Source organism: Papaver somniferum, chromosome 7 (genome assembly GCF_003573695.1).
Source record: "Papaver somniferum cultivar HN1 chromosome 7, ASM357369v1, whole genome shotgun sequence".
NCBI lineage: Eukaryota > Viridiplantae > Streptophyta > Magnoliopsida > Ranunculales > Papaveraceae > Papaver > Papaver somniferum.
This window is the reverse complement of record NC_039364.1, coordinates 165,621,344-165,693,432: the sequence shown is the minus strand read 5'-3', so window position 1 is coordinate 165,693,432 and position 72,089 is coordinate 165,621,344. Positions and strand designations below refer to the sequence as shown.

Sequence of the window (72,089 nt, the reverse complement as noted above, 5' to 3'; positions counted from 1 at the left end):
AGATTAGAACTCCGTTATTCAAGGCAAGAATCCAACATATGTCAGCCGAGATCATATTGGATTAGCAAAATATATACAAAAGGAACAAAAGGGTTTTTTTTTTTTTTAAATTTATCTACTGGATTATGTACAAAAAATTCACCATACACCAATAATCTAAAGAGTTGAGGATCAACCCAAAAGACGAAGTGTAGAGGTTTCAACAGCTTCACACAAATATAACAGGAAAGAAACGCAAGTGAAACTGTGAAACAAAATGAGCTACCCCCAAACCTAGATTTTTCAACGGACAAAATTTTGGAAACAAAATCTCGCAGTTTTGGGGGTTCATCATGCACAAGGTCTAGCTCGAAATGAACTGTGCTAGGGACGGGCAAACATGCTAATTCCAACTGTGGCTCCTCAAAGATATTATACTTAGATGCAAAATAGTCCAAAAGGACTTGGGAAGCACACAGTTCCAAACCTAGATTAGGGACTCTCAGAAAAGTCGGTTTGACAATATGGGTACAAACCAAATCTAGGTTGGGTGAAAGGCCATCAGATTGTGACTTATGTAGGACGATAGGCACATCATTACTAATCACATCAACATCTCCTAAGTCTTCTACACGTGTCACAACATGCTCACAATCATCAAACAAATTGGCAAGATCACAATCAAAGTCATCAACATCATCAACAGATTTATTCTCATGCATCGGCAAATCAGGAGAAATGTCACAATATGACCTAGGTAGAGAATCAGACACATCAAATATATTTCCATGCATATTAACATTAGTGTCTACAGAAGATTCAACTATTCCTATGTCATGCTCATCTTCACAGAATAATTGTACGAATCCCATGTCAATATCAAAATCATATGAATTACAATGAGTATTAGAAAGAACAACATTCATGAAGGTCGAGGGCGAGAAGCCATATGTTTTTGAACCAACAGGTTCCACAATATTTTCATGTTCTTCTAACATATCATCATAATCATCATAATCATCATCATGGTAGCATGCATATTGGTCCTCATTAACAGTGGTGGTGTCATTAGTCGATTCATGTTCCTCTAAATCAGGTTCATATTCAACATCATTTACAAGAATGGGATTCATTAGGGACAACATACATTTCCTCATGAATTTCCTCCTTTTGTAGGTGAAGCAAAATCTGATCTAAACATGCCTGAATTCGTGATGTAGATCTATCAAAGTTTTGATCACTGAGTCTGAAAGCTTCTGTGGTGGAGTCTAAATTCATGGGAGTACAAAATTCTTCATGTTCAAATTGTGGTGAATGGTACATGTGTGCATGGTCATTAGGGTTTACAAAATATTGATCGCAACCCTCAAAGGATTGATTATGGTCCCAATGACTACCATTCTCACAATTTATGGGCATTTCATACCTTGGATTTTCTCTAGATTGCCTAAAATTATGCAAAATATGACAATTCTCAACAGGGTGGTCTAAACTACCACATGCGGGACATGCATAGATTTCAGGTTGCCTAAGAAAATTAGATGTGACAGATTCCTCATGTGATTGCATTTCTAAAGCTGCGATTCGAGCTTCTAATTGATCGATCAGTGATGATTGTGTGAGTGAGGCACTAGCAAAATGTTCATTTTCAAGTTGTGATGAATGATGCATGTGTGAATAGTTATTAGGGTTCATGGATTGAGGCTCGGGACTTTAAAAATGTCCATAATAATTCCTATAACTATTGACATCATGGTCTATGGGAGGTTCATAACGTGGAGTATGTCCATACGCAAGTTCTCTAAGGGATTTGTTGTATTCCCCAACTGTAGACCAAGATCTAGACATGATTTGGCTCAAAAGCTAAGTAACTATGTTACAAAGCCCAAAATTTGGTTTTTAATGGGTTTGGATTTTTGGGAAAAATTTGGTTTTTTTAATTGGGAGCAAAAATTTTGGTTTTAGTATTGGGAGCAAGCCCACATTGGTGGGAGAAATTGCTTTTCCAAGGGAAGGTGAACAAGCCCACAATGTGTATGCAAACTGAAGCCCAATGTAGCTTTTGAGATAGCCCAATTGTTGCTTGTTTGGTCTGCGGCCCAGTTGGGCTTTTAAAAGTTCAGTTTTTCTAATTTAAAACTACAGGCCCAAATCAATCTAACACCACAAGCCCACAAGTAATTAAACAAACAAGCCCACAAGAAATTAATTACAAACCCAACAGAAAAATGGAAAAAATTATTACAAGCCCACAAATTAAAAATGGAAGCCCACAGGTTGGGTTCTCTTAATGGGTTTAGGCTTACTTCCTTAAGCACAACCCAGCTGCTCAGTTTGGTTGCAAAAGCCCAGTTGGGCTTTGGATCATCCTAAGCTTTTGTCTTTGTTGAGGCCCAGTTGGGCTTGGCTCAACTTGTTAAGCTTGGCAGCAACTTCAGCAGGCCCAATTGGGCTTGTGATTTTCTCCTCAGCAGCACAGTCCTGTTGGGCTTGGTCTTCAGCAGGCTCACCAGCTCAGGGCTTTGCAGCAGGAGCAGATCAACATCAACAGGTGCAGAAGGCAGCAACAGGCAGCAACAGGGAGAGTAACAGCCTCAGTTCCACCAGTTCACCAGCAACATCAGAGGCAGTGAAAATGGGCTAAGCAGTTCACAGCAGTGCACTAATGCAACAGGCAAGAAGATGCTCTGATGTTGTGCAAGAACAGCAAGCCAACAACTAGATGAAGATGTAAACAGCAAGAATGCCCTGTAAACAGCAAATGATGCAAGTGCAGCTGCAAGTTAAGAGCAGCAGCAAGCAAATGAGCAAGGAAAGAAAAACAACATATGCGCCGCAACCGAGTCCCCGGCAGCGGCGCCAAAAACTTGATGGGTTTTATAAACAACCTACAAATTGACCTGCAAGTATACAGGGTCAATTGTAGCTAGAATGGGAAGAAAGGGAAAGTCCACAGGGACAAGGGGGAGCAAATGTTGTTTTCTAGCTTCTCTAGCTGCTTCCTAAGCTAACATGGAGCTGAATGGACTGATGTATGAGAGCTGAATGGGGGCAGTAAACAGTGAGTGAAACAAGTAAAGATTGTGGTGCTAAGACACCACCGTGAGCATGAGGGGAAAACAAACAGTGAGCAATGAAGGTAAAAAAAATGAAAGAAAACAGAAAACAAGCAAAACAGTTGAAGATGGAAGTGTATGAAGATGGATGAGAATTCTCCTTCACCTGGCTAGTTCACCTTGGTTACATCCCTGTCATGTGGATAGTTAACTACCTAAAGTCCTTGGATAACCCCTAGCATTGCCTATCTGATTAAAGCATAGGCAATCACAGGTCATTTAGGGTCTAGGTCTCTAACTAATATGGCTTTGTGAATCCCTTAGATTATCACTAACTCCTAGCATTAATGGTCTGTTTAAAGCACCACTAACCACAAGCCAGTGAACCTTTGGAATGTTACTAACCTAAATGTTTTGAGCTCAACAGGGTCTAACCCAAATGGCTAACCAACAAAGTTCAGTTGTCTTCTCACCCTAGTGGTGAATTAGAACATAACAAACATGGTGATGTACATGAACATTAACATACACAAGAACATGAACATAACATCAGAACAGAGTTTAACAGTGAAGAACAAGTACTGACAGTATAATTGAAATTGAAATTAAACATGAAATTGAAATTGAAATTAAACATGAAATTGAAATTAAAATTAACCCAATTAGGGGGTATCTCGGCTAACCCAAGAACACCTATTACAACACCCCAAAGAATCTATTTATAGTTTATACACACTCTCTCCAAAATCCCCAAAAAACAGAAAAATTAGGGTTTGGTAAAAATTGAAATTAATGCATACCTAATATCTGAAAACACTTGAGAGCTTCGACCCATGCTTCTATTTCCTCTATTGCGTCTCCTGCTACTCTCAATTGCTTCTCTAACCTAACTTATTTCATCATCCCTTAATCCTAGGGTTTCATAGAAAAAGGGTTGAGAAATGATGAAATAAGTTGATAGAGGGGTAGGGTAGTGATGGGTTTACGTATGGAAGAGATTTGAGGGCTCGTGTGGAGTTGGTGGTGGTGGCAGCGAGTTGGTGGAGCAGGTGGAAGGGGAAGGCTCTGCTGTGGAGAAGAAGAAAGGGGGAGAAGAAGGAGAACCCGATGGAAATTTGTTAGGGTCTTGTTTGGGTGTGGGTATTAGGTATTTGGGTATTAAGGTGTGAGGCAGGGATAAAGATTTTAATGTTTCGCGAAGCTGGGCCGTGGGATGATAACTTCTGAAACGAATCTAACGGCGAGATGGAGACAGATTATGAGCGACCGTTGGATGCTGGAATGGATCCAATCTTACGGTTAAGAAGGAAAACGGGTTTGGGTATTGAATTTTGGGTTTAGGATATGGGTTTTGGTTTAGGAATTGGATTTGGGCTTAGGTAATCTTGAGCCCACTTCTTCTTTAAGAACAATTTCTTCCTTTTTAAGCCCATTTTCATCCTTGAGTCTTCCATACCGCGTTCTGCACTTCTTTTCCGCTAGAGTTTCCTCCGGCTTTTTTTCGTGTCTTTGCTCTTTTCGCTCCGCAACTCATCTAGTCTTTATTTATTACCTAAAAATGCAAAATTAATTAATAAAAATATTTATTCTTGAAAACAATGAAAATACAGAATATGGGATAAAATGTAGAATTAATGCACAAAGGATGAGTTAAATGCCAAGAAAAATATATAGAAATATGCACTTTTTAGCACTCATCATTTATCAACTGATTGAACTATGCACAACCTGTGATATTTCAATTATATAAACGAATATAATGCGGAAAATAAATAACACAGACACCAGAAATTTTGTTAACGAGGTAGCCGAAAATGCAGAGAAACTCTGGGGCCTAGTCCAGATTTGAACACCACGTTGTATTAAGCCGCTACAGACTCTAGCCTACTGCAAGTTAACTTCGGACTGGAATATCGTTGAGACCTAACCAAGTCTCACACCGATTAAGGTACAGTCGTGTTCCTTACGCCTCTAGAACCACGCCGGATTCGGCACGCTTGATTCCCTTAGTTGATCTTACCCACAAATAAGAGTTCCTACGACCCAAAGTCGAAGACTTATAAACAAATCTGTCTCCCACATATATGTTTATCCTTTATTCTTTTTGTTCCGTCTTTTGATACAAAGATCAAGGTGAACCGGAACCAACTAATAATCCGGTCTTATACTCCCGAAGAGCATCCTTGAAATATTAGTCACCTCACAATAACCTAACTGATTAACAGAAGAAGTTATTGCGGAATCACAAGAGTCTGAGACGAAGAACTGTTGTGATTACTTTTTATATCTTACCTATCGGATATCTCGAGTAAATCTTAGAGAAGATAAAACTCAATACGATAGAACAAGGAAGATCAGAATATGCAACTACAGAGAAAATAGTTGGATCTGGCTTCACGAATCCCAAATGAAATCTTCAAGTCGTTAACCTAATAATGGTTTTGGAAAACCTAAGTTAAAGGATAATTGACTCTAGTTTGCAACTAGGACACACGGAAGTGTCGGGATTAGGTTTTCCAGTTGCTAGAGTTCTCCCTTATATATCCTTTCAAATCAGGGTTGCTTACAATCAAAGCTAATATAGCTTAGTAACAAACCATTCAATATTCACCTTTAGATGAACTCCTGATTTAAGATTCAAGCTAAGTCTGCTTAGAAGTTAATCAATTAATCTCCACCGTTAGATGGTCTTACCTTGTAACACACAAATGAAATATAATTATATTTAGATATGGGTAACCGTACCTAAACGTGTATATTGGGTTGGCTCAATAACAGTTAACTGAAGTTAGCCATATGAACACTTTTGACTTAGCCATTTTCATCTAACACTTCAAGATCAAATATGATGATCAATCAATCATGATATATAATCAAATAAATCTAATTGTGATTCAATAGAGTTGTTCAATTGTTCACTATCTCATAGAAATATTCATAAACAATTTGAAACGTAATCGGTTTGATTCGTGGTCATACATAGTACTTATACAAGAATCAATTCATGAACATTAAGCCATGGTTTGCAAAGTTAATTTGCATTCCTTAAATCATAAATGTTTTAGTTCATGAGTATGAGAATCATACATTACTAATTTTTAGAATTTAACCACTATGTTCGCAAACTAGGTACGCGAACAGCATCTCCGTACCTTGGCCTAGTCAAGCAGTTCCCGAAAAACCGTTTTGTAACCAACTCAGGTATACCCATTCGCATACTAGGTACACAAACAAGAGTTCCGGACCTTCTCAGGTAAATCATTTCGCATACTAGGTACGCTAACAAGAGTTCCGGACCTGAATCATCACAATACAGTTCGCATAGTGAGTATGCATACCGTGTTGTATCCAGACATGGGTAATCGTTCTAAACTCTTATTTCAATCATTAAAACATGCTTAGAAGATGACAATGGTAATATCACACATACCATTAGCTTCAAGTAATTTTCAATACGAAGGTTCCCGAGCTAACATCAAATGAACGTCTCACACAAATCATATAAGATGTTCAAGGTAATTTTCACATGATCATATTTTGACTTAATATTTAGATTCTTACAAATAAATTGTCAACTAAACGCAGTGAATTTTTCTTTTCCTCAATTTCTCACTGTTTTTTTTATTTCTGATACTTCTAATATATGATTTCTCTTTATCTTCTTTTTTCTAGTCATTCTTAGTTGTCTCTCTATCTAAATCTGTACTTCAAAAATCTTTGTTTTTTTATTCTTTGTATTTTTTGTTCTCATCTGTTAATCTTTTATCTTTCATATGTCTTCTCAAGCAGCAGGGTTGGTACTTATGTTCTGCTAATCTTCTACAGGGCCTCATCAGTTCATCAAATCATGGGTTGAATTCAGTTTTGGACTCTTGCTTTCTGGTTTCTCCTTCAAGCAACAATATGGATTCAACCGGTTCAAACAATCGCATCAAAGTATTTAGCAGTTTTGCAACCTATCAACAACAATAGGGATTTCAACAGTATGTTCTAGTATTGGTTTCTTTATCATCTATATGGTTTCAATGGCATTGTCAAGTCTCCAGAATATCATTCCTTCTCGCCGATCCAAATAGTTATTGGAGGAATTTTAAATTCAAACTTTTCAAACTTTCCCAAAAAATCTTTCAGTAAATTTAGCTCTACAACTTTTAAGCCGAAATTCTCTATTCTAATGGAATTCGCATTGAATGCAAAGATTATTTCCCATGAAGACTGGAATATTTTCAATCCCTTATCTAAGGAAATATATTATCCTCATGCAACTAATTTGAGTTATTCTAGCTGTCGGTGCTATATATATTCTTATCATATTGTTCCAAAGCATAATATCCAATATTAATTCATTTCCTGGAGAACATCAATTATCTTTATCGCTGAAATGGCCTCTACTTCAAACTCTCAAGTTTCATCCATCACAAACAAGATGCACAATGCTAATATTAGGGATATCTGTTCCAGAAAAATGCGCAGAGTTGTAGGTTCCAAGACTGCTATCGTGAAAGCTGCTGATGAATGGAGAACTACCTTAATAGGGAAACTTCACTGCAAAGACCCGATTGAAACTGATGTCGTAAGGAAAGAAACAAAACTCCTTTGGTCGATTCACAGAACTAAAGAACTAAGAGGTCTGGATAAGAACATTTATCTTTTCAAATTTCATTCTGTGGATTCCATGAATGCAGTCAAATCTAGAGGTCCTTGGAATGTCAAAAAATGTCATTTGAACCTTCAGAAGTATGATCCAGCTGTATCTTTGAAGGATTATGATTTCTCACATCAAGACTGGACTGTTCAATTCAAGAATATATTACTAGAGCATCATTCTCAGGACAAAGTTAATGAAGCCATAACAGAACTGGGTACCAAAGTTTTGGTCGATCCAGAAGACTGCAAAGCAACTTATGGAGGCACCATCACAACAAGAATCAACATAGATCTGAGGAAACCACTTCACATAGGGGGATGGTGGAACACAACAGCGGGTGGTTCAACATGGATTCGTTTTCACTGGGAAAGACAACCCCATAGTCTTTTCCCTAAATGTCATGTCATTGAGCACAATGAAGAAGAATGTTTGAATATCGCTGATAATCTTATGATCAGAAGATTCACTCAAGAGCAATACATCTCCTATTTACATGAACTGGCAACAGCTTATGGAGTGGAAATTATAGAAAACTTGGACCTGTTGATACAAAACATCTGTGAAGCTAGCAGAAATCAAAGTAATGAACTGATAGAGGAAGAGCCAGCTGGAGATGCTAGAAACAATAAAAGAACCAGAACTGAAGTGGAAAATTCTGATATTCCTGACTTACATGACATGGAAACCAATACTGAGACATCAACACTTAATATCAATAATGATGCAATGGAACACGATTTGGTTGAAGAAGGAGAACCAGAGGCGAGGGAGTCTTCTCATGAGATGAATGAGGCCTCAGTCAGTCTGATAAAAACCTTTAAACCTTTCTCTTCGAATTTTTTTATTTTCCCAAAATCTCTTTCTTTTAATTTTAGTTGTATTAGTAATTCTCCGGCTAAGCATTTAGTACATTTACTCCTTTTCGTTTTTTGTTACGTACAAATCCCTAATAGTAACTTGAGTATCAAGTTATTTTCAAACCCAACTATGAAAATCCTAAGTTGGAACTTCCAAGGTTTTTTTACGTAAGGATACAAGAGATCACCTTTGGCATCTTAACGCCATGCATGCTCCTGACATAATATGTCTTTGTGAAACAAAAATAAAGGATGATAGAATTGTTAGTCTAATGAATTTCCTTTGTTTCCCTAATAAGAGATATGTCCCTTCTGTTGGTCAAGCTGGAGGTATAATTTTACTTCAGAAAGATGGTTTTGAGGTGGATATAGTGAATACTTCCACTAATATGATCCATGCAATTGTGAACAATGATCCTTCTAAGGGAGAGTGGTTTCTATCATGCATCTATGGCACTCCTTATAGAGAAGAACAATCTAATTTCTGGCAGTATATCAATAATCTCAGTACCTATGTATCCATTCCTTGGGTACTTATTGGTTATCTGAATATCACCATGGATATCTCTGAAACAAACACATGTAGTAATCCTACTTCTTCTGAGGTTCTAGACCTTATTAAAAAATCTGATCTTCAAGATTTGGGTTTTAGAGGTAACCCCTTTACTTGGTCTAGTAATAACCATGGTACTGGTAAGGTTAAATCTAGCCTAGATAGAGCCTTAACTAATAGTGAATGGACTCTAAGTTACCCAGATTCTAGTTTAACTCACCTTTGTCAACTGGGTTCTGATCATTCTCCCATTTTGTTATCTCTCTATAATAATTTCATTGTTACAGGGAGAAAATGGAAATTTTTTGAGCATTGGCTCCAGAATGAAACTTGTATAAGTGAAATAGAAAATGCTTGGAAATCTAATAATGCAGGGTTTGCAGCTTATATTCTAAATGATAAACAGTCTAACACTAGACATGTCTTATCTATCTGGAGCAAAAATACTTTTGGGCATATTAAGGAAATAGTCAAAGAACTGCAAGAACAAATGACACAACTTCAAGCTACTAATATTTCTGGCAACAATACTTCAGAAGTCCTCAAAATTGAAAAAGAAATTGAGCCCTGAATGATATTCAAGCAAGCAACAACAAGCAAAAATCCAGAGATCATTTCTACAATGATATGGATAGAAATTCTAAGTATTTCCACATAAGACAAACCAAAGGAGAATTAGAAATAGAATTTATTCTCTATAATCTCAAGATGGTACATGGTGTTAAGACAAAGATTCTATGGAATACCTTCTTGTCTCTCACTTCAAGAAAATCAGCTCCACTTCAAATCCAACTGATAGTCAAAATTTTCTTCAACACATTCCTGCCTGCATCTCAGATCAAGACAATGAATTGTTAATTTCTATTCCTTCTGAAGAATAAATTCACAGTGCATTGATGAGTATGGATCCATGGACAGCTCCAGGCCCTGATGAATTTCCACCAGGTTTTTACCAAACACAGTGGAAGATAGTAAAAGAAGATATATGCAAGGTTGTAAGATCCTTCTTTTCATCTGGTTTTCTTCTCAAGAAACTCAACAATACAAGGATTACTTTGATTCCTAAAATCTTTAATTGCTCATAAACCTGAAGATTACAGGCCTATTGATCTTTGCAACACAGTCTACAAGCTGATATCTAAGATCATTGCTCTAAGATTCAAGACGCACTTGGTGAATATCATCTCCCCAATGCAATCTGCCTATGTACCAGGTAGACTGATTTCTGAGAACATCTGCTTAGTTCAAGAATTAGTAAAAGCTATGAAGAAAAAGAAAGGAATATATGGTCATCTAGCCTTAAAAATGGATATGTCTAAAGCTTTTGATAGACTAGAGTGGGATTTTCTCATTGAAGTCTTAAGGAAATTTGGTTTTTGTGAAAAGCTTTTTCAATTGATACACCAATGCATAAGTACAACACAAGTGGAGATTATGATAAATGGCTCACCTACAAAATCTTTTAAACCAACAAGGGGAATTAGGCAAGGAGATCCCTTATCTCCTTACCTTTTCATCTTAGCCATGGAAGCATTCTCAAGGTACATGAATCAGTGTGAGCTTACAAATCAGTTAACAGGCATGAAGATTTTAAGGTCTGCACCAAAAATAAACCATATGTTATTTGCAGATGACTGCCTCCTTTTCTGCAAAGCTAATTTGGTCCAAGTCAACAATTTGCTTCAAGTTATTGAACACTTCAGTGCTTTCTCAGGGCAACTTATCAATTTCCACAAGTCTGCAGTGTATTTCTCTAAGAACACAATTCCTTCAGTTTCTCAAACTATCAGTGGTACTCTCCAGGTAAGACAACTTGATATTAAAGAAGAAAAATACTTAGGTCTCCCCTTCTTTGTTGGCAGACACGGGAGAGTTCTTTTTTCAGTGCTCAAAGACAAAATGGAATCAAGACTGACAAGATGGAGATGTATAAATATGTCAGAGGCAGCCAGATCTGTCATGATTAGAAATGTGACAAATGCAATTCTTGTGCATCATATGTGCATCTTCAAGTTACCAGATGCTACTATCAATGAGATGAACTCAATTAATCAAAAATTCTGGAGAAACAAGAAGACAAATAAAGGTAAACACTTTATCAGGTGGAAAGAAGTAAACAAACCAAAAGAGGAGGGAGGCCTTGGATTTAGAGATTTGGAAATTTTTAACAGAGCTTTACTTGCTAAGTCTGATGTTGTTTTTCCATAACAAAATTAACACCCAAATGAAATAGAGAAGAAATCTGATTCAAGATAACCAGCCTTAGAGAGAACAATAAGAGAATTAAGCTAAACTAATAATATTCATTCAATTTGTTGAGCAGCCGCAAGCACTGTTCTTACACATTTAAACCCTCATTTACTCAAGAAAGGATAACGAGGACAAACGGATTAGAGACACCTGTTGTAATCCTATCAGCTAAAACTGACCACTAACACACAAGGTTAGATACACCCAGTTTATGGATTAACACCCCTCAGATTAATACACCCATGAATGTACACACCCCATATTTTAACCTAACAAGGCTAGACATATGACAATACCCTCCCCATAAAACAATCCTTGTCCTCAAGGATTAAAAGCTGGAAAATGAGCTGCAATATTGGCTGAGTCCTCCCATGTGGCTTCTTCTGCTGTGGAATTGGACCAATGTATGGGGAGTTGGGGTACATAATGGTTACCTATGAGTATTGTCCTGGAATCCAGAACTGCAACTGGAGTAATAATAACCTAGCCTCCATGGTCCACCACTGGAAGTGTAGGTGAAGGAATGTGAGCAGCACCAATTTTCTTCTTAAGTTGGGATACATGAAACACTGGGTGAATTCTGGCTTATGGAGGTAATTGGAGCTTGTAAGCTAGAGTACCAACTCTCTGAATGACAGTGAAAGGGCCATAGTATTTGGCTGAGAGTTTGAAGTTTTTTCTGAGAGAGACTGAAACCTGTCTATATGACTGCAATTTGAGGTAAACTAGATCTCCCACTACAAAAACTCTGGCAGTCCTCTTGGCATCAGCAAAATGTTTCATTCTCTCTTGAGCTTTGGTGAGTGTGTCTTTAAGAAGTATTAGCATGTAAGCTCTTTGTTTAAGGTAGCTCTCCACTGAATCTACTGCAGTAGTGACAGAAATTGGGAATGCTAAATGAGGAGCTTCATAGCCATAAAGAGCCTTAAAAGGAGACATCTTGAGACTGGTATGGAAACTGGTGTTATACCACCATTCTGCTAAATCCAACCATTGCATCCAATTCTTAGGTTTTTGACTGGTCATGCATCTGAGATATTTCTCAAGACAGGCATTGACTCTTTCAGTCTGCCCATCTATCTGAGGGTGATAAGCAGTGCTCAGTTTCAGAGCAGTACCCAAATGTTTGAACAAATCTTGCCAGAAATTGCTGGTGAAGACCCTGTCTCTATCTGAGACAATAGAAGCAGGTAAGCCATGTAATCTCACAATATGATTCATAAAAGCTTTGGCCACTGAAGAAGTTGTATATGGATGCTGGAGAGGAATAAAATGGTTGTATTTTGTTAATCTGTCTACAACTACCACAATCACTTCTTTTTTGTCACTCTTGGGAAAGCCTTCAATGAAGTCCATGCCGATATCTTTCCAAGCATGGTCATGGATTGGTAATGGCTGAAGCAAACCAGCTGGCAATGTGTGTTCTCCCTTGTGTCTCTGACAAACATCACAAGAAGATACTAAAGAAAAAAATTCAGTTTTCATATCAGGCCAGAAGAAGTGTGTTTTAGTCCTCATATAGGTAGTTTGAATACCAGAATGACCTCCCACTGCAGATGCATGTGTTGCCAAGAGAATTGAATTTTTTATGTTGTTGTTAGAGCCCACATAAAGCATGTTCTTGTATCTCAGAACTTCATTCTGATAAGTGTAATTTGGCCTAGAATTTGGAGCTAGAAGTAGCTGAGAAATTAGTTGTTGTGTCACTTGGTCTTGAGCATAGCTGGAGAGAATTTCTTGTTTTCATAGTGGATGAGAAATGGTGATGCTGGAACAAGTGGTGTCACTGTGAAGTCTTCTAGAGAGAGCATCAACCACCTTGTTTTCTTTACCTTTCTTATATTGGATATCATAGGTATAACCCAGTAATTTCATCATCCATTTCTGTTGTATGCCTGTAGTGATTTTCTGTTCTAAGAAATATTTAATACTTTCTTGATCAGTCTTGATAGTGAAATGATGACCCAACAGATAGTGCTTCCATTTGGTAACTGCAGATCCCACAGTTATGAGTTCCTTTTCATAAGCAGAGAGGCCAAGTGATTTAGGACCAAAAGGTTTACTGAAAAAAGAAATTGGTCTGCCCTCCTGCATTAAAACTGCTCCCATGTCAGTAGCACAAGCATCAGTTTCCAATATAAATGGTTTTGAAAAATCTGGTAAAGCCAAAACTGGGGTAGTAGTCATTGCAAGTTTGAGAGAATTGAAAGCTTGAGTAGCAGCTGGAGTCCAAGTGAAAGCATTCTTCTTAAGCAAGTCAGTAAGAGGCTTACTAAGAATCCCATAGTGTTTGACAAACTTTCTATAGTATCCAGTGAGGCCTAAAAACCCTCTGAGCTCCTTGATGTTGGAAGGTGTTGGCCAACTAGTCATAGCAGCTATCTTATTAGGATCAGCCATAACACCTTGAGCATAAATTAGATGACCCAAATACTCCAATGTAGGTTGTGCAAAACAACATTTAGAGAGTTTGGCATAAAGCTGGTGTTTTCTCAACAAGGATAATGTGAGTTTTAAATGCTGTGCATGGGACTCCATATCAGGACTGTAAACTAGAATGTCATCAAAGAATACAAGGATGAATTTCCTCAGATAAGGTTGGAATATGTCATTCATCAAATCTTGGAAAGTTGCAGGAGCATTAGTGAGACCAAAAAGCATGACAGTGAACTCATAGTGGCCATGATGGGTCCTAAATGTTGTTTTGGAAATGTTATCTAAAGTGACTCTAATTTGGTGATACCCTAACCTCAAGTCAATCCTAGTGAAGACACAAAACCCAAATAACTCATCCAAAAGCTCATCAATAATAGGGATGGGAAACTTATCTTTGATAGTGATGATGTTGAGTTATCTGTAATCCACACAGAATCTCCAGCTATTTTCTTTTTTCTTCACCAGAAGTATGGGGGAAGCAAAAGGACTATGACTTGGTTGTATAACTCCACTTTGTAACATTTCTTGTACCATTTTCTCAACTACTTCTTTTTGTACATAAGGGCATTTATAAGGTCTTTGTTTAAAAGTAGTTGAATTTGGAATGAGGGGAATGGAATGATCCAAAGACCTTGGGGGGGGGGGGGGGGGGGGGGTAGTGAAGTAGGCTCAGAGAAAACATCTTGAAACTGTTGTAAAATGTAAGATATGATTGGGGGTGGAGGGTCTTGTGGAGGGTTAGTGGTGACAGAATATAGTTGACCCATAATGCCATGAGAATGAGTCTTGAGGAGTTTTTGTAACTCATGGGAATCAATTAGGTAGAGGGTAGGAGCAGAATGAGTACCCACCAAAATGATCTTGTGCCCCTGATGAATAAAAGAGATACTCAAAGTGGAGAAATTAAAGATAATATCACCTAGTTGCTTGAGCCAATCAGCTCCCAAAACAACATCACACCCTCCTAATGGCAGTAGTCTTAAGTCACCAGAGAATTTATGAGTCTGCATTTGCCAATTTAAGTTACCACAAATGCCTGAGCTGACTGTCTTGTCTCCATTAGCTACAGTAACTAACAGATTGGCAGTAGGTTGAATAACACACCCCAAAGATTTGGCCAAATCACAATCAATGTAACTATGGGTACTACCTGTATCAATTAGGATGGAGATTGCTTGATTGTTGATAACACCAGGAATTATGATTGTTTCTCCAGTAGAATGACCAGTGAGGCTTTAATAGATATTTCCATGTCACTTTCTACAGCCGGAGTATCCTCAGGATGAGCTATTTCCTCTTCATGCGTACTGCACTCAGCCTCAGAATCTTCAGCAACCATTAAAAATAGTTGTTGTTTTTTGTAGAAATGCCCTGGTGTATATACCTCATCACAGTTGAAGCACAAGCCATCTCTCTTCCTCTTATGCATCTATTCAGGTGTTAATCTCCTAATGGGAATTTGGGATGGTATTGTTTTTAAGGGTGCAGAAGGTGGTAAGGGAAGTAAGGGTGGGAGGGACACAGGCTTGGGTGGGAAATTTTGTGAAATGGGTTGTTTGGATCTAGTGAAAGAATTTGAAAAAAAATTGTTGGTAGGCTTGCTATATTTTTGTTAATTGGCAAGAGTGTGCTCTTGCATTCTAGCCAGAGAGAATGCCTGCATTAAGGTGAAAGGGTTGAACATACTCACTGAGTGTTTGATATCATCCTTCAACCCTCCAATGAAGCTCATAACAAAGTATTGCTCATTCAACATAGGGTAGTGTCTATACAGTAAACCCTTAAGGTTCTCAAATTGTTCAAAATAATCTTCTACCGTGGTAGTTTGTGATAACTTATTGAATATTCCCAAGATATTTTCATTAGCAGGATTTTAAAATCTAAAAGAAGCAAGTTCAGCTAGTTCATACCAAGAAGTGATGGATTTACTGGACTGCAAGTTTGTCATCCACTTATTAGCTTTTCCTTTCAGGTGCATAGCCGCCATGATGACCTTCTAGCCTTCATCTTTAATGTTTTTGAGAAGAAAATATCGATCGCATTTATGTATCCATCCTTTTGGAGTTTCTCCATCTAATCTAAGAAAGTCAATCTTAGGAACTCGAGGGTTGTAGCTCAAATCACGATTCCCATGTGGTATATTGAACATCATCCCCCCTTGATTCATATTATGAGAGTGAGACCCTTCTCCAGCTGAATCTCGATAATCTTCAGTTCTTTTGTTTGGATTTGCTTCCATGAATTTTTAGAAGTCTTCCTTAGTCAGTACTGATGATTTGAGCTCTAAGTTTGCTGTCGTAAGTTCTTCTATTCTGCTATTGATTTTTGCCATTTGCTCAGTGAACGAATTCTCCACTCGATGTAATTCCTCATTCACTTCTTTGATTATAGGATTCTTATCCCCACCCATGATAGGAAAATATGGCTCCTGATACCAATTGTTGTGTTTCCACAACAAAATTAACACCCAAATGAAATAGAGAATAAATATGATTCAAGAGAACCAGCCTTAGAGAGAAGAATAAGATAATTAAGCTAAACTAATAATATTCATTCAATTTCTTGAGCAGTCGCAAGCACTGTTCTTACATATTTAAACCCTCATTTACTCAAGAGAGGATAACGAGGACAAACGGATTTGAGACACCTGTCGCAATCCTATCAGCTAAAACTGACCACTAACACACAAGGTTAGATACACCCAGTTTATGGATTAACACCCCTCAGATTAGTACACCCATGAATGTACACACCCCACATTTTAACCTAACAAGGCAAGACATATGACACCTGCATGGAAACTATGCACTGATACTATTTCAACCTGTGCACTGTCACTACAGGATAAATACTTTCCAGATGGTGATGTTTTCAATCACAAAAAGTTGAACAATGAAACCTGGTCTTGGAAAATCATTAGTAGTGAGTTGTTGTTTATCAAAAAATACAGCTGTTGGTCACTTGGTAATGGTCAGAAGATTCAAATCTGGAAGCAAAGATGGATTCGTGAGCTTGAAGGTCCACCTTCTCCAAAAACTGGGATTACTGTTCATCTAAACTATACATATGTGCAACAATTATTTTCCCAAAGTACAGGTGGCTGGAATCACCAACTCATATTCTACCTGTTCGAGAGGGACACTGCAAGTCTTATCCTGAATATCTCCATTCATCATCAACATGAAGATAAACTAATTTGGCTTTTAGAAAAAAATGGTTCTTTCACTGTAAAATTAGCTTACAGGAAGATGTTTGAAGAGAAAAACTCAAATCACTCAGTGGGTTGATGAGTGCCAAATATTGTATATATTTATCCCTTTTTGTTGGCATTTAACTCATCCTTTGTGCATTAATTCTACATTTTATCCCATATTCTGTATTTTCATTGTTTTCAAGAATAAATATTTTTCTTACTTAATTTTATATTTTTAGGTAATAAATAAAGTCTGGATGACTTGCGAAGCGGAAAAGAGCTGAAGAGTGGTCAAAAGCCGGAAGAAATTACGCAAGGAAGCCGCAAAGAATGGTGCGCACAAGACCAAAAAGTTAGGAATGGGCTCAAGAAGGAAGAATTGTTCTTAAAGAAGATATGGGCTTGGCATACCCAAGGCCCAAAACCCTTACCCAAACCCATTTTCTATATCCATACCTGCCCCCATCTTCAGCCGTCAGATTAGATTACATCTGAATCCGATGGTCGCTTCACTATAGTGCATCAAAATCTGAAGTTCTTGTCAAACATCATAGTGCCTAAATTCTAAGCCTTCATATTAGATTGCATTTGAATCCTACGGTCGCTTCTTTGACTATGCATCAAATCTCAATACTTCCGCTTAACACCACAGTACCTAACTCCATCTTGCGCCGTCGGTTTCGTTGTATCTATGCATCCGACGGTAGCTACAAGCTCCACTCCATCTCGCCGTCAGATTGTTCTATCAACTCCACATCCCACGGCCTAGCTTCTAAGATCATCCAACTTGATATCCCCGATCAACACTCTAACACCAAACCCTATACTACCCAAACAAACATCCCCTCCCCTTCTTTCCATCGACCTCATCCCTCTCTGCAACTCCACCACCTTCACCTGCCGCACCACCATCATCACCACCACCTTCTTCACCTACTACAACCACCATGCAACCACCCTACCATCATCACAACCACCTATATTACCTAAACCACCTAATACCCCTCTCTCTAGGCCTCTATTTCACTGATTTCCCACCATTCTTTTCTCTGAAACCCTAGGTGAGAAATCAGTCAAATAGGTGAGTCTAGAGTAGCAGTTGGCGCATGGGAATGGAGCAGGAAGAGATTACAAGGCATGGGTCGACGTTAATTGGGATTGATTTCAGCGAATTAGGTGAGAATACCAAACCCTAATTTCAACTGTTTTGGGAATTTTTGAGGGAATTGTGTAAAACCCTAAATTGGGGGAATTGGGTATAAATAGAGGCTTTGGGGTGTTGTATTGGGCATCTCTGGACTAGCCAGTGTATCCCCATGAGGGCTGGACTAGCCAGTTCCTCTTGGGTAGATTTTTCTTTCCTGTTTTGTATTTGTAGATTTAATTTTAATTTTCAATTTTAATTCCAAATTAAGTTTTAGTTTATCTTGTTTCAATTCATGTTTTGCTATCCATGTTTTGCTATCCATGTTTTTCCATGTTCTGTGTATTGTTCAGTTCCTCCATTTGATGTAATGTTCTGTACTGTTTCTGTTATGTATGTTCTGAATCTCAAATGCTAGGATTAGATGAAGCTATGAACCAGTAAGGAGTCAGATCAAATTATGACATTCATGTTGTGTTTGGAATGCTGAGATAGTCTTCATCATGTGCAGCTCATGCCCAATGTTGCTAAGCCCTTAGACTAGTTGTACTTTAATCAGACAATTAGTACTTTGGTAAGTATTTTAGATGTGATTAGAATATCCCTTAGGTTAATGGTGGATTCAACGTCCTAGTGATCATCCTCTTGTCTTCATTGTTTTCTTATTTCTACTTCACTATTTTCTTCACATCACTGCCCTTGGCTTAGGCCTTGGTTTATTACACTGTCATTTTATTGTCTTTGCTTCACTGTTTATCTCCATTGTTGTTTGCTGTTTTGTGCCTTTCTTATCACTTGTTGTTCACTGTTAGTGGTGGAAGTTTAGGTTAGAATTCATGTAAATTGAGCTGATTGAGAAATGGAGGAAATTAGTGCTCAACTGTGCTTGTGATTGATTGTGCTGTCAAAAGACAGTCAATGCTAGGAGTAAATAGTTGAGCAAGCTTTTTATCTTTCCATTCCATTTATGTATGCCCTGGAACATAGGCAGTCTAGAACCTCCACCTAGCTCCATTAGGGACAAGGATTTCACCAAAAACAGCCACTGCCTAGCATCTTTCCTGTTCTTCTTTGTTATCTATCTGTTTTTGTGGCTTCTTATCACTGTTTTTATAGCTGTTTTTATAACTGTTTTGTGCCCTGTTCTTCCTTTGACTTTGGCCCTTGGCCATTGCCTTTGATTTATCACTGCCATGCCATTGTTAATATGCACATGTAGATCACTGTTGTTTTATCATTGTATATATTGCCACATTGTATATAATGACACTATCTCCATTGCCATTGTCCACTTTCCCTTTGATATATTTCCCTGTTTTGCCTTGCTCTGCCCTGTTTTGCTTCCCTGCCCAGCCTGCATTACCCTACTGCTGCTGTTGTGCCTCTCTTCCTTTGCCTGTGCTGTCCACAGTACCAGTCCTCTCTTGTCACTGCCCTGTAAATACCCTCTCATGTTGGCCTTGTACATACATTGTTTCACTTTGTTACTTCCTCACTGTCACTTTCTGTTTGCTCACTGTCTTTCTTTACCATTCTTGTTCACTGCTCTCTTGTTACTGCCCACTTTGCTCTCAGCTCTGTCACTTCTCTTCTGCTTTAAGCCCACTGTAAACTCTTAAGGTTAAAGACAGGCCCAGTTCACTGTGAAAGCCCAACTCGATCAAAGCTTAGCTCACATCAAAACCCCAGTTTAATTCATTTCAAAACCACTGAGCCCAAGAGCACTTCAAGATCATTGATCCCAGTCTACAGTTCTCTCCAAAGCCTAGTTTACTGATAGGCTAAAGCTAAAGCCCAGTTCATTCCCAAAGAACTCAAAGGCCCAAAGCACAATCATAACCCATTGGTTACCAAAATCCATTGGTACCCAAAGCCCAACAATAGCAATTTAGAGCCCAAAATAGCTAGAAAACTCCAAAACACACCCAGTATCTGTGGATCAACCCGTACTTGCACGAACTACAACTGACGACCGTGCACTTGCGGTATTACTGTAGGCCCGTTTTTATTGCGCTTAATTTTCACACACCTCCGGGCCCACCAAGTTTTTGGCGCCGCTGCCGGGGACTCGGGTTTGTTTCTCTAATAGTTTTATTAGCTATTTTTGCATTTCACTGCATAGCATTTGCATCTGCATCTGCTTCACTTCATTTGCTGTTGGACCTGCTGTTCTGAACCAGTTTTTCCTCTGCTGGGACGCCACCAAGGAAAAGAACCAAAGCCCAACTTGGTTTTTGCAACAATATCAGAGCAGCTGGGCTGTGCTTAAAAGGTAACCCATTTAAGAGAACCCGAATTGTGGGCTTCCAATTTTTAATTGTGGGCTTGTAATATTAAAGCCAATTTTTGGGCTTTTTATTTTCTGTTGGGTTTGTAATTAATTTTTGTGGGCTTGTTTGTTTAATTTGTGGGCTTGTATTTAATTTTTGTGAGCTTGTTTAATTTGGACTGGTATTTTGTAGTCTGGGTTTTTAAACCCAGCTGAGCTTGTAACCGATCACGCTAGGTTAACTCGTTAGTGGGCCGAGTACCCAAATTCTAGGACGAGATTTTGGACTCAGTTTCACCAAGCGTTTTCAAACCAGCTGAGCCAAAGCAAACACAAAACCAACAGTGGGCTTGCTCCCATTCAAAAACCAAATTTTATTTTCTTTTTTAAAAAAAAAAAAAAAAAAAAAGTTTCCAAATGTCTCCCGACAAAACCAAATTTTTCCCAAAAAGTCCAATCCCATTAAAAACCAAATTTTCTTGTAGATAATGTGTTAGTTAAATTTCCTTTTGTATATATTTTGTGCTCATCCATTGTGACTCCGAATATGTTGGAGTTCTGCCTTGGATAACGGAGTTTTAATTCTGCTTTCGCCGAAATCGGGTATTCTCTCTCCTTTTACTCTACTCAGCATGTCCCTTTCCATATGTTGCATTTTAATTCTTTCCATATTTTTAAACATTGAGGACAATGTTTAGTTTAGGTTTGGGGGTATAGAGTAGATACCACGATAATATGCCATAATTGAAAACAAAACTCCATCTTTTTGAAAAAAAATTGAAAAATTCCAAAAAAAATTAGAAAAATGATAAAAACATAAAAATGGAGCTCATTTACCTTGAAATGTTAACTCTTGTGCAAATATGTAATTATTAGGAGTCTTAGTCTAGATATTTAGGCACCCTGATTCTAGCACAATTCACATAGTGATAAGAAACTTGCACGCGCACGATCTACCAATACATGTATAGCCTCGATCTTCAAGGTGTTTGATAGGAAGTTAGATTGCCAATCACTTTAGAATACTGAACGAAACTTGACTAGCTTGTTCTTTGGTTGGTTGGGATAGAAGGTGGAGGTTACATTAAGAAAGACAAACATCGAATTTAACTGGGTGCATCAAAAAGGGCTACCTCTTGCAAAGTGTCATGTAATCTTTTGTTTCCTTTTGTATATGTACCAAAAGTGTTTCCTTATTCAAAAAAAAAAAAAATACAAAAAATACAAAAAAAAAAACAATACAAAAAAAAAATAAAAAAAAATCAAGTATTTATCAATTCCATCCTCTCTTGTTCCAAAAATAAAAGAGAGTAGTCAATGTAAATAAGAGTCATGTAAATAGTCATTTTGTTGTTTCATTGTAATAAGCAAGGAAGGGTGTATGCCATTGATGTACAACGCGAGTAATTGTGAAATACCTCGAACTCATTCACAATTCTCGTAAAGTCCGGACAGCTAGCTAGATTTCGACCTTGGTTCTTAGCCTGAGAAACTATCTCTTGGTGATTAGTAGTCATAACATCCGATCTTTCTTTACACATGTGTAGATACACTTTACACTCTTATCACATGTCTTTTTTTTGTTATCAGTGCTAGGATTGTGCCTTAGATAGCTAGATTGACATCTCCATTTTGCTGTGAGCTTAAACTGTCTTGCACATGTCACATTTAATGGAATCTGAGCTTATATTTTGACCTAGAACTTTGTAGGTACGTTCTAAGCAAACCTTCACGAGACTTCACTCGTCCACTAGGGACACTTAGTGGTTTAAAAGGCTTAGTGCATACGCTAAATGCATTCGAGAGACCAGCGACAGTGGTATAGTTAGGATTTCCTTAGTTTTGTTTTAATTGAGGACAAGTAAAATTCAGGTTTGGGGGTATTTGATGAGTGCCAAATATTGTATATATTTATCCCTTTTTGTTGGCATTTAACTCATCCTTTGTGCATTAATTCTACATTTTATCCCATATTCTGTATTTTCATTGTTTTCAAGAATGAATATTTTTCTTACTTAATTTTATATTTTTAGGTAATAAATAAAGTCTGGATGACTTGCGGAGCGGAAAAGAGCTGAAGAGTGGTCAAAAGCCGGAAGAAATTACGCAAGGAAGCCGCAAAGAATGGTGCGCACAAGACCAAAAAGTTAGGAATGGGCTCAAGAAGGAAGAATTGTTCTTAAAGAAGATATGGGCTTGGCATACCCAAGGCCCAAAACCCTTACCCAAACCCATTTTCTATATCCATACCCGCCCCCATCTTCAGCCGTCAGATTAGATTACATCTGAATCCGATGGTAGCTTCACTATAGTGCATCAAAATCTGAAGTTCTTGTCAAACATCATAGTGCCTAAATTCTAAGCCTTCAGATTAGATTGCATTTGAATCCTACGGTCGCTTCTTTGACTATGCATCAAATCTCAATACTTCCGCTTAACACCACAGTACCTAACTCCATCTTGCGCCGTCGGTTTCGTTGTATCTATGCATCCGACGGTAGCTACAAGATCCACTCCATCTCGCCGTCAGATTGTTCTATCAACTCCACATCCCACGGCCTAGCTTCTAAGATCATCCAACTTGATATCCCCGATCAACACTCTAACACCAAACCCTATACTACCCAAACAAACATCCCCTCCCCTTCTTTCCATCGACCTCATCCCTCTCTGCAACTCCACCACCTTCACCTGCCGCACCACCATCATCACCACCACCTTCTTCACCTACTACAACCACCATGCAACCACCCTACCATCATCACAACCACCTATATTACCTAAACCACCTAATACCCCTCTCTCTAGGCCTCTATTTCACTGATTTCCCACCATTCTTTTCTCTGAAACCCTAGGTGAGAAATCAGTCAAATAGGTGAGTCTAGAGTAGCAGTTGGCGCATGGGAATGGAGCAGGAAGAGATTACAAGGCATGGGTCGACGTTAATTGGGATTGATTTCAGCGAATTAGGTGAGAATACCAAACCCTAATTTCAACTGTTTTGGGAATTTTTGAGGGAATTGTGTAAAACCCTAAATTGGGGGAATTGGGTATAAATAGAGGCTTTGGGGTGTTGTATTGGGCATCTCTGGACTAGCCAGTGTATCCCCATGAGGGCTGGACTAGCCAGTTCCTCTTGGGTAGATTTTTCTTTCCTGTTTTGTATTTGTAGATTTAATTTTCAATTTTCAATTTTAATTCCAAATTAAGTTTTAGTTTATCTTGTTTCAATTCATGTTTTGCTATCCATGTTTTGCTATCCATGTTTTTCCATGTTCTGTGTATTGTTCAGTTCCTCCATTTGATGTAATGTTCTGTACTGTTTCTGTTATGTATGTTCTGAATCTCAAATGCTAGGATTAGATGAAGCTATGAACCAGTAAGGAGTCAGATCAAATTATGACATTCATGTTGTGTTTGGAATGCTGAGATAGTCTTCATCATGTGCAGCTCATGCCCAATGTTGCTAAGCCCTTAGACTAGTTGTACTTTAATCAGACAATTAGTACTTTGGTAAGTATTTTAGATGTGATTAGAATATCCCTTAGGTTAATGGTGGATTCAACGTCCTAGTGATCATCCTCTTGTCTTCATTGTTTTCTTATTTCTACTTCACTGTTTTCTTCACATCACTGCCCTTGGCTTAGGCCTTGGTTTATTACACTGTCATTTTATTGTCTTTGCTTCACTGTTTATCTCCATTGTTGTTTGTTGTTTTGTGCCTTTCTTATCACTTGTTGTTCACTGTTAGTGGTGGAAGTTTAGGTTAGAATTCATGTAAATTGAGCTGATTGAGAAATGGAGGAATTTAGTGTCCACTGTTGCTTGTGATTGATTGTGCTGTTAAAAGACAGTCAATGCTAGGAGTAAAACAGTTGGACAAGCTTCTTCTCCTTCCATTCCACTTATGTATTCCCTGGAACATAGGCAGGCTAGAACCTCCACCTAGCTCCATTAGGGACAAGGATTTAACCAAAAACAGCCACTGCCTAGCATCTTTCCTGTTCTTCTTTGTTATCTATCTGTTTTTGTGGCTTCTTATCACTGTTTTTATAGTTGTTTTTATAACTGTTTTGTGCCCTGTTCTTCCTTTGCCTTTGGCCCTTGGCCATTGCCTTTGATTTATCACTGCCATGCCATTGTTAATATGCACATGTAGATCACTGTTGTTTTATCATTGTATATATTTCCACATTGTATATAATGACACTATCTCCATTACCATTGTCCACTTTCCCTTTGATATATTTCCCTGTTTTGCCTTGTTCTGCCCTGTTTTGCTTCCCTGCCCAGCCTGCATTACCCTACTGCTGCTGTTGTGCCTCTCTTCCTTTGCCTGTGTTGTCCACAGTACCAGTCCTCTCTTGTCACTTCCCTGTAAATACCCTCTCATGTGGCCTTGTACATATTGTTTCACTTTGTTACTTCCTCACTACTGTCACTTTGCTATTTGCTCACTGTTTTTACCATTCTTGTTCACTGCTCTCTTGTTACTGCCCACTTTGCTCTCAGCTCTGTCACTTCTCTTCTGCTTTAAGCCCACTGTAAACTCTTAAGGTTAAAGACAGGCCCAGTTCACTGTGAAAGCCCAACTCGATCAAAGTTTAGCTCACATCAAAACCCCAGTTTAATTCATTTCAAAACCACTGAGCCCAAGAGCACTTCAAGATCATTGAGCCCAGTCTACAGTTCTCTCCAAAGCCTAGTTTACTGATAGGCTAAAGCTAAAGCCCAGTTCATTCCCAAAGAACTCAAAGGCCCAAAGCACAATCATAACCCATTGGTTACCAAAATCCATTGGTATCCAAAGCCCAACAATAGCAATTTAGAGCCCAAAATAGCTAGAAAACTCCAAAAAACACCCAGTCTCTGTGGATCGACCCGTACTTGCACGAACTACAACTGACGACCGTGCACTTGCGGTATTACTGTAGGCCCGTTTTTATTGCGCTTAATTTTCACACACCTCCGGGCCCACCATGGGTCATAGAATGCAAGCTATATTTAAGAGATTGTGGAAATTGCCTATTCTTCCAAGAATTAATCAGTTCTTATGGAAATGTGTTCGAGATATCATTCCCACAAGAGATAAATTGTGGCATTTAACACAACCTGAAGATAAAGTTTGTCCTTTCTGTGCCTCATCTGTTGAAACATCAACTCATTGTATCTTGGATTGTGACACAGCGAAGAGAGTTTGGTTTGAGACGCTGGGTGTTCAACCGCAAGATGATATAAATCTAAGCAACTGGATCTGCCAACTTATAGAAAAGATTGGCAGCAATCAGGTGCAACTAGAAGAAGTCTGCGAGATAAGTGTAGTCGTATGGTGCATATGGAATGAGCGTTGCGACAAAGTGTTCAAGAACATAAATATCTCACCTGACACTATTATTTTTCGATGCAGAAAAGAACTCTCTGAATTACAGTTCACTCAACCTTCTCCCAGAATTTCTCAGAGACTAGACCGCACAAACCTTCATTGGTCTCCCCCTTTAATGGGTTCTTATAAGATTAACTGTGATGGCTCTTTTTTAAATTCTAATAATACTGAGGGAATTGGACTAACCACTCGTGGTTTTGCAGGTGCTCACCGAGGTTCAAAGTGCATCTACTTAGCTAATGTAACAAGCGCGGAGCAAGCAGAAGCTAGAGGGTTGTGGGAGGCAGTGCGTTGGGAAAAAGACTTACAATTGGAGAAGGTGGAGTTTGAACTAGACTCAAGTCTTGTAGTTGATGCAGTGAACAAGGATAATTTAGCATAGATTGGAGAGTTTGCAATTTAGTTTTAGACATTAAGTCATATTTTAGATCTTTTAACTCCTGGCATTGTGTATAATGCCTAAAGAGAAGAATAAAGTAGCAGATATACTATCTAAATCTGCTCGAGTGGAACAACTTTGTGGAGTTTGGCTTTTAGAACCTCCTGTTTTCATTGTGAATCAATTGCAGGAAGATATGAAATATGTAAACACCACTACTTAATGCAATAAAAAATTTCATTTTCAGGAAAAAAAAATTGCCAACTAAACTAGTCAAGAATACGATGAACATAGCTAAAGCAAAACGCTTACAACACGTATTTCGATAAATAGATAAGCGGGATAAACTCGGCTTGAAATATCAAATGTGTATAATGTAAAAGTCTATGTAGTTATACGACTTAGTCTCATTAGAAGATAGAATAGAATAGATTTCTGAGTGATAGATAAGTTTTAGTCTCCACATACGTTTTGTTGATGAAGTTCCTCCAAGCTCCTCGGTAGATCTTCTTCTTCAATTGGTGAACGTCGTGAAGTCTAAAGATCAACTACACATTCTATCCTAATCCGAAACATAGCTATAAGTAGACTAGATATCAAGTATATAGTTTTGATCAACTAAACTTGAAAAACAAGCTTGAGATAGCAACGCTTGCGAGTTCGACCGAGCAGTGCTCTAACACTATATCATCATGGCATGAGCGTTGACCTCTAATGATGATGTCATGCGCATCTGAGCAAGATAATATTCAGTGATGATTTGAATGACCAGTTATGACGTCATAGTGATGATCTCATATGGTATATTTAATTAGAGAACATTACGACTCATGGTTTTGAGAAGGCACCTCGGACTCGAGACATACATAATAATACAAAAGCTTGTTATTGTACAAGAATGAAAGCTTGGAATGCCACTGTAGTTACCTAAAATTGGTGAGAGGCTAAGAGTGGGATTATAGGGTTTTAAAAGTGAGTTACGGGAAGTTGAGCACGAACAGTCTTCACCAAAACCACGCACAAGGGTCGTTCAAAGGATGATTTAGTCACAGGGAAGGAAGCTTAGAGACTTATGGAGGGAAGAAGATGAAGAGAGGTCGTAGAATTCTAGGTTCGAAAAAGAATTAGTCTAAGAGTTTATGAGAAAGTTGTTTTAGCTTGGATAAACAGATGACCTTTTATAGCTGAATTTTCTAATCTCAGGTCGGTGAAGATAGGAATTGCTTGTCGTTCCGAGCACTTTTTCCGTCTCTTAAGGAATAGATAGAGATAAACTAGGATGAGTTTATCTCCTTATCCCATTGGCTTTACTATCATCTAAGGTGAGATATAGGTCGGGTATACACGTGCCATAAATCGCCAGACCAAAATCCTAACTATTATCCCCCCCACTCGTGTGTAGCTGAATCATTTTCTTGAAATGATGTGTTGAGAGAAGAAATACTCTCTATAAATAAGTTGGCCAATATATAGAGATATTCTCTTGATTTATGAGCATGACTGGGATGAGTTACGTGAGAAGGCATGGAATGCCTCAGAAATCGTGTATAGAGTGTGAGAGGAGTTGAAATTGGCTCCCGACCCTCTCCATGTCCGGTCAGATATATCATATGGAGCCCGTATTATCGCCCTTGGGTCCTTTTGTTAAGCAAGAGGAGCTCAAGGGATCTTACCCACGTTTTTGGATAGACATGTACAGTTCATGTTCAATCTAGTAGCTGTGAGTGTGCTTGAGACACTTAGAAAGAGGCATGATCCCTAGGTAAGGCTTGTGTCTGAGTCTTATGCTTGTATAAGACTCTTCAGACGAGATGGTTCAGCTCGGATTAGCATGAGGTGGATGAGACTTGGCTCACGCGATTGAGTCTCTCTGTGGTCAGCTGGGACATGCTTGAGAGAAAAGGGAAGCTTGCATGCCTGATAACGTCTCTGCGAAACCTTGGATCACTTATTTTTAACCAGAATATCTTGCAGAGATGTGCTAGGAGTAAATTTTGTCTGTATAGTGGGGTCGGCATGACCAGTGTATCTCGAAAGGATGTTCTAGGAATTTTTCGAAAGGGCCCAGATGCAGAATAACTAGCTTACCTCGCGGGGATGTCCTTGAAACTATCCGGAAGACTCAGTAACTCGATTCGGGGCCCAGAATAGACGTGGCCGGTGTATCTCGTGATGATGTACTAGGAATCGGTCATTCATCTCAAATAGGCGTATGTCTCCGCTTTAGGTCGTAAGTCCGTCGGGGACGTTTTTGCGCATCTACAGAGCCTACATGACCAGTAGTATCTCGTCGAGGATGTATATTAGGAATTATGGCATCACAACCAGCTGCATCCCGCGAAAATATGCTGAAATCATGGTTGTTCCGGTTCATAAGTCAGACGGGGACGTACTACGCTCTACATAATCTACGTTACCAGCAATATCTCGTCGAGGATGTGCGCTAGGGGTCACGACATCACGACCATCAGTATATCGCGGGGACGTATACTATAAATCGCAACTATGGGTACCTTGAGAACCAAGGCTGATCAGTCTCTCCCGTGAGAGTTGAGTTTTGCCCTATGGGACGAGCTATTGAACTTGTCTTCATATCTTTCCCACGTTCGATTCTTTTATTTTAACTTTATTCAACTTTTGAAGACAACTACTGGCTCAGAATGATGACTCAACTCTGAGTCATGGAATTACTAGGGATTGAATCTTGGAAGTTGTAGTAAGACCCCCATAGCGATCGAAATTGAATCTTCAGGTCAGGCAAATGACACTCTGCGGGACATCTGTAGAGAGTCATGTCCAGGTCTTGGACGCATGTTTCTTCCTGGACAAGATAAAGTTGTCGGTCCCCTCCGCTAGGTATCTTGATAAAGACTCGTGAACTTTTGTAACAAAATTTTTCATTGAGACCTATTTTTCTTTTAGAAGATGGTCAGCCAAACTTGAGAATAATATATGCCTTTTAATACCAACACATCAATGTATACACTTCAGGGTTGGCTGAACAATCGATCTGTATTGGCCTTGTTGATGGGAGGGCTCTCTTTAAATTCTCTAGGTATTTCTTCACGTGGAGGAGTTGTTTCTTGACCTGAGGAAGTTGTAAGTGGTAGTCGTATCTTGTCTATCGGTCATTACGTCTGACTTTGACACGTGAGACAGCTTGTCAACCCAGTATTTTCAGAGAAGGGGTTTTAATGGCGAGAAATCCTCTTCTTTTTGTTAGGATAATGAGACAACAACCGTTTCTTCCCTACGTAACTACTTTCAATCTTCAATGAATGAAACAGACTCGGAAAACCTCCTGAGGTTCATCACATCAACTACGTCGCCACCTTGGCACATAGCAGGAATGATCGAAGAAATAAAAATGAGACTTAGGAAAATCCCGCAGGTCGCTATACAACACAATTACAGGGAAGGAAATCAAGCAGCGGAAGGATTGGCAAACAAAGCAGCGGATGGAAGCCAGGCAGGAAATTTTTCAACCAAAATTTGGGACCAGGCAATCCCATCCTTTATCAGTCACATTTTATTTCAAGACTCTGTGGGTACCACATACCCACGACAAGTTGTAAACTAAATTTATTATAATAAATTGTATGCTTCAAAAAAAAAAATCTTCAATGAATGTGTGTTTTTATCAACAAAAAAAAGAATACAATGAAACAATTGGGAAAAATCTTGGAACCGTTTTTTGTTCGGTTGCATTAGTTGGAAAGTTGGGAGTGCAAACTGTGGTTTTCCTCCAGTCGCCAAAACCCTGTATCCACACCTATTTTATCGGAAAGAACTGTGTAAAGAGAGTTTTGTTTTGAACTGTGTAGAGACGGTTTTGTTTGGACATTCAACTCCTTGGTATGATTTACTGTAAATGTGACTTTACACAGAATCATGCCAACACCTATGGCATTTCTTGATCTACCGTTCCATAATTATAAGAACCTTGCAACTTCCTCTAGCAGTCACATGCGCTTGGAGTTTTCATTTGCAGATGATAAAAATCAAACAGCACAACCTAAAATGTGCAACAATTGGGACATCAGATCACTTGGGAGAATAATATGACTCGCAGTAGATCTTCAAGGACACGCTGTTTAGCTTCTAATCCTAAATGAAAACCTGTAACTTGACCAGAGAAACCCGTAAACATGTTAACTATACACTTAAATTATCTGAGCAAAAGAATTTCTTTTTCTTTTTTTTGATGCAAAAAGTTAATATATTAAATCAAGCAATGTAATACCGAAGATCTACAATTTCATTTTCATCAAAAAAGAATTTCTTTCTTGGATGAATTAACATAAAAACAATGAAAATTTGAAAGTCTTATGTTCCCAACTCCAGTCAGTTAAATCAATTAGTAATTCGATTAATACTCCAGCTTAATAAATTTCCCAATCCAACAACTTGAAAGATGTTTGTTGTAACATTTTATTCCAAATTTGGGGGTGATTTGCACTCTATACAAACAGCAAAACTCGGTTGATCAGGATTGGTATATTCGGCAACCCTTTGATCTCTCAGATACCCCCCAACTTAGCCCTTAATATCTCACCTAGGAAGAATTGGGGTGAGAGGTTTTTCTACGAAATTTACCTTTAAAAGAAATTAGGGATACCTTATTCAAAATTAGCAAAGAAGAAAATAGTATAGGATGGAAGGAATCTGTAAATGGCTTTAGAGCAACATTGACTCAGGATTCTCGATATATCCTTTAAATGCTTTTAGCCACTCTGCACCAATGGCGCCTGAAACAGAGAAACAAAAAAATTAGGACTCCCATAACAAACAGAATGACGGCTCGAGTCCTTGTTCATTGTTCCGGAAAACAAGGAATGCACAAATACTTGCCTGTATTATTTAACAATTAAAGTTGAAGTCAAGTTACTTCCAGAATCAATGATGAACGTAACTCCGTATAATTTATCAGACCTACAGATTACATGACACATCCTAGCTTGATGCAAATCAGGGGAAAAATAGAATATACATACCATCAATTACACGGTGATCACAGCTTAATGTCACTGCCATGTAGGAAGCAAACTGGTATTGATCTACTCCAGTACCAGGTACAACTCTCTTCTCAGCTATTCAAGACGTGCAAGTGAAAAATTATAAAAATGTATATGAATGGCAGAAAGCAATTTGTAAAATAATTCACATTTATATTTAGTAGACTACCCAGAATTATTTATTTTTTTGTTAATATCATATCAGTTCTAGTGCCAGTGTTCAAATAGAAGATCCCCTAACCAGAATAAGATTACTTTAGCTTGAGTCAATTCTTGGGTATCTAGATGTTATCACCATTAATTACTTCACATTTATCGAATGTTAAATAGCAACATACCCATGTTCAGAACAATGAAATTTGTAAACGATTTCATTTCATCAAATATACAGATACCTTAAAATAGTAACAATTGAATTGGTGGAGATAAAAGTTTCATTGGCAGCCTACTGATGATGTTACAGCGAAAATTACCTGACCCAACAGCGAGGATTCCAGACTGTGGAGGATTAATGATGGCACAAAATTGTTTGACTCCAAAGGACCACCCAAATTTGATACAGTAAATGTGCCTCCCTGCACAATGATTTTTTTTTTTTGACACAAAAAGGGCAAAATGAATTCAACTTTGTGTTTCTGGATGACGATAGAAAAATCTGAAAAAAACTGATAATGGCTTTGTAAAAGCATCATTACCTCATAATCTTCTGGTCTCAAGCTGTTTTCTTTAGCTTTTGTAGCCAAACGTTTGACCTCTTCCGAAATTGTAGATAAACCCTTCTTGTCCGCATCCTGCAAAAGCACATTAGAAAGTTAAATTTGTTAATAGAGGTTACCCGACATCAAATCCCCTGAAGGACTTCAAACTCTTGCCATAACCCACCCTAACAACAGGAACAAACAGTCCATTCTCTGTCTGGACGGCAACATTGATGTTCACGTTATGGTATCTGGACAAAAAACATTGAATTTAATGTAGTTAGGATCGAAAAAGATAAAACGTTAAATGAAGTGCATGCTTTTGATACTCACAGTCGGATGTAATCGTTTGTCCATGAACTGTTACACTGAGGAACTCTACGAAGAGCTAAAGCACAAGCCTGCAATTGTGGAACAAAAACTTACAACTTCATGTCAGTGGATGTCAACTGGAAAATAAATTTTGAAGTTAATTCATTATCATTTACTCTTTTCGCACACAGGCACATTACTAAATACGTGAATAAACTGCAAAGTTTGAAAGAACTGTACCTTTATTACAAGATCATTAATGGAGTTTTCCACCAGAAGATTCTTGTAAGGAATTCAATTGGCCAAACTGAGCAACAAAATAAGCCTCTATTTTACGCGCAATTAACAGCAAATAGTACATAATGAAAATAACGTATAAAATGGCAAATAATAAACAGATGGAACAAACTTATACTCACTCCATAAGCTTGTCCACGCAGGTGTCCACTGTCAAATAGTAGTGAGGAATTGATTGTTTCGAGAGCAATAAACGTGAAGCGGTTATCTATTCAAGTAGAGGATATATGATTTTAAAACTGACTGTTAAACATGAGTAAAATAATTTGATAACAGCATAAATGGAAATGTTTATGTAAATAACCTTTCTAATCTGAGAAACTGGGAGATCAGTGTAATCTAATGTAGTCATTGCTTGTTCCCCTTGAGCCTTGGAAGCTGGTGCAGATGTCCCCTTTTTACCAGATGCTGCAAAGTTTGAAAATGAGTTTATGTTGAAGCTGTCAACATAGAAGATAGATGATGAAACACCATCGCACCAGCTATATAACCTAGTGGTCTTGCTACTCACGAAATAAAATATTTGTTGATATGGAGCAAATAGAAGTTTGCATAGTGTCAGTTTGCTGGCAATTCATTAGGCAACAATATTTTGAGAAATGCGAGTTAAGCAACCATATTTTGTGGTTCAATCATAGCATTTTTCAAGATTGCACGATGAGAGGAAGAGAGAAAGAGAGAGGCCTAGAATGGGAAATTACATACCCAAGTAATCCTCGATATCAGCCTTTATAATGCTTCCATCAGGACCGGTTCCTTTGATGCTTGCAAGAGGTATCTGTATGCAAACTACATAAGTGTCCTAATACATAAGCACCAAAAAAGTGGTTTTACAGTAATTTAGCACTTGTAATAATATTTATGGCTATAACAATTAGATCACTAACATTATTATCTTCTGCCAATTTCCGTGCATGAGGACTGGAGAAAACACGATCTCCTGATTGAGAAAAACGAGCTTTTTCAACCTTTGAGTCCATTCTCTTTGGTGGACTGACAGGCTCAGCTACCTCTTTTTTGGGTGGAGTAGGCTCAGGATTTTTCGCTTCATCTGTAGATTCTGGCGATGAAGACTTGAAATCTTTGAACTTGGCAATATCATCCTCATCTTCCACTGTTATGGCAATCGCCTAACAAATTATTTATTTTCCGAAGCGATCAGTATTTAGTTACAACAATAGCTCCAACAAGTAAATTTTAACCAGCCATACATCCAAATACAAAGCAAGTTATGTAAGAAGTACAGAAAAGGGGGGAACGATTGTGGCAGACATACAAGGCATTGTTATAAGTAACACATAGAGCAAAGAACCTGCCGAAGTTGGAAACCGAAGCATGAAAAGAAAAGTGCGGACACCTATAGGAAAGTTTGCCATGTAAAACAAAAAGAAAGTAAGACCTCGCCAACTTTAATGTCTTTTGCTCCATCACCATGGACGATTTTAGCAAGATACCCTTCCTCCATGCACTCCATCTCAACTGTTGCTTTATCCTTTGAGAAGACATAGTATGAGTGTTAGATTAAAGTAGTTAAGGGTGTAAAACCAGATCAAATACCAAGAATAGAGTAAGAAGTAAGAAAAGGAAGGATCTTACGGTTTCAACTTCACACAATACTTCTCCAGGGGTAAGTTTATCTCCTTTTTTCAACCATCGTGCAATGTTTCCCTTTACATGAAAACAGAATATTTCAATTCACAATAAAAATTAGGCTTGATGTAATTTAACTTTCCTTGGATGCAGCAACAAGGAAAATACCTCTGTCATTGTAGGAGAAAGAGAAGGCATTCCAAGTTCTTGATGTGGAGGAAGCCCTGCAACCATGTAAAAAACTTCTTAGCAATTTTGGCACCACCACTGGAGAAGAGCACAAACAAATTACAGACTCGACAGATAAGATTAGACATAGAAACCAAAACAGATAATCCACACTAACCTGAAGTTGAAAAACCTCGTCTGAAGGACACCTCGACCTGATTATTAAAGATACATAAGTAAGGCGGTTGAATATGCAAACATCGAGGAACATTGAACAAATGAAAATTTGAGGCTAGAACGAACCCTAGAAAAGGAGTGGAGAATACTGAGCCAGTTGTGGAACTGCTTTTTGTAGTTCTTGATATCTAATATCAATGCGAAAACCTTTAGACTCTTAGCAGAGACATCCAACCCACTGGGTATGCTCTTAGACTTTTCCATCGAATAACAAAAATTATGGTATGACGGATGATGAATTTATTTTTTTCTTATAACCCCAGATGATAAGTGTAAGAGCGAAGGTAAGGCACCCATTTAAAACACAAGCAAATAAAAAATAGATTGAATGAACGAAGTGTAAAATCACCGTGAAGATGCTAAGAACTTTCGCAGACGAATTAAGAATATGTGGATTGCCTCCAAGAAATCTGCCATCTTTCTTTCCATGAAAATTTCCACGTTGATGGATCTTTAAGATATCTAGCAGTCAAGGAAAGCTAGACTATTATTAACTTATTACAAATTTGCAAGCTGATACAGTAACTGAAATAAAGTTTGTGGCAGTGAAGCCTCTCTATGGTTAAACGCTACAAAATCTAAACTGTGTACCTCCAAAGAATATCAGCTCTATGTAAATGAATTAACTACTTACCATCTCCTGTATTGTTAGACGAAAATGCCTCTTTGGAGAACCAACGGGACAGAATAGCCGGCTTATCTCTAAGTATGTTCTGAACATTTCTTAGCTGCAAAACAAAATTGTAGCAGAAGCACTCACTATCGTAGAAAGGAAGAATATCGTTCTTCAAATGTCATTATGCTAAATCTTACGTATATTTTTATATCATGGAGAATTGGAGATGACAACGAAAGTAAAACAGTGTTGCTTCTAGTATTAAAAAATTGTATTTCTCAGAGTGCTGGTGAAAATCCGAGCACATTCACACAACTTATCCAGGTTTCTTTCAAAAAATTCAATTGTGCCATCATAAACACAAAACAGTTCCTCGCACCTTTGGTGAGCAAACAGGATTGCAAGACTAGCCAATAAATTTGTGAAACCAAATAGCGACTTTAATATTCAAGAAATCAAAAACAAAATATTAGCTAATGAAAATATCCAGAATAGCTCTAAATCAAGTCTTGGTTCACCATAAACATCTGATTATATGACCATCAGCTAAGATGTAAGCAACTATAAGAAAAAGATTACTCAACACTTCCAGATAAGATTCAACTGGCCGGGAATTTTGGCATATCCAAATCAAAAACCAGACTACATTCTAGAAAATTTTGGAGTCAGAAGAAACAGGACACAATTTTCATGGTCATCCTCAATCTCGTCAATCATCTTAGCTGCTAAATTTAAGAAACACTCTTTTTATGAGTGACAAAGCATTAACAAAAACAATTGAGGCTGACAAATACTAATCAACCAGCTCCTCTAGGAATTGCTTGTCAACTATCAAGTTGTTAATAAAACCCTCGCAAAAACGTATTTGTCTATGAATCTGCACAAGAAGCCATGTCTGTAAAGATGAGATGTGCCATTTTCTCATTTTTATTCATCAATATTCGAATCACTCAGTCCTAACATAAAAAAACTCAACTAGGGATTTACAATGAATAAGACCTAATAGATAAATAGGTATCGCTCCAATAGGTAAAGCCTAATTACTGGCTACTCATGTTTGATACGATTGATTTTAGATCAAACTTACTACAGAAATAAAGCAGGAATACAGAAAAAAATACATGCAAACCCCCAATTAACAATAACTGTCGATAGTACATTATAAAATCATGCTCAAGTCAACAATTACGAATCAAACCAATCAAAAATACAAAGAAGTAGAACAGCCACAACAGAAACAATCAAACCCATCATCAAATGTTAACTCCAACCTTTTTAGATCAGACCAATCATGAATTTATACAGATAAGAACACATTTGAACGATGATTACCTTCCTAGAGTGACGTACACACAAGCGGCGTTTGTCATTATCTCTCTCCTCAAAAGAAAAAAAAAAAAACTTTTGCGGTATTTTTCTGGAAATTTAAAAATGGTTAGAATCTTTAGGAAGAGGTGATACACCAGGAGAGCGAGAGAGACAGAAAGGATCTAAACTCTACACAAGACTGAACCTGCAAAAAGAGAAGAGAAGGGCCGAGTTGATTAGTTTTATTTTATTTTGACTCGCTTTTTACTATCTCACTCGCTCTGTGTCTCTTTAGGCCGGTTCCTATGAGGTAGCTAGGCCGGTTCCTATGAGGTAGCTAACTATAACCGGCCAGGCAAGTGACGCACAATGATTGCACATTACAGTGTTGCAGGCCAAGTCAGTGATGCGCAAAGGTTGTGCGTTACTGTGTAGACTGTCAAGTGCTGAGATAGCAAGACCCTATAGGGCCAGTGACGCGCAAAGATAGCGCTACACTGTAAAGACATTTGGCTAAGTAATGAAGCTCATTGGACGATATAACGAAGCTTCATTGAGGGAAAGGCAAGGCAAGGCCAAAGTTGACAGATGCAATATGCGATGTTGGCATTAAGGCATATACATGGAATTGAGTTGGCCCAAACTCAAGGATGATGCAAGAAGGTAAAAAAGACCAAGAGTTGGTATATGCATTAGTTCAAGGCTGGCCAAACTTGAACAGTGCAACAAGATAACAATACAAGAGTGGCATTGTTATTGTCAAGCAAATAGGCCAAGTGAAACATATGACGCATGTGCAACCAGAATGAGCTTAAGGAGTTGGCCTTGATGATTGAAGAACAAGGATTGTTCGTGCATTACCTTAGAGCAAGAAGTATGCAGGTCCAAGATGGATGAGCATTGAATCAAGGCCGAACTCAGTAAGGCACAACGGTTGTGCAATACATATCAAGTGACGGTTAGGAGTTGGTTATTGGCTTTGCGAGTGTTCATAACCAACAAGAACAGGTGTGACACCAATTGGCGTGACAACACAAAAGGTGGCAGTTGAAGTTGGCGGTTATGGAAACTACTTGGACACTTGGTATTCCAAGGCTTGTGCAAGTGGTTGCACAGAAGTTTTGGCATGATCCTAGTTAGTATAAATATCCTAGGAATGAATAACGTTAGTGTTGTTTAATTGAGAGAAGAACCACTGATTTGTAGAGAGTGTTAGGAATTCACCAAAAGGGTGAATGGCTTGTTTTGGTCCATGTGATGGCCAAGTTTTGTAATCTTCCTTTTAGTGCAATAAAATAGGTTTATTACAGTATTATTCGTGTTTATGTTGTTGTTGGTTTGTGTGAGTTGATCAATTGGAATTGATGCATGGTAAACCTCTTATGCTTATGGGGGCATAAAGAGTTAGAGAGAAAGAAGATGAAGACTTCCGTTGCATAAAGCCTTAAGAGTGAAGACAGATGCATATTTTGATGCAAGTATGCAAGGTTGAGTACTTTTGGGCGAAGTTGATTCACTGAACCACATAGTATTGTCGGTCATGTCCCAGGAAAAGTTTAGGCGGTTAAATGGGCATGTGACACTAACCCACTGTTTGTGGGTGAAAACGGTTTTTGTTGTTTTCGGTAATTTCGTGTGTGTGGATGAGAAACGAGTCTAAACCCAAAACAATGTACTGCACGGGAGTACTTTTGATTCGAGAGATCAATCTGTAGAATCCTGGCCTAAACCAAGAAATGGTCGTTCCAGGCTTGCTTCGGTCACAAAGTGAAGGAGAAGGGTTGGTCTTAGGGAGGGAAGCGAAGAAAATGTTGAGGCCAGAATAGTTGATTCTGGAAATGTGGGTGTTTCGTGACTTGTATCAGAAAGTTGAACTAGCTAGCTGGATGGAAAGCTATCAGATGATTTCTGGATGTTGTGTTGTTCTCCTGACCAAAACTTGTTGTTTGGTGGAAATATGTGAAACCTATTTATACAAGTCGTAATAAAACGTACCTTGGCCTTGTAAAAACTGGAAGCGGTTGAGTGGTGGAAAAGTGACAACGGGTAACGCCTGGAATTGATGTTTCCATAATGAAGATGCGTTTCACCACTTATTTATTGCCATTACTAACCGCCTGACTCTTATGACACTTTCTTGTAACGGGTGTATTGCACGCCGCACGTTGTAAACCGCCAGACCAATACCCTGATGAGCATCCCCCAGTTTGTGACATGTTTTGATGTCTCGAGTGTTTTCATTGGCAAACGTGTAGCATGTTTCTATGTGCGGAAAGCCTACCTTCGACGGCCGAGATTTTGCATCTCAGGAGGAAGGGTAGCCGTTGATCGCGGCTAGCTTCCGTTTGGCGGCCAGTGGCGTGGCCGTGGTGCTGGCATGGCTTGTGCATGCCTTTGGCGTGGCCAAATTAGGGTTTGACACAAACCGTGGAATTTGGCATTACGGCCAGAAGTTGCCACTGGCTTGGTGGCGAACTTGTACGGCTGAGATCCACACCTCAGGAGGAAGGGTATTCATTGATTATACTTACCTTCCGTTGGTGGCCAGAGGCATGGTAGCGTGGCTGGCATGGCTTGCGCATGCTTTTTGGCATGCCCGTGCGGCATGTGTGCCCGACATGTGCGTCTGGGAAGTGCGTCTGGCATGCGCGTCTGGTAAGCGCGTATGGCATGTGCGTCTGGTATGCGCGTCCGGTAAGCGCGTCTGACGAGCGCGTCCGGCATGCGCGTCTGGTAAGCGCGTCCGGCATGCGCATCTGGGAAGCGCGTCTGGCATGCGCGTCTGGCAAGCGCGTCTGGCAAGCGCGTCTAGCATGCGCGCGCGACGTGCTGGCGTTTTTTGGGAAGCTAGCGCGTTTTTGGGAAGCTGGCGTGTTTTGGGAAGCCAACTTAGTATGGCGACCTTTTTGAGGCTGTGGCAAGTTTTGGAGCAACCCAATTGGTTGACGGGAAGTGGGGCCAGCATGCTAGGGTGTGGCCATACTTCCAACGCGCGGTGGCGGATTTGAAGAGACCTGATTGGTCGACGGAAAGAGGGCCGGCATGTTAGGGCGCGATCACACTTTTAGCGCGTTGTGGCGGATTCGGTTGCCTAGCTTGTTTAAGCATGGTTTCAACCAACGGGGTCCAATATACTGCGCGGGGCGCGAAACCCTAATTTGCACATTAGTTGGGTTTATGAGTTCTTTACGAGTTATCACAATAATTAGCTGGATTTTGTATGTTGCCATACAAAAATCTTTATCTACAGAATGCAGTGTGCTTTCTGTCTGAGCATTTCGTACAATGTCCTTAACTTTGGTACTTTGAGGTTCATGCTACTCCGCTGCGAGTGAACATAAATCCGTCATGCCATACCGATTAAGGGTTCTGCTGGGGAACATAGCTCAGGAAAATACTCAGTGAGTCTCGTAATGGCGAGGTGCCGAAATTTACAGAATGTTATGGATAAAAGTGTATTGAGCGGCTCAATAAATATGTCAGTGGAGAGGTTAGTACTCGTAGCACCGCTTCCTTGCAGAGTGACGTCACATCTGATGCAAGTTTTTACGATTTTAACCCTAAGCTAAAAATCACCATCAACATTAAGTCCCCTGCTTAGCACGTAATAGTGGTATTGTTGCGGGGTAAGCATGAGATGGTGACAGGCGAGAGAAAAATCGAGAGAGCAACATGTGAAGAGATTGCCAAGGAAATTTAACTAACCTTTAGTGAAAGGCATGAGAAATCCGTGATCCTTGTTGTAGATGGGGAAAATGATTTGCTGATTTTTACGGAATTGAAGAGACGTCTGTGTGGAGACTCCTTGAACCGAGCAAAAAGTTGAACCTCACACATATGCACTGCAAGAAAGGAGTGCTTTAAGTTTGAGAGATCAATCTGTAGGTCTCTGGCCTAAACCAAGAACAATGGTCGTTCCAGAGTCAATTCAGTCACAAGAGAGGATGGGTTGATCTGTAGGAGGGAAGCTGAGAAATGTGTGGGATCAATGGTGATCTGAGATTGTAGGTGTGTTGTGAATTCAGGGTAAGAACGCTCTGAATGATTGAATTTTACTCAAATGAGAGTGATTGCTCAGACGATGAGTTCGTGTAGACGAAAGATTGTCTGTATAAACTTGCCGAGAAATTGCTTGTTTAGACGAACGTTCGAGTGTTCGAATCATGTCCTTTCAATCATGATTCAGAGGTCTTTTTATATTACTAAATTAAAAACACCATGATCCCATGAAGTGTGACAGTTGCTGGAATCAGAGAGTGGGGAAGTGGGAAATCGTGTTAAAACCAGTTTCTCATCGTGCGGAGACTTGGTTAATTTTCCACCCACTACTTTGCTGACTCTTCCAACTGATTGCACGACTTGCTCACATTCTCGTCGTGGGTGAACACACGTGTCGTAGACCGCCAGACCAAAACCCTAGTTAATATCCCCCCATGTGACACGATTGATATCTCGTGATTGTGGAGTCAGTTGCTGACTTTATGGGACGATGAGTCCATGTATTGCTTGAGTTGAACATTATTTGCAAATGTTCTGAAACTCATGAATTAAATATATTTGCCGAGACGAGGTATTATTATGTTGATTACCTAAGACGAGCAAACTGTGTTGCTGAATTGTTGAATATTGATAGTTGAACCAATATTCTTGAATCTGAGCAAATATTGTCGGTTTGAGCGAATATTGCTCATTTGATGAATTGTTGGTAGCAGGACAAAATAAAATATTAATTTAAGATACTGACTGTTGGGTCGAGTATAATAAATAAAAGTGTTGATCATGGAATCAACATAAAATTATCAGTTTTTTAATCTGCTCAGAATCATGCTTTTGCAGAGCCCTGGATTCAAAAACCCTAATTTTAATGAAATGATGATTTATTCAAAATAAACCGCCGAGTGAAGCAGGGACCGGCTACATGGGATGATGACTCCACCATGTAACGCCCAGATGCTCGAATGAGCAAAATACCAAAGTCTCTTGAGGACCAGTTGGTGAAAGAATGATTAAATGCTGGTTTAATCATTTATTAAAATAATGCTCGTGTGAGCGACAGATAACAAAACCTAGCCATGAAAAGATGAGGGACCGACCCAGAGGTCATGGGACCGGCTCTTGGTGACCGTGGGACCAATTGATGGTCGTTTGAGCAAACCTCTAATAGTTTGGAAAGAGTTTGAACCTAATATGAGCAATTGAGAAAATTAGGTTAAAATCATTAAAACGTTTGGGACCAGTTGTTTGCAATCCTTAGGGTCACCCTTGGTCGGTTAAGGGGATGTGCCCGTGTCACCATAGTTTCCGTGTCTCAGTCCTGAGAGTTTCAATATTTTCCGATGCGCGTTTGAGCAACATTTTGAGAAAATATACAAAATCCAGGTTTTGCTGAAACTAGGAAAAATACATAAGATGATGAAAAATAATAAATAAAACAGGGAATTGCAAGGTGTGGGACCGGCCACGGCTAGGGCACGGCCGACCGGCTGACAAGCACGGCCCCACACTTTTCCCAGTTTTATGTAATTTTGCGTATTTTCTCTGAATTGAGGGAAATCCCATGAAACCGGAGAGTTTTATAAAATTAGGGAACTTCCATGAGATGAAAGAAATAAAATAGGGAATGATGGAGTGTGGGACCGGTAATGGCCAAGGCATGGCCGGCCGGCCAACGGGCACGATCCCAGGGCACTCTTCCCAATTTTATGTAATTTTCATGATTTTAGAGAATTTTCATAAAATCAGAGAGATTTGTTAAAACCAAGGTATTTTATTGAAATCAGTGAGTTTTCATGGAATGAGGAAAACAAAAGAAATAACAATAATAGAATAAGAGGCGTGTGGGACCGGCCGGTTAGGGCCGATCCAAGGAGTTTTCTTAATTTTATAATATTTTTCATGGGTTTAGGGAAAATTCATGAAATCAGGGAATTTTCATGGTTTTAGGGAAAATTCATGAAATCAGGGAATTTTCATGGATTGAGAGAAACAATAAAATAATGGGGACGTGGGGTGTGGGACCGGCCACGGCTAGGGCATGGTCGGCCGGCTGGTGCTCGGTCCCGTGACACCTTTCCCTAATTTTATTATTTTCTTGACATAAAGAAATATCATGAGATTAAAGAATTTCCTTGAATCGAAGGAGATTTTCTCGAACGAGAGAATTTTCATGAGATCAGGGAAAAATAATAAATTATAATAAAATATAAAATTGGGGGTGGGACTGGTCATGGCATGACCGGCCGGTGGTGAGCCCAGTCCCTAGCGCCTTTACTAATATTTTATTATTATTATTTTTCCTTCCTGTTTTGCATAGGTTCATCGTTCATTCATATTTTTGAAATGCTCGTTTGCGCATTCAAATGTTGGTCTGTGCATTATTGCCAAGTACACTTGCACCATTTTAGTCAGGGCTTATTCGATGCTCAGATGCCTGTTTCGTTGAATATTTATCACTAACCCGTGGAATTCTGCTGCGAAGAACCACGAATTGAAATGACGAAATATAACGAAAAATCGTAGAATATTGCTGGATATTCAGGCGATTAGAGATAATTAACTGATGGCTCTATACTAGCAGGGCTTCCTATCTAGGAGCATTAATTATCTGAGAGTTGAGCAATATGAACTTGCTGGAGTATCATATTTCTCCTATATAGTCAGGGAAAACCTGGTTGCATCTTGAAGACGTTGTCGCTCTATACTAGCAGGCATGTTGTCTAGGAGCCGTCTAATCTTTCGATTATATATAGAAATAATTACTGAAATTGCTTAGTATTCATGAGATGTGTCGTGGCCTCAGCTGGGAGACTACACATCTACAGATACTCTGAGAAACATCCTTCTCAGTCAGAGATTTTATGACATGAGCTTTCACGCTTTGCTGAGAGACATGAGTCTCAATACTCATCCGATTGCCGGATCCGGAGTATGCATGATTATGGTTTTATGATTTTGCCCTTGTCAAAAATCCACCATCTACATTAAGTCCCCTGCTTAGTGAGGAACAGTCATGTTCCTCGGTCAGCATTGAATGGTGATTTTCCATGTACAAACAAAAATAAGTAATTGAACTTAGTCATAAGATAAGATGTTACCGGATTTCGACCGAATGAGCAAACCATGGTTTGAGCGAAAACCCCATGGCACAATAGAGCGTCATCCGGTGAACACAAATTTGTGTAGAACCGCTGATTTGATGACGAGTCTTTGGTCGTTTTAGGATTCACGGGCCGGGCCCGACAAGGAAATCCTTATGAAATTAGGTTTTGGAAATAAAATTTGATACAAAAGGGAATTAATCCTCTTTTTTTTTATTTCCTCTCACCTTGGCCGACCACCATCTTCATCAATTCACCATCTCCCTCACATCTCAGCAGGAGAAGAAAAAAAAAATCGCCGGAGCCGACCGTCATCGCCCATCACCGGCCGAATTCCGGCCAACTCTGGCGCCGACCAGGTACGTCAATTTTTTTTATTTTTTTTTTGCTTTTGTTATTTGTTCATGAGTTGTTCATCATAAAATTTTATACATGTGCATATATGAGTGTGAGTTTTGTTGAAAAACCCTGATTTTATTTAAACGTATGTTCGTTCGATCATTAGTTCAAGAAACTAGCAATACTCCCTAACTTGAGAGAGATTTTTCTTTTGAAATAGACCTGTATCCAGTGATAAAATTTTGTTTACGAGCTTTCATGGAAACCAAAACTTTATCCTAAAATATGTGAGCTTTCACAAAACCAAAATAAACCTTCGTTTTAAAGAAAAACGCTCGTACGAAGGAAAATAGATATTTTTTTATATGTAGCCGTGACATATTATGCAAAATATGATGACATATTTTATTCACATGAGTTTGTTCTCATTAAAAAAAATTTGAAAATTTACGTGAGTAATTCTCATTAATTATTGTTTTGCAAAATCAAAACGTGGGTTTTGAGTAACCCTCGAAATTAGACAACTTATTTATGATGAAATATTGTCTTGGTGTAAATTTCATAGTTCAGTTGTGGTGTTTATACTATGAAAATTGTGTCTATGATTTTATGAAAAATCGGTTTCGAAAATTAATAAAGCTTCGTTCGTTATTGTAGGTTTCAAGAAGCGAACTAATTTTGGAGTGTTAACCCTTGCGGCACAATCACTATTTGTTAGTGGAATTGTAAAGAGGTAAGAGTTAAGAATTACCATTTTTGTAGATGTCTCCATAAGTATCCTGTTGTCAGATTATATGACCCCATCATATTGTCGAAGTTTGCACCTGGTATGACGATATACTGAAGTAGAATGCTTTGTGCACATTACAGCTACTTCGCAAGGATGTTTGATTCTCAGGAAAATGACACTTCCAGTGATACGTGTATGGACGAGACTTCTATTATTGGTGATGAAGAAGAAGAAGCACCTGGAATCAAAAATGTTCCCAATATAGATGATGCATTCTTCGCGGTTCAGCAAGACACTGAAAGACGTCTCATAACTCCAGCATTCCGCCTTTTGATAAATCCCAGAACGGTTATTCAAAAGAAGTTGGTGACTCCTCGAGCATCTATTCGGTTTTTCCTTGAATGAGGACTTTTACTTGCCTCAATTATAGAATTCAAACTCTCTCGACGACTTTTAGAGAAATTTTCTGGATGGGCAAGACACATGCTGGGTTTTCCTCGTGTTAGAGCTATGCTGGATAGAGCACAGGTTACCAGAGTTATTCAATCATCCGGAGATTTGTATATTTTTCATGATGCACGAGGTATTGTGGCCCTTCTAGCTCGCTGGTGCATTCCAAATCATACCTTTATATGCAGCTGGGGAGAGTTTACTATTACCTTGGAAGATGTAGTTGCTTTATTGCATCTTCCAATCATAGGTAACTTTCCTGAAGAGCTTTCGACGGAGGAGAAAGAAATTTCTAACACTTTAACAGTTGAGATGGAGAGAATTAACAAGGCTTCTGGAAAAGGCTGTTATGCTCACTGGTTAACACACTGGTGGCCACGAGATGTCCCTCTCGACGAACCTGACGGTATGTTGTCTATTGCTGCTTTCTTGTGTTTATGGATGTCCAGGGACGTGTTCGAAGACGCCGGAACTTTGCTAAAGCCCTTTGTAATCCCTTTTGCCATTAAGATGGATCAAGGTGAACAACTTCCCATAGGTAACTTATTCTTGGGGTTCTTTGTGCTCTAACCTGGACTCCTTGGTTATAGACTCCAGTGTTTCGAACGGCTTTATGAAGATTGAATGCTACGCCAATACGATGTTTCTCCAGGCCTTGATGTGGGAACGCTTTGGAAAATATGCACCTATTCCCTGTAGTATCTTGCAAGGGTTGAATGCTGCTGATTCTCGACGTATTTTCCCCAAGAAGGATAACGCTAGGATTATGCGCTGGTCAACAAAACAGCCTCAATCCAAGACGCGTTTCATTGATGTTGTAGACGATGAGTCTGAGTTCAAATTTCGTCCCTGGGTGCTGATTCCTCCTCATGTTCCCAATTGAAAACTTTCAATGCTGGAGAAAACATGGATTTGAAATCTGGTGCTGACTTGAGCGATGGTGAAAGATCCTTCATGTTGAGATGCACTCCAGGTTATTTAATAGCAGCAACATATGGAGACTTTTCGGTGGAGGAATACAACATTGACAGAGCAGCCCGTCAGATGGGTATGGATCAGTGCGTTCCAACTTTTCGGAGGAGCAAACCGTCGGTGGAACAGATTAAGACTTGTTTAGACCGTACACATGTCGAAGAAAGCTCTTATTGGTTCCCTTGTGCTGACCGAGTTACGTATGTAACTCCATGTTATATAGATTTCTGGAACCAGCAATTTGAACGCTTACATGATTTTGTAAATAAGGGTTAGTCAACCTCTGGTGAAAGAGCCTCCTTCCGCTGGTATGATTGCTTCTCGACCCAGATTGAAACACATCTCCAGCGGAGATAAGCGAAAGACATCTCCAGGATGTTCACCAGTATGTATCTTTTGCATATTCTTCGTAAAATTGAAAGAATTACCTTTGATTATCACCTCAATTTCTTTTGCAGGACGATCGTGCTGTGAGACCTCGTCTTGAAGTGAATTTCTCAAAAGCTGAAATAGTCATTCATGGTGGCGAAGGTAGGAACAAGAATTGTAAGCTGCTGCCTAACACCATAAAGTCCCCGGTTGCTTCTTTGGTGAGTTGTCGACACCTTTTCCGCCGTGACTTCTTCTATCCGTATTACTAGGATCGTAAAACCAATAGTTGTTATTTGGTTACAGAATTTTGCTCCGTCTAGAATTGATGGTCTTCAATTCACTACTGCTGGGCAGACAATTTCTGATTCGAGCATTGAAGAAGAAAATGCTGTGAGTACTCTTCCTCGTAGCCAAATATAATGCTTCATATGTAAAATGCTAATTGTTTGAGAATGTGTCCAGGAGGATGTCGCCATGGAGGTGGAGAGTGCTGATACTCGGTCATCCTCTGAGAATAGATATGGAGGAAATTCCAAAGGCTTGGAACCGAATGAAAGCAATGAGCCTCTTGATGTTGACACAGACAACCCCAACTCTTTGAACGCTTCGGAGACTCCCCAAGTAAGCACATATCTTGTAAACTCTTCATAGAAGTATGAAATTGTTTATTTGTGAATGAATGAATGAGAATCCATGTGCATATACGAAAAACTTTGTCGAAATTCGTCGTCAGAAAATTCAGAACCCAGTTTTTAGCAAAAACACCGTAAAACCTTCATCTGGAGTCGGATTTTCATGATCTTCATATGCATCTCTAAGCCCGGAAAATTTCCAAGCTTTATCCAAGAAGCTTTTTAAGTTTTGAGCACGTTCAGGGCCTGAAAAAGTCGAAACAGTAAACTTCCAGGAGACTTTCAGAACTTTTTCAGACGGTATGTTGCTCAATGTTTTGACTACATCTCCTTGCTCGTTCATCGGATTGTCATGAAATTTTGACATGTGGTAGAGGACATCCATACAAAGAGAATGGTATATAACGCATTCTCATATTCCTTGTATATTTCTCCCAGTACGTCATCTAGTACAGGGCAGATTACAGTCTCTTCAGACGAGCTTGCCGCAAAACGTATTTTCATGACTTTCATGCTATTTGCTCGTGCCTTGAGTGTATAATGATGAACCTTGATGATGTTATACTTCTTGTATATTGTATTTTATGAGCTCATTTGGTTTCATTTTTAGATTTATCTAACCTCATGTAATCTTCGTATTAGGTGTCAAATACCGAAGTTGAGGATACTGAAACCAATAAGGATAACTCGAGCTGCCCTGGAGTTATTGATGAAGAGACAACCATCCCTGCACTTCAGGGCCATGAGAAGGTTGTCACTGAAGTTATGGAAACCCCGATTGTTGCTGGTTCAGTGATAGAAGAAACCGAGCCACCAGTAGAGAATACTGAAGAAACTGTTGTCCTGATTGTAGAAGTTGCCCCAGTAACTGAGAACCGTATAGTGGTGCATGAATATCCAAGTGAAGGAGTTGTTTTTGATCCTCCATTTGATGCATCACTCCCGTATCATGAACTAGTTGGTGGGTTCAGCGTTCCCATTGGATATGCAGGCTTGTACGAGAAAATATGGAAGAAATTTGGCCACATAATTGTTGACAGGAATCCTGGACGTGCTTATTCTTTAAAAATGCAAGTAAGTGTTATCTTACGTGTTGTAAGTGATATATGCACTAGAGCCAGAAATACTATGACTCCAGATGTACACTTTGATTGGGAGTTTAACTTGGAGAATTCAGAAAAACTTGGCTTCAATGTAAAGTGGCTTCGTAAGCAAATGAACGCTATCAAGGACTCATGTGAGAACAACATACCCTTTCCCAATGATGCTGTGATGGAGAAAGAAGACAAGATTGCCAGGCTGACTAAAGAGCTGGACAAGGAGAAGGCGGCTTTGCAGGTCTTGAAGGATGCAGAAGAGCAAAAATCCTTTTTTGCTGATTTTCTTTGATTTCCTTTTCATAATATCTTGAATTTCTGAACTTCTGAGAGATGTGAGGTTTTTATTTGGGTTTTGGTATTAGCTGGTTTTGGATTGGTAGATGATTGAGTATTTTCTTTCGGATTTGATAGAGATTTTCTTTTAAGAAATATGAACTGAATTTTAATAAATTGTTGAATTCAAATACTGATTGCAAGTATTGCAAACGTTTTGGAGGAATTGAAATACAATGAAAGAAAATCCTAAATGCCAAATCCGGACGTCATGAATGCTCAAACGTCCAATACCTCGAATGCCCAATAATTTCAGCCAAATGCCTTAAGCCAGTTCTCGTGAATTAGTGGAAGGGTTCTGCCATCTGTGTTGATCAATTTGTAGTATCCTCCGGTTATGGATTTAGCAACCATAAATGGTCCTTCCCAATTGGAGCTCCTTGCAGAATAGAGATCACGTTTAGTCGCCTTGAGAACCAAATCTCGTTTCTCGAATTTGTTCGGTTTAGTAGTTCGCGCCTTGAATATTTTCTGTTGTACATATGGACACTCACGCAAAGGGGAGTATTCAGCATACTTTCGGTCATGCTTAGCCATATCTTCAGCAATAAACCTCTTGATATAATGATCAATTTGGAGAGGCTCTGAGCGTAACCATTTGGTGTAATATTGCTGAGGTGAGACTATCCATTCGTAGCTTTTGGTAATCGCTAAGTTGTTAGTAGGGAGAAGTCCCCGGACCAGAGTAGTATATTTCAACATTGGTATTATTGGCGCATGAAGAGGAATAAGACTTGCCTGAGTACGGAACCTCTTGACGAAAGAATGGGCACTCTCTCCAGGTTTCTGTGTGAGTTCTGTCAAGGCTTTAACTTCCTCCAGATGCTCGAACAAGGAAGTATCCTCCATTTTTTCTGAGTCAGATCCCGCTTCAACAGCAGGACGTATTGAAGGCGTTGGAGCCCTCTTTCCAGCGTGAATCCAAGCTCGTCCAAGGATCATGTCATATCCTGGGTCTTGTCGGATTATGTAAAACTTGGTCTCAGTGCAGACCAAATTTTCTTTGACTTTGAGGATGATATAGCCATACGCGTCTCTGGAAACCCCTTCGTGATCTTTGATTGCCATGGGATCATGAGTAGCCTCTTGTCGAGTAATGTCAGCGACTCTGAGAGTTTTCAAAGGAATGATGTTGATGGCAGTGCCGACATCAACAATTCTCTCTTGAATTTGTTTCCTTTAATATGCATTATGGTGAGCAGTCCCCAGTCATACATTTCTTTGGCACTGGATGAAGGTTCAGGAGGTACTTCTGAAATCAGCAGGCGTTTTCCAGATACTATGTAGTTCAAAACTGTGAACATGTCTCCCCTTTGCGCCTTTGACAGATAGAGTAATTCGCAGACATGCTCTAACAATGACTGGACTGCTTCCTTGGCCGGTTCTTCAGATATGGAGAAAGTTCTGACTGGAAGGGGTGTAGATGGTGGATTTTCAACAAAGGGAAAAACCGTAAAATCATGAGGCATGTTTTTGACGCGGCTTTCAGGCATGCAACGATTCATATTTTACGAAGCCATGATGAATATGTTTTCGAAAAACCTCCACTAGCTGAGCGTTCGATCCCTGGCATTTCATCGTGCCCTCTATGCAGAATAACATATTTGGGCGGTTCTCCGTAGATTGAGGACTTAACGCCTTCAGGACGTCGGTGATACTCATTGTTCCCTGACTGCAGGAGAGTGACCCACCTCCACATAGAAGAATAGTTGGGCGGCGGACGCCTTCATGACGTCGGTGACACTTCACCGCTCCCTGATTATGTGGAGAGAGTGCATAAATTCAGGCAGTTCTCCGTAGATTGAGAACACTAACGCCTTCAGGTCGTAAACAACATCGTGACTCCCTGACTGTGCACCACTCAGAATGGATGTGACGCTTTAACTGGCTAATATCTTTTTTGAAGTAGATTACTTCTGTCGTGACATTCACTACTGAATTCCCAGAATAATCTATCATTGCTCCTATTCCATGGTCGAATCCACGGCCTGATCCCATGGAATGGCAATAACAATTACTCCTATTCGATGGTCGAATCCACGGCCTGATCCCATGGAATGGCAATAACAATTGCTCCTATTCCATGGTCGAATCCACGGCCTGATCCCATGGAATGGCAATAACAATTGTTCCTATTCCATGGTCGAATCCACGGCATGATCCCATGTAATGGCAATAAATAATTGTTCTGATTCTATGATCGAATCCACGGCTTGATCTCATAGAATAGCAATGAAACAAATGTATTATCTCATTACTCTGATTTTATGATCGAATCCACTGGTCTCATGAAATGGTGATAGATAGATCTTAATTACTTCGATTTTATGGTCGAATCCACGAACTCATAGGATGGTAATACTCGTTTTATTATTCTGAATTCATAGTCGAATCCGCATCTGATCCTATGAATTAATAATGAACAACTATTCATTTTTATTACCCAGTTTCATGAATTATTCACCACTGAATCTCATAAATTAGTAATAAATACTCAACAACTGGGAATCTGACCATCACTGAGTAAGCCCCACAAAAATGGTGCAAGTGTACTCGACAATGATGCACGACTGAGCACCCAGATGCACGAACGAGCACCCAGAAGCACGAACGAGCATCCAAAAATATGAAACAATAGAGAATCCTTGGAAAAACAGGAGAAAACATTAAAATAATAATAAAATAATGGAGGCGCTCACAGTGGGCCCATCGCCCGGTCGTGCCCTAGCCACGGTCGGTCCGCGCCCCTCCCATTATTTTTCCTTATTTTATTTTCATAAACTCATGAGGGTTCTCCATCTTAGCAAAATTCCTTATTTTGTGCAAAACTTGTGAATTCTCCATAACTTGGTGGATTCTCCAAATAATATTATAAAATAAAGAAAAGTGTGCGGGACCGGGTAACCCAGCCGTCCGGCCATGCCCAAGCCGTGGCCGGTCCCACACCTCACAATCCTTAGCTTTTTATAATTATTATGTCAAAACTTCATGGATTCTCCATATCTTCATGGATTCTCCATATCTTCAAGGACTCTCCATAACTTCAAGGATTCATGAAAAATAATAATAAAATAGGGAAAGGTGTGCGGGACCGGGCAACTTGGCCGGCCGGCCATGCCCTAGCCGTGGCCGGTCCCACACCTTGCAATTCCTAATTTCTCATAATTATTATTTTCCCAATTCATGAAACTCCTGGGTTTGAGTAAAATTCGTGAGTTCTCCATATTTTCTCAAATTTTGCTCGAATCACGATAAAAAAAACAAAAGCCAACATGGTCACACGGCCGGCTAGCCTCTCACGACAATCTTAAATATTAAAATATTTTTATATTTGATGTATTTTATAGATAGTGGTAAAAGTGGTTCGATTCTCAGACTTGCGAAGGATAAAATATAGATTTAAATTCTAAAACTAAAATAGAAAACTCACTAATAATTATAGCAAACACTGACAAAGTTGATATCAATATTAAAAGACAACTGAGGCTAAGATTCCACTATTTTCCAAGTTCAAAGTGATTTAATCCAATCTTTATATTTATGCAATTTTCTCGTTCAATTTGATTCTAAAATATTGCAACAAGTAGATTTTCAAAAGCAATAATTTTAAATATCAAGTATGAAGCATCAAAAGTCTATAAACTAAGCATACTTCATCAAAATAGATCACAATCACTCAAGTAAAAATCATATTCAATTATAGCTCAAGGCAAATAATCATAATCATAATTGCAATAAATAGATGAAATAGAATATACCACTTCTTGTTGGAAAAATAGCTTCCTCTATCGCCTCAACAATGGGGTTTACCTCCTCATATTATTCACGTGCTCAAAATAGGTGTTCATAGCTCAAAAGGGTGAAAAACAAGAGGAAACTAATAAAGCAGACAGTTCGCAACGTTTTATAGGCGTTACAAACTGACTGTTACAGAGAACTGTTGCAATAGGTGATGTATGTTGTTGAATAAACGACTGCTATGAAGGGTCTAATGTTCTTCGTGTTCTTCCTTCTACACCAGCAGAACTCGATTTCCTGCAACTCCTCCTGTTGATCTCTATGGTGTTCTAAACTTCCCCTAACTTCTCCGAAACTTTTTTTCCCCTGAAACTCGATAACGCCTTTTATATCCCTCGGAAACCTAAAAATCCCGATTAAAATTCTTCTCTTCCTTTCCGTGCAAGTCACGGAAATAATCTCTCTGCCGACTTATTTACACGTTTCTGAACCGTACAACCCATCCCAAACTCTATATTAGGTAATCAAATATCTCAGGAAAGATTTATCTGCGATTTAATCTCCTTGAATCTTCAAAAGTCAGGCCAACAGACACTCGTAACTTCTTTCAACTCTGTTTTCTCCAACCTCGATTGTTTAGCCAATTCTAACTGAATCCAAACATCATACCAAGCCTGTTTATCTTTAATGAGTCCAGCCCAACTGATTCTGGTGATTGAATCTCCTCAGAACATCTCGGAGAATCCAAACAAACCCGAGAACAACTATCCTCCATGTTTTGCTTCACTCGATCATCTAGCCCAACTGGGTACAATAAAATGATTATACCAAACCTGGTTAGCGTTAACAGGTCTAATTCAACTTAAAACAGCGATTGAATCTTCTTTAATTGAGCCCAAAAATCGAACCCTAAATTGTTACTTGCTGCAACACCTTTCCCGCCAAAAGTTTTTTTCAAAATGTTGAAGATGACCTCCCCCTATCCAGAGTGGGGGTGCAAATAGCAGCTGCCTTGGGTGCTGAGGATAAATTTGGGTGTTATGGACAGGTTTGGGCTACACATAGCCTGGGTACTCCTTAGACAAATCTGGGGTCCGTTTAGCAACTGTCCTCCGGGGTGCCCCGCGCAACTTTTCGAGCCGATTTTTCCAAAAATGTTTATTGGACAAAAATACCTACACACACATAAAACACCATAATAAGTACAAAAATGAGCACTATCAATATATAAAATCGAGACAAATTGGACACAAAAATGTATCCATCAAATACCCCAAACTTATTATTTGCTAGTCCTCGAGCAAAACGGAAATAAATAAAATCCTAACTCAATGTCGCAAGCATCGTCGATTGCATTTAGCGTATGCAATAAGCCTTTAAACCCCTAGGTGGCCCTAATGGCCGAGTTATAGTCTCGGGAGGGCTTACCAGAGATATACCCACAAAACCTTTACTCCAAACCCTAGCTATCTAGGCAGAACCTTGGAAGGCACTAAAGAATCTCCTTGGTTGGCATACTTATTGACTATAGGAGGAAGTACCCTGATGCGAAATTCCAATTGTTGTACACGAGTTTGCACTCAAGCATACTAAAATTCATATATAAGTGACAGAGCTCTACTCAGATAGTTTCACTATGGACATCAATATAACGGAGTCAAAACTAATCACATGGATAGATCAAGAAGATGAATATAGAACAAAAAAAAACATAGATGGTTTTGATGTTTACTAAGTGAACGGCGTTTCCCATATCTTTCTGAAGGCCTCCGCCAAAATGAACCTATCCTAATGTATTAAGGTACTAGTCTGACTAATATCAACACACTGGCATATACAAGGGAACCAGTGGTCGATAACCTAACTCTAGGTCAACACAACTGGCATATACAAGGGTACCAGTGGTCGACTTTATTGAATTTATTCCTTTTGGTCAAATGGTCTGGTCTCAATTTTTTTTTTCATCTCTCTTTTTTTTTTCTTTTCTTTTTTTAATGGTATCTCAATCACTCTAATTCACCCTAGCATTGGTAACAACTTGAATCGTGAGCCCCACCTAATCACTTAGAGAAACATAGTTTAAAAACAAAACAACATCAAATAGAAGTGAAAAGGACTCAACGAAATATGGTGAAACTATCATGTTATTTCTAACAACTGAGCTCTGTGATTTTATGAATAGACTCTTTAGATGTTGCATCTAATCAGATTGGTTCCTCAACTCCTACAACCAAAATGCTTCCATCCACTTAGATTAGTTAGTGCGATCCTTAATAAACATAAATTTCTAGGCTCTGGAGTTTATTAATGCAACTAAAAATTTCTCCCATACCCCCAAACTTAAATCTAACATTGTCCTCAATGTTCTAAAGATGAAATTAAAAACATGAACAAGGAGAAACTGTTACCATTTGAAGCAAAATAGTTAAGGAAAGATATTACCTTGTTGCATGAGATTGGGTTACCTCCCAAGAAGTGCCAAGTTTAAAGTTTCATCCAGACATCAAGTTTCATAAAATTGCTAGTTACCTTTCAAATCATATATCAGTAGTCGAAATAACTTTGGGTCATCAAAACCAAATAAAACTGCCACTAATATGAAACAACTGCACAGGATCAGAAAAAATAACATAAGGAGCACAACCTCATTGAAAGTTTCTTGCAAGACAACTGGATTTATTTGGGGCACCCAATTTGGCTTCATATGAGTGTCTTGAAAAACAGATTCATCCGAACAACGAGACTTTAATATCTGGATTTCCTCCTGAACAGTATCAGGAGGATCAGGCCGTGGAGTCTGAATAGACTCAAGTGATACCTCATATGCACTAGGACCGAGTCCCAAGTTAGGGACTTCTACTAGGGACAATTGACAATCACTACCCCTAAACTTAGAATTTTGGGTGTCTCTAGATAGACTAGTCACAATATTCCTAATTTCTAGACCATCAGGTTTCTGAAAAAGGTCAATTGCTTTCTCTGAGTTATAATCAGATGGTTCATCCTCTAAATTCTTTTGAGGTATACTAGCTGTAGGACTTATATGTTTCATATCCTGTATGGTCAACCCTAGAGTTTCCTTATTGTCTTGAAGCACGATTTCTGGCCTGCTGTCCTGATCGGATGCTATAATCACAGGCAAAGTCTTAGATGTCCCTAAGAATGCATATTTAGGGTCCAACTTAGGAGGCTCTTCTAAACAAGGGATTAAGGTAGACTCAAAAGCTAGTAATGGTTCGAACCTAGCTTTCCATTTATCAGTATCTAACATAGGAATAGAATCCAACATAGTATTCACTTGTTCGATGTTGATATCTTCGTCGAAATCCATGTTAAAGTGGGCTAGACAACTCTCTAATGGATCTTCCGATATGAGGTTTGGTAATTACTCATGAATTAAGGTTCGTATCATGTTCACCTCTTCAATTCACATGTCATCTAGCTCAGAATGTAGCTTATTGACATTAAAAATATTCAACTCAATAGTCATATTACCAAAAGATAGATTCATAATACCATTTCGATAATTTATGTTCGCATTAGACATAGCTAAAAATGGGCGACCTAAAATCACAGGTATTTGGTTCTCTGGGTCAGGGACAGGTTGGGTATCTAAGACCACAAAATCCACAGGATAAATAAACTTTTGGACCTCAATAAGAACATCTTCTATCACACCACGAGGAATCTTGACAGACCTATCAGCTAACTGCAATGTTATCTTGGTAGGTTTCAATTCACCGAGCCCTAGCTTTAAGTACACATGGTATGGGAGTAAGTTCACACTGGCTCCTAAGTCAAGTAAAGCTTTGTGTACCCTGTGTTTTCCTATCGTACAAGCAATGGTAGGCGCACCTGGGTATTTATATTTAGGAGTTGTGGGGTTCTGAATGATCGAACTTACATGACTAGCTAAAAAGGCTTTTTTAGGGACACTAAACTTTCACTTTCGTGTACACATACCCTTAAGAAACTTGGCATAAACTGGAAGTTGCCTAATTGCTTCTAGTAACGGAAGGTTTATGGTAACTTTCCTAAAAACCTCCATTATGTCATTAAAGTTGGATTCACTCTTTGTTGGTACTAATAGCTGTGGAAATGGGGCTCTAGGCATAAAATAGGGCCTCTCAGGAGCCGAATTGACATCATCAGAAACTTTATCAGTCTCCTCAGCTATGGTTGGTCTTGAGGGGTGAACTACAGTATGTTCACTATCGGGCATGGTTACCTGATTGTCTACTACTCTGCCACTCCTAAGGATTCTAACAACATTCAATTGATTCGATGGTTTTGCACCTACTTCATGAACTCCTCTAGGATTAGGATTAGTCTGACTAGGGAACCTTCCGTTATCTCTCTCACTTAAGGTCTTAGATATTTGGCCGACTTGAAGTTCTAACTTAGCAAGAGTCTGAGCATTAGTTTGAAAGTTCTGCTTGGTTTCCTGTTGAAAACTAACTTGGATCTTTACTAACATGTCATGGATCTGTGATAACATATCCTGGCTCTTTCTTAATATACTAAGAGATTCCTCTAAGCTCGTTATTCTATTCTCTGAAGAGTTCTGAAACTGACCTGAAGAGTTCTTATCTGAACCAAAACCTGAGGGAGCATTAGAATTACTAAACTGACATTGACTCTGGCTTTTAGACCACGAAAGGTTCGGATGGTTTCTCCAACCAGGATTATAGGTTTCTGAATATGGGTCAAACTTCTGACGGTTATCGAATCTAGTGTTATTATAGAGAGCATTGGCTTGCTCTTCATTATTATGGCCTTCCCAAAAAGGCTCTAATCTACCACCAGTGTGACCCACTTCTAAAGCTTCTAACCTTTTCGCTATAGCAGCAATTTTGGCATCTGATTCAAAGTTTCCTTCTACCCTATTAATGTTTCCTCTGCCTAGAAGAATTGTTTTCTGGGGTCCCCTATTACTTTCCCATTGTTGGGTCTTTTTAGCGATTTCATGCAAATATGTCATCGCATCATCAACTGTTTGGTTTTCAAACCCACATGTACACATTGATTCTACTGTGGTTGTAGTGGGATAATCTAAACCCTCATAAAGGATATGAACTAACCTAACCTTTTCTAAACCATGATGAGGACATTGAGCTAATAGATCATTGAACCTTTCCAAATACCTATACAAGGATTCTCCCTCCTGTTGAGAACATGTGCAGATTTGCGTCCTAATAGACGATGTTTTGTGCCTAGGTAAAAACTTGTTCAAAAAGGCAGATGTAAGTTGTTCATATGTTTCAATTGATCCGGAAGCCAAACTATATAGCCACGATTTGGCTTTATCTTTCAAGGAAAAGGGGAATAATCTGAGTTTCAAAGCATCATCATCAAGGTTTCTAATTTTTAGGGTACTACAAATTTCCTCAAAGTCCCTAACATGGAAATAGGGGTTTTCATTTTCTTTCCCTAAAAATATTGCGAGCAACTGTAAGGTTCCAGGCTTAAGTTCATAGTTTGCTTCAGTTTCAGATAACCTGATACACGAGGGACGAGTAGTCCTAGTAGGTTTCAAAAAAGCTTTCAAAGTTGCCATTTCTGGCACTATTGGAATATCAGGGATGTTCTCCTCAAACGGACGTTCAAAAACGGAATCTTCAAGAATCGGCCTTTCTAAATTGAGGTAATCGAGACGCTTAGAACTACTAGGTTTCTCTTTAACAAATCTACCTAGCGCGTCTCTTTTACGTTCAGGCATGCAAAAGAATAAGGTAGGGAATTCTATGCAATCACAAAACAAGGCTGACTCAACCAAATCAAACCTATTAATTTCTAGCAAACAAAAAGCATGATGGCTCCACTTAGATTGTTTCTAGACCAGCTTCTATTCTTTCGAAAAGGAACTCTTTACAATCTGAGCAAACCCCTCTGGAATCAATCCGAGTCAAAGTAAGTTGAATAGAGGCGAGGGAAGCTCGGTGGAGCTTTGATTCCCAAATGCCTCACCGGTATTATAAGGCGGCGCAGTCACGCATTCAACTCACAGAAACCATCATGAACTTCGAAGTATGCTCAAAAGAGTAACCAATATTTTTCGAACGACTTTCCTATTAAACTCGTTACTCTATAGGTGTCGTTCTAGTCAAAATTTTACGCTTAGGTTCGCGTTTGGTTTCGTTTTCCTAAGGCGGGCAAGAAGAGAACGGTGATGAAATCTGAACCCTTATCTTGTATGGCCAGTTCTTGCCCTTTACTAGGAAATTAAAGCAGCCGTTTTCAAGTCCTCAGCATATATGAAAACGAAGGAATACATTAAACCCGCTGACAGGGGATTCGCGGGTGTTTCGAAAAACTTACCTCCCGAACCAGACGGGCGAAGAACCGCTGAAGTCGACTCGGGCCACAACTCCTATGTCATGTACGAACCCGAGGGGTCGAGGCGATATCGTAATCGTCGTCCTTCTCTGCACACAGTTTATATTTAAACTACCCTTCCGTAGGGTTTGAAAATAATGTCCCAAAGTTTAAAGTTCAAAGTGTCCAAAAAGAAAAGAAAAATTACAAAAATAATAAAACCTAATCAGTTTTTTTTTTTTAATAAGGAAAAATAAACAAAACCCTAAGAAATAAAATAACTAAAAGAAACTGTCTTCTTTTCCGTTCTTTTCGCTTTAATCTTTCGCTCCAAGTCTTTATGCTTTAAGATCCAGTCTTTACGAAATCACCAAACTCCTTGGCTCAATTTTCTTTATGATCCAAAACCTGTAGACAAAACATAAATACCCAAAAACGTAAAAAAGAACAAAAATAATAAAAACTTAACAAAATAAAAGAAAAATAAGTCTAAAACCCTAAAAGCAAATCCGCGTCGGCGACGCCAAAAATTGATGTATTTCATAGATAGTTGTAAAAGTGGTTCGATTCTCAGACTTGCGAAGGATAAAATATAGACTTAAATTCTAAAACTAAAATAGAAAACTCACTAATAATTATAGCAAACACTGACAAAGTTGATATCAATATTAAAAGACAACTGAGGCTAAGATTCCACTATTTTCCAAGTTCAAAGTGATTTAATCCAATCTTTATATTTATGCAATTTTCTCGTTCAATTTGATTCTAAAATATTGCAACAAGTAGATTTTCAAAATCAATAATTGTAAATATCAAGTATGAAGCATCAAAAGTCTATAAACTTAGCATACTTCATCAAAATAGATCACAATCACTCAAGTAAAAATCATATTCAATTATAGCTCAAGGCAAATAATCATAATCATAATTGCAATAAATAGATGAAATAGAATATACCACTTCTTGTTGGAAAAATAGCTTCCTCTATCGCCTCAGCAATGGGGTTTACCTCCTCATATTATTCACGTGCTCAAAATAGGTGTTCATAGCTCAAAAGGGTGAAAAACAAGAGGAAACTAATAAAGCAGACAGTTCGCAACGTTTTATAGGCGTTACAAACTGACTGTTACAGAGAACTGTTGCAATAGGTGATGTATGTTGTTGAATAAACGACTGCTATGAAGGGTCTAATGTTCTTCGTGTTCTTCCTTCTACACCAGCAGAACTCGATTTCCTGCAACTCCTCCTGTTGATCTCTATGGTGTTCTAAACTTCCCCTAACTTCTCCGAAACTTTTTTTTCCCCTGGAACTCGACAACGCCTTTTATATCCCTCGGAAACCTAAAAATCCCGATTAAAATTCTTTTCTTCCTTTCCGTGCAAGTCACGGCAATAATCTCTCTGCCGACTTATTTACACGTTTCTGAACCGTACAACCCATCTCAAACTCTATATTAGGTAATCAAATATCTCATGAAAGATTTATCTGCGATTTAATCTCCTTGAATCTTCAAAAGTCAGGCCAAAAGACACCTGTAACTTCTTTCAACTCTATTTTCTCCAACCTCGATTGTTTAGCCAATTCTAACCGAATCCAAACATCATACCAAGCCTGTTTATCTTTAATGAGTCCAGCCCAACTGATTCTGGTGATTGAATCTCCTCATAACATCTCGGAGAATCCAAACAAACCTGAGAAAAACTATCCTCCCTGTTTTGCTTCACTCGATCATCTAGCCCAACTGGGTCCAATAAAATGATTATACCAAACCTGGTTAGCGTTAACAGGTCTAATTCAACTTAAAACAATGATTGAATCTTCTTTAATTGAGCCCAAAAATCGAACCCTAAATTGTTACTTGCTGCAACATCTTTCCCGCCAAAAGTTTTTTTTTCAAAATGTTTAAGATGACCTCCCCCTATCCAGAGTGGGGGTGCAAATAGCAGCTGCCTTGGGTGCTGAGGATAAATTGGGTGTTATGGACAGGTTTGGGCTACACATAGCCTGGGTACTCCTTAGACAAATCTGGGGTCCGTTTAGCAACTGTCCTCCGGGGTGCCCCGCACAACTTTTCGAGCCGATTTTTCCAAAAATGTTTATTGGACAAAAATACCTACACACACATAAAACACCATAATAAGTACAAAAATGAGCACTATCAATATATAGAATCGAGACAAATTGGACACAAAAATGTGTCCATCAATATTTTTAAAATATTGATGAATTGAGCATACATGCTCATTCCACCAGAAAATCGATAATTCTCAGCCAAGATGAAACTCTTCTGAAAATTCACGATATTGCTCAAATACGCATCAGAAAATACTGAAACTATCAGTATGGAGACACGGACATCATGGTAACACGTGCGTGCCTCTATGACCGACCAGGTCGTTCCTAGGGATTGCACGAAGCCGGTCCCACACGTTTTCGCAATTCTGACCTAACTTGTTAAATTGCTCATACTGGGCCCGAACTCTCTCCAACCAACTGGAGAATCCTCCAAACGACCAACAACTGGTCACGTGACCACCTAGAGACGGTCCCATACCCTCTTGGTCGGTCCTTATCTCTCATACCTCGGTTTTACACCTAATGTTGAACCCAACAATATTTTCAGTAAATGGTGAATCCACCATTTATTCATGATTTCTCACCAACTCTCAAACTGAGAATCCTGGTGCGTGGCACCACATGGATGTTCCTCATCCCACGTGGTCGGTCCCTATCATTCATGATCAATTTTCAGCAATTCCCCAATTGATGGAGGATTGACCAAAAATTAGGGTTTTCGAGTGAACGCTCTGTGAAACCATCATTCTGAGCACTCTTCGAACACTAATAAAATTTACGTTGATTCACTAATCAACATTAGTATTTTAATTGATATTTTACTGGGTCACGTCACCAGTAAATAATTGGTTGAATCGAGCAACACTTGCTCGATTACCCGAATATAATCAATATTCGGCAATTCATCGATCATTCGTCGAATTGAGCAATACTTGCTCAGTTGCACGTCAGATTATCAAAATCGTTCATTTGCAGAATTGAGCAATACTTGCTCAGTTGCCCATCAAATTCTAAATATTCAGTAATTTGCAGAGTTGGGCAATACTTTCTCAGTTGTCCATCAAATTTTCAATATTCGCAGAATTGAGCAATACTTGCTCAGTTGCATATTAAATTTTCGTAATTCGCAGAATTGAGCAATACTTGCTCAATCGCTCAACTAGTTGGTAATCCATCATACTGACATATTTTCAGAGAACTACATGTTCAACCCATGAATCGCCGAGCATTTACCATCCATGCTTGATTCACCAAACTTAGACTCATTGTCTAATCAGTCAACAATTGACTAATCAAAACACGTCTGCCCCGCAGACTTCACGATTTGTGAGACATCAATCACGTCACAAATGGGGGGATATCACTTAGGGTTTTGGTCTGGCGGTCTACGGCACGTGGATTCATCCACAACGGCATGATCCCAGTCTACAGGTCTTTGCTGGAGAATCTTCGCTTTCAAACATTTTCAGAACTTCATGAAGCGGCCAAGCGATCAGCGACTACCGCTCCTGCCTTGCTCTAAAGAACTAAAACTGTCAAAGTGGAGGAATCGAAATACAACCGAAGCAGCACCTCTCGGCGTCTGATCAACAAGCAGTACAACGTTGAAGCTTCCATGAATGTTTCTGAAGAGAGCAAGAGAAAAGCCGATGCACAACAGCATAAGAATGTTTCTCCAATGTCTCACCCTCCAAAAGCTCCAAGGAAGGACAACCAGACTAGGAACGCACAACCTCAACAGAATGATGAGGAAGTTCCTTATTTCCCTTTTCCCATTGAAGAAGTGATCGAACTACTGGAAGTCTGGATCAAAGACGGTGCAATCAAACTACCTCCTGTCATAAAGGAACCAACCGCGGAACAAATGGAAAACGCACGCTACTACCATTTCCATAGGTATGTCAGTCATCCAACAAGTGATTGCAGAAATTTGAAGCGCATTTTCAATGAAAAGGCCGACTCAGGGGAACTGAGGACTGAGGGAGTGCACATAAATCCTCTCCCAATCAGAACATTCGCAATCTCCGAGCAGCCGGTCAAGGAAGCAGTTCAATCCTTAATTGAACACGTCTGCGAGTTGTTGTACTTGTCAAGATCTCAGAGAGACGATATGTTTGCTGCACTGAACCATATTGTGTCAGGAAAACGACTGACAATTCAGGAAACATTCCTCGAGACTCCAGTGACAGACCAGGAAATGTACGACTGGGGACTTCTCACCATGGTGCATCTCAAGGGAAATGAATTCAAACGAGCATTAGTCGATGTTGGCACTACTGTTAACATCATACCTTTGAAAACCCTCAGAGATGCTAGCATCACTCGTTAAGAAGCAACTCATGCTCCTGTCTCAATAAGATATCATGAAGGGATCTCCAGGGATGCTTACGGCTACATCATTCTCAACATAAGAAGTGATTATACCTGGACAGAAACTAAATTCTTCATAATCAAAGAAGATCCTAGATACGACATGGTTCTTGGGCGAGCATGGATTCATGATGGAAAAGTTGCCACGATATCTTCATCCTCAGTTGCACACTTCTCCGCCGAAGAAGAAAGCTCTGACTCAGAGGATGATCAACCTTTCGAGCATTTGGAAAATGTCGAAGCTTTGATGGAATTCACGCAAAAACCTGAGGAAAGCCCCAACGAATTCGTCAGGAGGTTCCGCACTCAGGCAAGTCTTATTCCTCATAATGCATATGTATTACCAACTTTCAAGTATGCTACCCTAGTCCGGGGACTTAATCTCACTCATGACCATGCCCTTATCAAACGCTATGAGTGGATAGTCTCACCTCAGCAATACTACACTAAATGGTTGGAGTCCCTTCCAACTATACACCCCATTGAAAGGTTTATCACTGAAGATCTGGCTGAGTTCGGCAAGCGATACCCAGCATACTCTTTCTTGCATGAATGTCCACATGTACTGCAGAATTGGAGAGGTCCACCAACATGGAATCCACGAGGAATTCCAAACCAGCAGAAAATATTCAAGGCACGGGCAACTAAGCCTAACAAATTTCATGAAGGAGATTTAGTTCTTAAGGCAACCAGGCGCAATTTGCATTCCGCAAAGAATTCGAACTGGGAAGGACCTTTTATGGTTGCTAAGTCGGTTGCTGGAGGATATTACAAACTGGCTGACATCAAAGGAAAGACGAGTGTACCAGTAATTCATGAGAATTGGCTCAAGATTTTCGACACACGAAGCATTCAACATTAGATGTTTTATATCCAAGGCAAACGCTCAAAACATCTGACGTTTACACCTTAGGATTTTCTTTTACTTGTATTTTCAGTTCCTCCAAAACGTGTGCATACTTGCACTCAGTATTTGAAAATTCAGCAATCTATCAAAGTCTTTTATTTAAGAAAAATCTCTATCAAATCCAAAATCCAAAAGAAAATCCTCAGTCTCTCATAAATTCAGAACCTATCAAAAACCCAAATAAAACCTCACATCTCTCGGAAGTTCAATGTTCATGAGATTATGGAAAGGAAATTAAAGAAATCCATCAAAGAATGATTTTTGCTTCTCAGCATTCTCCAAGACTTGCAAAGCCGCTTTTCCAACTCCAGCTTTTCAGTCAGCTCAGCAATCTCAATCATTTTCTTTGTCACGACACTACTGGTAAAAGGGATGTTCTTCACTACTGCATCCTTGATGATGATGTTAATCTTCTGACGAAGCCACTTCAAGTTAAGGCTAAGTCTCTCACAACTGTCCAAGTTGTCCTCCCAATCAAAGAGTACATCTCGAGTCACAGTACTTCTGGCCATGGTACGAATATCATCTATTACACGCAATATGTTCTCTACTTTCCTTGTCAAAAAATAGTTATGCTCTGGATCTTCCTTAACAACAATATGGCCATACATCTTCCACAATTTCTCGTACATAGCAACATGCCCAGTGGGAACGCTGAATCCACCAACTAATGTATGATTTGGGAGTGTCTCACCGAATGGAAGAGCAAAAGCAATCCCTGCATTGGGATATTCATGCACTATCATACGTTTCTCAATTATTGGATAAGCTTCAACAATCATAGAGGCAACTTCAGACGAAGCAGCTTCTGCTATTCTTGATTCGGGTACCACCATCTCAGGCACAATTGGAGTTTCCACCACCTCCGCGGCATCAACAATCAGAAATTCATGACCCTGATGTGCAGGGATGGGAGTTTCATCGCCGAAATCTCCAGGATTTCCCAAACCGTCACTATTGGATCCATGATTCCCAACTTCGACATTCGGCACCTAATGCGAAGATTATATGGGATTAGAATGATCCAAGTGTGGAAATCCAATACAACCATAAAATTAAGCAAGTAAGTGAATTAACATCATCTAAGTTCCTTATTATGCATCTAAGACATGTACAAGTAGCATAAAAGTCGTGAAACACGTTTTCAATGAGACGCAGCTGAAGAAAATTTACACTGCCCTGTGTTCAATAATGAACTGGGAGCAATTGGTGTGGAATCTAGAGTTGGGTTATATACCATTCTCTTCGTATGAAGTCCTCTACAACATGTCAAAATTTCATAACAATTGGATGAACTAGCAAAGAGGTGTGGCCAAAACATTGGACTACATGCAATCTGGAAAAGTTCTGAAAGTCTCCTGGAAATTTACTGTTTCTCCTTTTTCAAGCCCTAAACATGCTCAAAATTCTAAAAGCTTCTTTCCTAAAGCTTGGAAATTTCCTGGGCTTGAGGATGCATATGCAGACATTGAAAATCCGACACCAAATGAAGTTTTTACGGTGTTTTCATTAAAAGATGAAGTCTTAAATTTTCTGGTGACGTATTTCGGCAAAATTATTCATATATTCATATGGGTTCTCATTCATTCATGCACGAATCAGCAACCTCATACACATACGTTTTCCAAAAATCCTTCATAAATCCTACGCATGCACACAACCATGGGATTTTTGAACAATTCTTCAATCATAAAACCTACAGCAAAAAAAAAAACGGACGAACTTACCTGTTGGCGCCGGCCGGAATTTGGTCGTACGGTGGTCGGGCGGGCGGCGACGCTGGTTCTCCGGCAAAAAATTTTTGCTGCTGCTGAACTCGCGAGAGTGATGAAGAAAGGGATAGTGGTCGGTCAATCAAAACAAAAAGAATTTTAGGGCTTCTTCCCTTTTATATCAAATTTATTTCCAAAACCTAATAAAACATGGGTTTCCTTTTTGGGCTCGGGCCCGCAAATCCTAAACTGACCATAACTAAGCTTCCAAACAACCAAACCAGCAGTGCCTCATCTCTCCACGCTCATGAGATGGCACTATACCTTACTATCAGAGTCCTCATCCACGCATTTGCTCGTACATAACACCATTGGGGTAAATCGAGGATTCTGAAACTACCTTTGTAGACTGAGTTCAACCACTGATCTCGTCGACTGAAAAATCACCATTTAATGCATATTGCGGAACATGATTGTTCCCCACTAAGCAGGGGACTTAATGTAGATGGTGGATTTTCAACAAAGGGCAAAACCGTAAAATCATGAGGCATGTTTTTGTCGCGGCTTTCAGGCATGCAACGATTCATATTTTACGAAGCCATGATGAATATGTTTTCGAAAAGTTTCCACTAGCTGAGCGTTCGATCCCTGGCATTTCATCGTGCCCTCTATGCAGAATAACATATTTGGGCGGTTCTCCGTAGATTGAGGACTTAACGCCTTCAAGACGTCGGTGATACTCACTGTTCCCTGACTGCAGGAGAATGATCCACCTCCACGTAGAAGAATAGTTCGGCGGCGAACGCCTTCAGGACGTCGGTGACTCTTCACCGTTTCCTGATTATGTGGAGAGAGTGCATAGATTCAGGAAGTTCTCCGTAGATTGAGAATACTAACGCCTTCAGGTCGTAAACAACATCGTGACTCCCTGACTGTGCACCACTCAGAATGGATGTGACGCTTTAACTGGCTAATATCTTTTCTGAAGTAGATTACTTCTTTCGTGACATTCACTACTGAATTCCCATAATAATCTATCATTGCTCCTATTCCATGGTCGAATCCACGACCTGATCCCATGGAATGGCAATAACAATTGCTCATATTCTATGGTCGAATCCACGGCCTGATCCCATGGAATGGCAATAACAATTGCTCATATTCCATGGTCGAATCCACGGCCTGATCCCATGGAATGGCAATAACAATTGCTTCTATTCCATGGTCGAATCCACGGCTTGATCTCATGGAATGGAAATAACAATTGCTCCTATTCCATGGTCGAATCCACGGCCTGATCCCATGGAATGTCAATAAACAATTGTTCTAATTGTATGATCGAATACACGGCTTGATCTCATAGAATAGCAATGAAACAACTGTATTATCTCATTACTCTGATTTCATGATCGAATCCACTTGTCTCATGAAATGGTGATAGATAAATCTTAATTACTCCGATTCTATGGTCGAATCCACGATCCCATAGGATGGTAATGCTCGTTTTATTATTCTGAATTCATAGTCGAATCCGCATATGATCCTATGAATTAATAATGAACAACTATTCATTTTTATTACTCAGTTTCATGAATTACTCTCCACTGAATCTCATAAATTAGTAATAAATACTCAATAACTAGGCATCTGGACCATCACTGAGTAAGCCCCACAAAAATGGTGCAAGTGTACTCGACAATGATGCACGACTGAGCACCCAGATGCACGAACGAGCATCCAAAAATATGAAACAATGGAGAATTCTTGGCAAAACAGGAGAAAACATTAAAATAATAATAAAATAATGGAGGTGCTCACGATGGGCCCACCGGCCGGCCGGCCGGCCGTGCCCTAGCCACGGTCGGTCCGCGCCCCTCCCATTATTTTTTCTTATTTTATTTTCATAAACTCATGAGGGTTCTCCATCTTAGCAAAATTCCTTATTTTGTGCAAAACTTGTGAATTCTCCATAACTTGGTGAATTCTCCAAATAATATTATAAAATAAGGAAAAGTGTGCGGGGCCGGGTAACCCAGCCGGCCGGCCATGCCCAAGTCGTGGCCGGTCCCACACCTCACAATCCTTAGCTTTTTATAATTATTATGTCAAAACTTCATGGATTTTACATATCTTCATGGATTCTCCATATCTTCAAGGATTCATGAAAAATAATAATAAAATAGGGAAAGGTGTGCGGGACCGGGCAACTTGGCCGGTCGGCCATGCCCTAGCCGTGGCCGGTCCCACCCCTTGCAATTCCTAATTTCTCATAATTATTATTTTCCCAATTCATGAAACTCATGGGTTTCAGTAAAATTCGTGAGTTCTCCATATTTTCTCAAATACTGCTCGAATCACGAAAAAAAACCAAAAGCCAACATGGTCACACGGACGGCTAGCCTCTCACGGCAATCTTAAATATGAAAATATATTTATATTTTTAAAATATTGATGAATTGAGCATACATGCTCATTCCACCAAAAAATTGAGAATTCTCAGCCAAGATGAAACTAAGGGTGCACAGGAACCGAGCCGAACCGACGGACCGAACCGGAACCGGTAGAACCGTACCTGGTTTTGGACCGAATCGAGGTACAAGGTACAGGTACCGGTCCAAAAAATAGGAACCGAGGTCTGGGGGTACAGGTACACAGTCTGTACAAGTACTGTGCCGTACCGGACCGAACGTCCCGAATGATTAGAGCCGTTATATTTAGGGGATAAGGGATCAGTATTAGCCGTTAGATTAGAGGGGGGTATACAAACGAACATTATAAGGTTTCCGTTTCTCTTCTCATTTTCTTCTTCTTTTTTTTCCGTCTCCTCTCTGTCTGAGAAGGGACGAGCGACAATCTTCTCCATTACAAATGTTGATTAACAGAGACGAGCAACAATCTTCTCTTCTCCATTACAAGTGTTGATTCAAAGGGTAAGTGTTGATTCAAACGGTAAGTAATTAAGATTTATAAGCGAACTGAACCTACTTTGAATCTCAAGTGTTGATTCAAAGGGTAAACGAACTGAACCTAGGGTTTTGTAATTAAGATTTGTAATAATTATGAATCTTCTGAGAATCTGAATCTAATAATTCTACCTTTAATCTTTTGATTTTTCAGATTTGTAATTAAGACTTGTTCATCAGATTTGCAAGAGTTGATTGATTTGGCTTGGATTTGGTAAGAATTTTATCTTCTTAATCTTTTCTTTTGATTTTTCAGTATTTTTGTTAATGAAATTAGGATGTTAAATAAAATCTGGGTTTTGCTTTAGTTTTGTTGTTTAATGTTTGAAAGATTGTGATCTTATCTAATTGATGTGTGTTTCATTGAATTGTGATGTTATGCTCTGTTTTATGTTACTGAATTTGTGATTTTAGGGTTAGGGTTTTGTTTTTGGATTTGTTTGGATGAGAATTGATCAATTGAATGATGTTGAGAAGATCCAGATGTTATCTTGATTTTGAGTATGAGCTGCAAAATCTTTGGATTGAAAGTTTAGCTGAATTGCTAATAACAAGCTAGTACTTGTCTTAATTCAGGGTTCATGTTTTGTTATTGATCTGGTAATGTGTATCTTGATGTGTGTAGTTAATTTGAGAAATTAGGGTGTTAGAAATTAGGGTGTTAATTTGTTTTGGTGGTGGTTTTTCTCATCTTAATTTTGAATTGAAGTTTGGTCTTCTGGATGTTGATCATTCTAGGATATTTAGTTGATTAATGAATTGAGTCTAATGAAGAGTTGTTATGTATGTTGATGGGTTAAATGAGTTGTGATGCAAGCTGAGATGATATTGAGTTACTAACTGCTATTATTTGTTTGGCAGCGTTACTTGGTCCTATCAACATTGATGACACCACAAGTGCTGCTGATATGGATTAGAAGATCAAGATTCAAGACTACTGCATCACTAGCTGCACTGCTAGTTTTTCTTTTTTCAGATTTTCTCACTTTCAAGACTTAGTGTGTGTGTATGTGGCTACTTCCTACTGCTAATTGTTGTTTTTTCGGATTTATCAGACTTTAGTGTGTGTGATTGTGAGATTGTCAGTTTGTGTGCTACACTGCTACTGCCCACTGCTACTCAGGTTTTCAAGACTTTGTTTGTTTGGTTTGCTAGTAATATAGCTACTTATTAATTGTTGCTTTGTTCTAAGTATGAGTTATTACTTAATATATTGAAAAATAGGTAAAAACAGGTAAAAAACAGGTACTTAGATTGTCAGATAAAAAGAAATATTTATGTCTGGAAAAGAACCGATTGGAACCGGTACCGTACCTGGTACCGAATGGAACCGGAACCGAGATACAAGGTACATGTACCGGTCCAAAATTTTGGAACCGAGGCTAGGGAGGTAGGTACTCGGTCTCGTCAAGAACCAAGACGAATCGTACCGTGTGCACCCTTAGATGAAATCTTCTGAAAATTCACGATATTGCTCAAATGCGCATCAGAAAATACTGAAACTCTCAGTATGGAGACACGGACATCATGGTAACACGTGTGTGCTTCTATGACCGACCAGGTTATTCCTAGGGTTTGCACGAAGCCGGTCCCACACGTTTTTGCAATTCTGACCTAATTTGCTCAATTGCTCATACTGGGCCCGAACTCTCTCCAACCAACTGGAGAATCCTCCAAACGACCAAAAAATGGTCACGTGACCACCTAGAGCCGGTCCCATACCCTCTTGGTAGGTCCTCATCTCTCATACCTAGGTTTTACACCTAATGTTGAACCCATCAATATTTTCAGTAAATGGTGAATCCACCATTTATTCATGATTTCTCACCAACTCTCAAACTGTGAATCATGGTGCGTGGCACCACATGGACGTTACTCATCCCATGTGGTCGGTACTTATCATTCATGATCAATTTTCAGCAATTCCCCAATTGATGGAGGATTGACCAAAAATTAGGGTTTTCGAATGAACGCTCTGTGAAACCATCATTCTGAGCACTCTTCGAACACTAATAAAATTTACGTTGATTCACTAATTAACATCAATATTTTAATTGATATTTTACTGGGTCACGTCACCAGTAAATAATTGGCTGAATCGAGCAACACTTGCTCGATTACCCAAATATAATCGATATTCGGCAATTCATCGATAATTCGTCGAATTGAGCAATACTTGCTCAGTTGTACGTCAGATTATCAAAATCGTTAATTTGCAGAATTGAGAAATACTTGCTCAGTTGCCCATCAAATTCTTAATATTCAGTAATTTGCAGAGTTGAGCAATACTTGCTCAGTTTTCCATTAAATTCTCAATATATGCAGAATTGAGCAATACTTGCTCAGTTGCTCATTAAATTATCGTAATTCACAGAATTGAGCAATACTTTCTCAATCGCTCAACTAGTTGGTAATCCATCATACTGACATCTTTTCAGAGAACTACATGTTCAACCCATGAATCGCCGAGCATTTACCATCCATGCTTGATTCACCAAACTTAGACTCATTGTCTAATCAGTCAACAGTTGACTAATCAAAATATGTCTGCCCCGCAGACTCCACGATTTGTGAGACATCAATCACGTCACAAATGGGGGGATATCACTTAGGGTTTTGGTCTGGCGGTCTACGACACGTGGATTCATCCACAACGAGAAATGTGCGTAAGTCGTGTAAACGGTTGAAGGAGTTATCAAAGTAGTGGGTGCACGATCAGTCAAGTCTTCACACGACATGGAACTGACTTTACCACGATCTCCCACTTTCCCACTCTTTCACTCAAGAAACCGTCACGCTTACAGGGATTAGTGGTTCATCATTCCTGCAATATAAATAAGTCAAAATCGAGGACGACAAATCATCAGTATCAACGTTTTCCGTCAACAACTCGATACAAACTTATTCACAGAACTCAACTTCATCAGTTCACCATTATTGCAGAAACCTTCAACACACCCACATACTTCGATCATCACTGATCCCACACAATTATCAACTTCCCTCCTACAGATGAACCCATCTCCCTCTTTGCGGCCGAATTGACCCTGGAATGGCCATTGTCTTGGTTTAGGCCGGAGTCATACAAATTGATTTCCCGAATCTAAGCACCCCCTTTGCAGCGGTGCATCTGTGTGAGGATTCACATTTTGCCCGGTCGAGGAGTCTCGACACCACGCTCGTCTCTCCACTTCCCGAAAAACCGGCGACCCGTTTTTCCTCATCCATAAGGGGATCTCTGTGTACTCCTTCAGCCCCCAGATTAAGTTCTCCTGGCTCAACCTTTTCCCTGAATATGCGTTTCAAAACTTTGCAGCTACTTGTGGGGTGATTGACGAACCTGTGAAAGCGACATTAACGAGGATTTTCCATGTCCTCCTCAGTTGTTTCTCTCCTGACATATGACAATTTGATTGCACCATCTTGGATCCAGGCATCCAGTAGTTCGAGCACTTCTCGAATGGGGACAGGAAAGTCAGGTGCCTCTTGATCAGGAGTCTATGTATGTTGGTCATGGGCTTGTGCCTATGGTTTGTCCTTCTTTTGTGTCTTTGGAGGAGCTGAGGTATGCTTACTTGGAGGTTCGGCCTTGCG

General features: G+C 39.2%; 1 pseudogene; it reads right to left on the bottom strand.

Moving 5' to 3' along the window:
• Positions 1-30,511: 30,511 nt before the first annotated feature.
• LOC113295502 lies at positions 30,512-64,656 on the bottom strand (annotated as a pseudogene).
• Positions 64,657-72,089: the final 7,433 nt, after the last annotated feature.